The sequence below is a fragment of the Eschscholzia californica genome, unplaced genomic scaffold (assembly GCF_041429995.1).
Source record: "Eschscholzia californica isolate CP2 unplaced genomic scaffold, dmEscCali1.0.p SCAF_1, whole genome shotgun sequence".
NCBI classification, from domain to species: Eukaryota; Viridiplantae; Streptophyta; class Magnoliopsida; order Ranunculales; family Papaveraceae; genus Eschscholzia; species Eschscholzia californica.
Genome location: NW_028238198.1, coordinates 69,033,634 through 69,105,722, shown reverse-complemented (window position 1 = coordinate 69,105,722; position 72,089 = coordinate 69,033,634). Strand labels below are relative to the sequence as shown.

Sequence of the window (72,089 nt, the reverse complement as noted above, 5' to 3'; positions counted from 1 at the left end):
TCAGCTGGTGGTTCATGTTGAACTTCCATTCCTTGCTCAACATCATCACTCATAGGAATATCTTCATGAGCTTCATCTTCATGATTTTGTTCTTCACCTGCATTATCATGCATAACCTTAGAAGAGATATGTGGATCTAGATCAATGAGATCATTACTATGATTCTCATGCTTCTCAACTTTCCCGAAGTCCTCAATAGTTTGATTTTCAAGAAAGACCACATCTCTACTTCTAATAATCTTCTTATCGACTGGATCCCATAACCTGTATCCGAATTTCTCATCTGCATACCCTAAAAAGATGCATTGCTTGGCTTTATCATCAAGCTTTGCTCTTTGATCTTTAGGTATATGCACAAAAGCCCTGCAACCAAACACCCTAAAGTGTTCATAACTGACTTCTTTCCCAGCCCACACTCTCTCAGCTACATCTCCATCTAATGGTGCTGAAGGTGATAAATTAATCAGATAACATGCCGTACGCATTGCCTCACCCCAGAAGCTTTTAGGCAGCTTTGCTTCTGAGAGCATACATCTGATCCTCTCCACAATAGTGCGGTTCATGCGTTCTGCTACACCATTTTGTTGTGGAGTTTTGGGAACTGTCTGTTCATGTCGAATACCATGGGTTTTGCAATACTCTTCAAACGACCCGATGTATTCTCCTCCATTGTCAGTGCGAATGCACTTCAATGATTTTCCTGTCTCCCGTTCTACCATGTTGTGGAAATTCTTGAAAACTGCAAGTACCTGATCTTTGGTCTTTATGGCATATGCCCAAACTTTCCTGGAAGCATCATCTATAAAAGTAACGAAATACAAAGCACCACCAAGTGTTTTGACCTTTAAAGGTCCACAAACGTTAGAATAAACAAGCTCCAAAACACTGGATTTTCTTTCAGATGCATTCCTTTGAAAGGAAACTCTATGTTGCTTTCCTACTAAACAATGAGAACAAGTGTTTAAATTTATACCTTTTACGTTCGGTAAGTCTTGTCGTTTAGCAAGGATTTGAAGTCCTTTCTCGCTCATGTGCCCGAGTCTTCTATGCCAAAGATCAGTGGAAGAATCTTTTTCAACTGCATTCAATTCTCCTTTACACAGTTTTACTTGAGTCCTGTATAAAGTACAACACTTCTTCCCTCTTGCTATCACCATTGACCCTTTTGTGAGCTTCCACTTTCCATCACCAAAGTGACTGTGGTACCCTTCATCATCTAATACTCCGGTAGAGATTAGGTTATATCGAAGATCTGGTATATGCCTCACATTCTTAAGAATCAATGTACTCCCTGTGCCGTCTCAATTTTCACTTCTCCAATTCCTACGATTTTTGAGAAACCTAAGTTTCCCATCCTGACTTTGCCAAGGTCACCAGTTTTGTTAGAGTTAAAGAAATCCTTACATGGAATAGCATGATACGAAGCACCTGAGTCAACCAACCATGTTGTTTCTGGTTCTGACTCAGTCATACTTAAGCAAGTGTCTCCACAACCTGAGAGTAAGATAATGTCATCACCTGAGGCAACTGCCGCAACATTATCTTGTTTTTCATCATCCTTTTTATTTTCCTTCTTTGGTTTCCTGCAATCACTCTTGTAATGACCCATTTTTCCACAACCAAAACATCTAACTTCTTTCTTTGGTTTTGATCTCCCCCTTGACTTATCACGGTTATGAGGTTTTCTACTTTTACCTCTCCCCCGTCTTTCTGTAACAAGTGCCTCTGAATGAGACTCGTCTGACGATGATTTCCTTCTTGTTTCTTCATTCAACAAACTACCTGTTACGTGATTCATACGCATTATGCCATCAGGAACAGAATTGCTAAGAGACACCACCAATGTCTCCCAACTATCTGGTAAAGAATTTAGAAGAAGTAAGGCCTGCAACTCATCATCCAAAACTAACTTCATTGCAGAAAGCTGGTTTACTAGACTTTTCATCTCATTCAAGTGTTGAGCAATTGAGGTTCCTTCTTTATATTGTAATTTTCCTAGCTTTCTGAACAAGTAAGCCTTTTTGGCAGCTGTCTTCTGATCATACAATTCTTCTAATTTCCTCCATAGACTATAAGCGGAAGTCTCCGTCGATACATGATGAAAAACACTGGGTTCTACCCATTGTCGAATAAATCCAACAACCTTACGATCTAATACCTTCCAGTCTTCTTCATCTATCTTCATCGGTTTTGTACCGTGATTTTCAATGGGTGCAGCTAGGTCTTTGCAGTATAACAAATCTTCCATTTTTGCTTTCCACATCAAGTAGTTTTCTCCATCTAAACTAATCATGCGATTAGTATTCACTTCCATATTTCTGAACAATAAATTCAACCTTAGCTCTGATACCACTTGTTAGGAAAAATAACCTAATTAACTTGTTCAGGAATATGAAGATAAACGATGCGAAAGTAAAAGTAGAGACACCAAGATTATTTAACGTGGCAAAAAACCCCTCCAAACTAGAAGGTAAAAAAACCACGGGACCTAGTCCAGAAATCTTCCACTATAATTAAATAATGGTTTACACAACTCTTCACCAAACCTATGGTGGATAAACTGAACAAAGAAACAAAGAAATAAAATCTCTTACTCCTTAGGATTTGAACAAATCCTAGATTACTAAAGGTTGAAGAAGATAACCACAAACTAAATTGCTTCACAAGATTAATAATCTTCTTTTCTTCAAACCAATATTCTGCTCTTTCAATCTCTCTTGAAAGAACCACTTCAGAAATCTCTCTTTCTCTGGATTCTCTTTGTTCTGGAAGTTGTTGTGTATAATCTCTTCCCTTTCATTCCCTTTTATAATAATAAATAAGGAGGTTTACCAATAGAAATAGGAATTCCTTTTTAGGCTTGAAAAAATAGAAACTTCTATTTTTTCCCTAAACAAGGAATAAGGGAAATCCTATTCCAACTAGGAGTCCTTTAATTATAAGGAGGGACCCCAACAAGAACTAGCTGGAACCTGGAATATGGATATAAAAACCATTTTTGTCAAGCACTTACTCATTAATAATATAAGTACTTTAATAACATTATCTAATGACGAAGACCATCTACGAATGATTGATTTTCAAGGGCAAAATGAGTCCATAACCCAGTATAAGCCAATGAGTCCTACCGACAGGTAATTTTTTAAAATTTAGATGAAAAATCAAACCAAATTAATTATAATAATATTATCCGTGTCGGAGGCACGAGCTATATCCTAGTCTATATATAATAAAACATAAGGAAAAACGATAACTGGGACAAACATCCTTTTTTTAATAAAGGATATTATGTAGAAGTCCTTCTCAAAATTTAAAACATAGCCCTTCTTAGAAATAAAATAACTTATTAGAAGAAAAAAATAACTGTATTCTTAGAAAAAATAACTAATTTAAGGAAAAATGAAACAAAAGATATTTCAAAGGTTAAAAAAAATTAAAATCTCTCTCAATAAAATAAGGACCTAAAATAATAACTAATTTAAGAAACGGAAACGAAAGAAAATAATACCAAAAAATTAGAGTATCCAGAATATAACAATATTAAATATGAAAAGTCGGGTGACATGTTTGGAGAGAGCGCCTAAAAAAAATACTATGGAGCGACTCTAGAAGCACTGGGTTAGATTTTCGTCACTTTATGTTCGTGCCTTGGGGCACGGGATATACCGTAGTATTAATGTAAAAGAGTAACATTAAGATATAGTTGCATTAGAAAAGGAGGAATAACATTAGAAGTCCTATTAAGCTTGTGAGTTCAAGCCAATTTTGGCAATCTATCAGCTGGGACGTTGCACCTTCTTGGAATATATGTGAATTTGATGTTGTCAAAATTAGGTAGAAGCTTCCTGATGTTGGTGATGTGAGATTGGAATTGCCATTGAATAATTTTTCTTGCGACTTTGAGATGATTGATAATAGTTATATTGTCAGTTTGTCACTTTCCACATGGATGTATTTCTGATTGTTTTCTATTGCCCATTGAATACTAACCAGGATAGCTTTTGCTTCGCTTTTTTCAACATTTCTTGCTATGTTTGTATGAGTCTTGTTGTAACAAGTTTATTTATGTGATCGTAACACAACTCGTACCAATAATAAAACTAATGTTGAAATAAGCAACTGTATTTATCTTGATACAAGGAGACATGGGAGGTGACCAGTTATAGGATTTAGAATTTCACTTTGTTGTTGTGGTGTAACATATGATTGGGGAAAGCCAAAATTTGGTTGATAGCTTGTTTTTTTTTTTTTTTTGTTAAGGTGGTTGATAGCTTGTTTAGTAGACACTATTGTTTTCAACAAAATAAAAAAAAGTAGACACTATTGTTTGTTGAAAACAATTGGCACATATTAGTTTCCAAATGAACCAAAGAACAGTCGCATGAAAATTGATCTGAGCATTATTACCAGTATCGGTTCCCAAGAGGTGATCCGTTCAAGAATTGAAGTGATTTTCGTAGAAAAATATTAAAATAGAACCAAATATTATTTGCAAAGGAGCAGTGGAGTTAACCATGCTCTATCGATTCGTTGATCTGGCATCGAGAACAGTTAAGATTATTATTGATAAACTTACCAATACATCGCTTAACGAAAGGGTATTTGAACAACAATTCCAGAGAAAAAGATGAATCCCGTGATATTACGCGAAAATAAATGTGGTTATGTGGATAAATGATTTGTGATAAACATTCATTTTTATATCTTGTTGCATTATTTGATTTGGTTTGGTACACTATTAGTTTTGTCTATAGATTATTTTTTTTGTTGAAATGTCTATAGATTATTTGATCTACAATTCTATTCAGCTATTCTGAACGCCACGTAATTTTGACAAAAGTAACACACCAAAAGATGCAGGCTCAGTTACCCATTACCAAGGAGGTAAAAAAAAACCCTAAAAAGAACCTTAGTCACTAAAGTGCAAGATTACAATGAGTGCCTTTAAAACTTACAGCTAGGCCTTCTTCATTTGGATCCCTCTAAAATTTTGGGTTTGGAATAGACTTAAGACATAATTACTTTCCATACATGTACTAAACATATACTTCTCCCACACACTTGGATGAAAAGCATACAAATTACAGAGCTCTCAAACAACTTCTCAAGAAGAATCCAAGAACAACTTCTCTCAAAATCAATCCATTCCATCTCATCTAAGTTGTAGATACAAGTTACCTGTATATAATTTGAGATGCAAACTTTATTGCTCCATAATTATGTACTTCAATTTTTTAAGTAGTATAACTAATTTACTCGAATATCTTAGTCCAATGTCTGATTCGACCCGAGTAAGATTGATCAAGTCTTTGTTCTCCCTAGTTTCTAACTCGGTTGAAGGTAAAACAATAGTTTTCAGATATTTTCCTTCAACTTAGAAGATCAGACTTAAATTATACCAAAATAAACTAGGTCAAAATTAAATAGCTTTGAATAAGATATCTCGAAGACTTAATCTTCAAATAGAAAAAAATATTTGTAAAAATAGAAGAAGATAATTGAAAAGAACAATAATTTAAGTGAAAACATACCTCTATGATGCTTTGAGCCCACATTAATCTTCTAGTAAAAACTGGGGTGTTACTTGAGGCACCAAAAATGGTGGTAAAACTATGAAGAAGACAACCATTAATACTTTTGTTGTTATTTTTCCAGTAAAAATGATTAAGATACCATGCATAAACAGTGTATCCTATTGTTAGGGCAAAACTTAGTATTATATCAAAGTATGCTAACATAACCATTTCTATCTTGTTCTTTCGCTTTAGTGTTCTCCCGTTATACTAAAATTCATTACAAAAGGTTTATTTTTGCTGCAAATTCATATGAAAGAAATGGTATATAAATATGGGGTATTATGAGTTTCTTTCCAACTTGCTTTTCTCCCTTTAGTTATTTTCTATTGCTTCTATATTTCCTTGTCATGTCATTTCAATAATCTGTTAACAAATTATCCTTCGATTTCTTGGTGGTGACCAAACTAAAGTCATTTCATAAGTTAATGGTTTGAGGGTTTAATTAGAGTTCCACACTTAGAAAGCAAATAATTAGGTCAGAAGAAGTAACTTATATACGAAAACAAGAAGGTAATTAAACTAATAGTAATTAGGTTAGAAGGTGAGTGTCCACAATGAAAGACTAATGATAATGGTAAAGTTTAAACTTCCTCACATAAGTCCTATCTTTTATTTTAAGTGGTTCATCCACTAATTTTTACGCGTGACTCTTTACTTATAAGTAAGTTTTATCGTACAGTCAGTAATCAGTATTGCATTCTTAATGTATAATATCTTTCAAACACAAATTCAATATATAAAAACCTATTTATTTGAAAAAATTTATATCATAAATAATTTTGTATTGCCAAAGATGATAAGCAATAGGAGTAAATGTTTTAATCGATAAAGATATGCCTATCAAAATTCTCTCCAATATCTATTAAGTACTTTCTCTTGGGTAGAGATCCAAAATTAAAACAAAAAAGGTTGTAAATTTGAATACATTACATTATGTTAAACTAAATATTGTTGAAAATTAAGATTATATATATATATATATATATATATACACCAATTATTTTGTGAGAGTGTCTCAGAACTCCGTTGAAATGTAATGTACTTCTGAAAAATTCAACACAATATTCATCACCTTTACCTATAAGTAACCCATGATTTTTGTGAGAGTGTCCAGAGAATGCGCAACGCTGAAGAGTTTAAGAATACATTTGCTAATATTGAAAACTTACTTCTTCAGCAAGAGAGCCTTTGGAAGGAGAAATCAAGAGTCACTAATATCAACTTGGGGGACAGGAACACTCAATATTTCCATGCCAAAGCCACTACGAGATTTCTTGCCATCAAAAGGGTTGATAACACTTGGACGAATGATGAAGTGGAGATTGCGTCGATTTTTTCCAATCATATTCAGCAAATCTCCACCACAGCGGGATCGGCGATCTCCTCTAACATTAGAGATTGTTTCTATCCTCAAATCTCTGATGTTCAGAATGAGTCTCTTACTGCGATTCCGCAGTACGAGGAATTTCGGAGGGCCACCTTTTCTCTCAAGCCTGGAGCGGCCCCGGGTCCTGATGGTTTTCCTCCGCACTTTTACCAGTCTAACTGGGACACTGTCAAGGAAGACATACAACTTATGATCAATACTTTCTTTCAAAATCATTCTCTCCCTGATAACTCTAACCATACTCATATCTGCCTCCTCCCCAAAACTAAGACTCCGCAATCTCCGGCCGACTACCGTCCTATTAGCCTGCTGAACACCACATATAAAATCATCACCAAAATTCTGGCTAATAGACTTAAACCTATCCTGGTAGATATTATCTCTCCGTTCCAAGGAGCTTTCGTTCCGGGCAGACAAATCACTGATAACATTATTATCAGTCAAGAGATCATCCACTCCTTCAAGAAAGTCAAGGGAGCCAAAAGCTACTTCGGTTTAAAATTAGACATGTCTAAAGCCTTTGACAGAATTGAATGGAGCTATCTGGAAAACGTGATGAAATGGATGGGGTTTTCTAGCACCTGGATTAATCTCATCAGTGTCTGCCTCTCTACTAGCTCCATGGCGATTCTTATTAATGGGAGACCGGGTAGTACTTTTAATGTCAGCAGGGGTATTAGACAGGGAGACCCGCTCTCTCCCTTCCTTTTCGCCATAGCCATGGAAGGTCTTAGTCGGCTTCTCGAGAACAATCATAGTGCCACCTCCTTCATTGGCTTCCCTATCCCGAACGCCAACTTCTCGATTAAACATCTTTTCGCGGATGATTGCATCATTTTCGGGCAGAACTCTCTTGATAACATCTACAATCTGAAACAAATTCTTAAGGAGTTCAGTGAAGCCTCTGGTCAGATGATCAACTATGCGAAGTCAAACATTTTCTTTTCTAAAAATTCGCACCCCAAGTTCAAAAGGATAATCATCAGAGAACTTAAAGTCCATATTTCTTCTTCTGGTGACAAATACCTCGGTACCAAACTCTTTATCGATCGTAGCAAGAAACAAGCTTTCAATTCTATTGTCACTCAAATAAAGAATAAGCTCGCCAAATGGCAAACTCATCTTCTTTCGCAAGCTGGCCGCTCGATAGTTATCTCAACTATCGCAGCGGCTGTTCCCCGATACCAGATGCAGTGCTTTGCCCTTCCTAAAGGCATTAGTAACAGCATTGAGTCCATTCAAAGGACTTTTTGGTGGGGAAAATCCAAAACTTTTCATACTATCAATTGGAATTCTATTTGCAAACCCCGCAAATTTGGAGGTCTTGGGCTCCGTCTGCCTCATCTGGATAATCAAGCATTCTTACACAAGCTGAACTGGCGTATTATCAGCAATCCGAAGGCGATTTGGGTGCAAGTGCTTAAAGGGAAGTATTTCCATAACTCTACTAAACCTAAACCGCCGAAGAATCACCATTCTTGGCCGTGGAAAACTATATCTAAACTCTATCCTCTTAGTGAGAGTTTGATCTTTTGGAATATTAACAGAGGAGATTATATCAATATCTGGACGGACTACTGGATACCTAATCATCCACCTCCGATTACGAACGATAAAGGATGCACTTTAAATAGGGTTTCCCAACTCATAATGAACGGAAATTGGAATCTTAATGTTATTAATATGTATTTCAATAATGATATTTGCAGGGCGATTCTCAACATCAATCTAATTCCGCAGGAAGAAGATAAACCCATTTGGACACTGACTAAATCAGGTAACTTCTCCCTTAAATCCATGTACAATTATTTACGTAATAATACTATGTTTAACACTAATGACCAGATGGAATGGTTCTTCATATGGAACATGAACACCATCCCTAAAATCAAACTATTTCTGTGGAAATGCTGCACGAACAGCCTACCAGTCAAGGCTAAAATTGGCAAGTTCATTGGTAATAATTACTCTTGTTATAACTGTAACGAAGACGAAACTATCGACCATGTTATGCTTTACTGTCCCTTCGCGAAGGCAATCTGGTTTCACTTTAATGTCAAAACGGACTATATTGCTACTATCACTCTATGGATTCAACAATGGAAGTCACTGGAGGAAGAAACTATTAATCTTTATGCTAAGATTATGTGGTTACTTTGGAAAACCAGATGTGATAACTGCTTTACGACGAATAAACTAAACCCAATCCAAACGATTGAAAGGATAAATAGCACTATTACAACCCCGCTCAAAACAGGTATATGCAACAACCCTAAGAGTAAGGAAACTACAGTTAGACAAGAATGGAAACCTCCCTCGGCACCCTTTATCAAAATAAATGTAGATGCCTCATTTATTAATCTTACTGATACGGCAGGGATTGGTTACATTATGCGTGATGCCGATGCTAATCTGTTGAGAGCAGTAGCAGACTCAGTTCGAGGGCAGAACGTGGAAGAATGTGAAAGCTTAGCAATATTAAATGGGCTATTAGAAGCGATGCAGCTACAAATACCTTTCGTGCATCTAGAAAGTGATAACAAGTCCATTATTCAAGCTATCAACGGTGAGGAAGGATGTATTCAATGGCAATCCCAAAGTATCATCCATCAAATCAAGACCATCAAAGATAAATTTTCAGAAATTATGTTTTCTCATGTGTCTAGAAATGCTAATGGTTATGCGGATGCATTAGCAAAATGGGGGAGATCTCATGGGTGTAGGAAAACATGGACGGATGTTGCTTCTTTCTTTTCTGATTTCTAGTTTGGCTTGTAATAGACGCTTTTATTAATGTTATGTCTGTTCATCGAAAAAAAAAGTAACCCATAATTTGTTATGTCATATTACGGAAACTCGGGAGAGAGTTAAAGAATAAAAAATTGGTGAATCATCATTATTTACTAAAGAAAATTTGATTGAGGAGGTTTATCAAAATCTTTCTTTTACAATAGAAGCCAGCATACTGAGAACTTTGTCTTTCAACAAAAAAAAAAGATAGAACTTTTTCACTTTGGGTTAGTTCCAGCTCTCAACTTTTCACCAGTATATAAGTTTAGCCCCATATTTGACTAAGTGGTAAGTTTGGTCCAAAAACCACTTCTTAAATTTACTAAGGTCAATATTCTTTCCAATTTTACCCTCTACTATCTCTAGTCTCTCCAATTTGTTGTTTTCTCTATTTTTTTCTCCCCTCTCTCTTTTTCTTTCCTTTTATCTTCAATTAATTAATCTCTAAGATGATTGCGACTAGTTATTATTTGTACTAGGTTTCCGCCGCGTCCTACAGTAGCGACAGACCCCTCTTGGCTTCGCCAGTAAATCCCATTTTATGTGAAGGAAGAACACATAAGAAAATCACTAACATGAGAGATTTGATAAAAAAATTGGGAGATCGAAGATTTCTTTTGTTGTTGTTTTTTTTAATAAAATTTCTTTGTTGTTGAGACAGCATGGTGTAGAGAAAGAACCTGGAGATGAAATGAGAGAATTTCAATTTTAAGTCAAATAGTTAGGCAGTTGAGAGAGAAATTAGGAAGATACAGGAGAGTGGGTTAGTTATTTCCATCTCTCCCGCGATTTTCTATTGTGTTTTTTATGGGCTTACAAAACTTGCCCACTAATAGTAGGCAAGAAATATGTCCGTACAAATAACTCTAATCTTGTATTTCTCATTAATAGTAGTGTCTTTTATGGGCTTACAAAACTTGCCACTAAAAGCATCCCCAATTGTTAGCACAAAAAAAAAGAACACCAAAAACGAATCTTGCACCAAATTTTTTGGCGTTTTCAAATTTTTGAACTTAAAGACAAAACTCTAAAACTCCCACCAAAACAACTATTCATCGCACCAAATTTCATTTTTATCATTTTCAACACTCATTTATTAAATAAAATAAAGTCAACACTTGCTTGCCCAAGTGGTTGAAAGTATTGACATAAACTCCAAAACTCTGAAGGTCCCAGATTCGATTCCCAACGGAGGCGGATTCCATGGTTTATTGAAGTTGGGTTATTAAAGGTACAAATAACGTAATAAATTTGTCGGGTTTAGGTGGTTATCGTGCTTATCACATATTCATGATGTATCAATGCCTTGTAATGACTAACGCAGATCGTAGTCAATTTCTCAAATTAAATAAAATAAGATAATAATCAATTTATTAACAACTAATTGAAATTACAAGACTTAACTACAAATTAAACTGATACGAAATTTTACTAAAACTACGACATTTTACCAAAACTACAAATTGAAGCTAATATAACATTTTACTAAAACTACAAATTTTACGAAAACTACAAACTGAAACTACTTCGTTAATACACAAGTAAATCGCCAGCTCCATAGTCACCTCCGCACCCACCGATGTAGCCACCTCCATCTCCACGTCCATTCGCACCTCCCAACGAGCTACCACTTACTACACTATTTCATTTTTCAAGTAATATTTTTTGTTGTTTTCTACAAAAGTATTCTTGTCGTACCGGGTCTGCAATAGAATTGACGTTCATATTCATTACGTTATACTCCACCTCTTTGCGATCTTTTTCGATTATTTTCATTCATTCATAACTTTTGCCATCTCAATTTCTTGGTCATTTTCAGTGTATTTATCTTTCTGAACATTCCTTTCAAGTCATGTTATTTCGGTCCTTATCATAATATCAAGGGCTTCATAGCCTCGATTGTGGAATCGAGCAATGTCTCTAGTTTGGTCCCCGTCTACCCTCTTCCTTGTTTTCTCTTTCTTTCTTCCAGTTGACTGACTAGAGGAATCTGGTGTAGTTTGATTATCTTTTGCATCAAGATTAACCGAGAATGCTGACCCAAGAGAATCAGATGAAAGGATCCCTGATTGTGTCTCATTTAACGATTCCATAAAATTTATTCTTTTTGGATCAGGCGTGGCAAAATTTTCACAATCTTTTAGTATAGGCCATACATTATCAAACAATAAACCTTTTCTCCCGTCTATTTCTTGTGTGTACAAAGTTCTCACACTTGCTAGCTACAAGGTTGAAAATAAGTCAAATTAAATGTATTAAGTATATTTTTGAGTTTTTTGTATAAATATGTGCTTACAGTGTCTAACTCATTGGTGTCACTCGGATTTCGATTCTCAATTTGCCGGACACATCCTCGAAATTTTGAAATAGCAGTAGCGTTTAGACACTAACGACTCTTTAAAGACCTATCTCTTCTACATAACTCACAATATCTTTGCATCTCTTCATTATATTTTGTAGCACTACGAGACCATAATTGATCTTTGGTTTGGTTGGTACCATATATTGGACATTGAGATGACCCAATAAACGTTGTACATAAGACTATATTATCACTAGTTAAGAAAGCTTGGTTGCGAGATACGTTGTTATTTTCTGCAATATCTTTTGAGTATGAGATGCAAAAATAGAAGTATTGAAGATTATGAAGTTAAATGTTTTGTAATACTTCATAAAGAGTTGTGAAGGCATGTATTTATAAACTACGGAAAATTGTAATTTTATGTGTTGGATTGAGATAAAGTGTTTTAAGTGGGTAAGGAATCTTTCAGATTGTAAGACATCAGAGGACATTTTTCTTGAAGGCTGTAAATTTATGTGTTGAATTGATATAAAGTGTGTGAGTGGGTAAGGAATCTGTCAGACTGTAAGACATCGGGGGACGTTTTTCTTGAAGACTGTAATTTTATGTGTTGAATTGAGATAAAGTGTGTAAGTAGGTAAGGAATCTGTCAGACTGTAAGTCATCGAAGGACGTTTTTCTTGAAGATTATAATTTTTGTGTTGAATTGAGATAAAGTGTGTAAGTGGGTAAGGAATTTTTCAAACTGTAAGACACCGGGGAACGTTTTTCTTGAAGACTGTAATTTTATGTCTTTAAAATTCATTACAACTTGTAGAGCAAATCACATACTTCTGCAACGCCTTATCTGGAGTAAAATAATGTATTCTTACCCAGGCTCATCAAGTTACCCTAGCTCAGATTCTGAACTTGAAGAATTGAAAACCAACAAAAATATGGCCGCATTTATACTCATCAATGACAACGGGATAATACATCATTTATTAGATAAATATATATGATGAACCACATTATAAGGGTTCAGTTCCTAGACGTATAACGATTAATCGTGAAAGGGAAAAAGGGCACAAGCAAATCTGGAATGACTATTTCTCAGAAACTCCATCATTCAATGATTTTCACTTCCGTCGACGTTTTACAATGGAGAAGAATCCCTTCCTATGGATTTCCAGTGCAGTCGGAGCTCATGACAAGGAATTTGTTCAATCCAGAGATGCAACGAAAAACTTGAATTATCTCCTTTGCAAAAAAAATGCCAGCTGCTATGCAGTTATTAGCATATGAAATAGCAGCAGATGCAACAGATGATTATGTAAGAATTGGTGAATCAACAACGACAAACTATTTAAAAAGATTTTATCGTGCAATAATCGAAATCTTTGATACTGAATACTTGGGAACTCCTAATGCTAATGATATTGCAAGACTCTTGCAAAAAGGAGAAGAAATAGGTTTTCCTGACATGTTGGAGAGTCTTCATTGCATGCACTGAGTTTAGATAAATTGTCTTGCGGCTTGGGCATGACAATACACTAGACGTAGTGGCCATCCAACTATAACTTTAGAGGCAGTTGCCTCTTACAACCTCTGGATATGGCATGCATACTTTGGACTATCGGGTTCCGACAATGACATTAATGTGCTACAGTCTTCTAATTTATTTGCAGATTTAGCAGAAGGTAAAACACCCCAGTGAAATATAATATCATGGAAAACGAATATGATACAGGATATTATGGTATATATCTGAAATGGTCGACTCTTGTTTAAACTATTTCCCAGCCTCAAGGTTTGAAGTAACAACATTTTGCAATTATGCAAGAATGTCGCAAAGATGTTGAACATGCATTTGGAGTTCTTCAAGCTCGATTTGGCATTATTAAGGATCCAACGCTTTTGGGATAAAAATGTTCTCCGTGATATAATGTTTGCTTGCATCATAATACATAACATGATTGTAGAGTATGAATATGACGATCGTACAATACCCAACATTTTCTCTGAGATTCCAACGGTAGAAATTGTTGAAAATGAAGCAGAACGTTTCAAACGATTCTTGTCTAGACACGGGAAAATTAAAGATAAACAAGCTCATTTTGCACTAAGATCATATATGGAAAAAAAGGCAATTATGTACATTATTGATTCTTCAATAAGTTATTCACTTGGGACTAACAATACTGTAATTTCTCCGGAAACCCAGAGTACACAAAATCGATACTCGGTGGAGATGATAATCATCATACATCGATTTTTTTCGAATATTTTAATCAAATGTTTAATTTACAGTTTTATTATAATGTAATTAAGTAACTAAAATTTTTATGGGACCAACCAAACAAAAAATAAACACTAAAAGAAAGAAAAGTAAACATAAAAAAAAGACTTCAATGAAAAAACAAGAAAGCACCTAAAGAAAAAAACACTGCCCACCATCCCACCATGTTCGCGACACTGGAAATCTTCGGTGATTCTCAGTGCAGTCGGGTAGAGCTTTCCCTCCATAACGCCAAATATATACGTTATGGATGACCATTGGGAATACTCTACAAAGGGTAAAAGTTGAAAAGTAATTGCAAAGGATGACTTATCGAGGAACACCTGGCTTACACTCTTTTGACTACAAACAATAAACACAAAGTGACACTTTGTGTACATCAGCTGGTCAGGGGCACTCCACGTGAAGTGTTAACAACACTTTATCTTCTTATGTGTGCTCCCATTCTTTATCTTGTCTTCTTCTTCCTTTTGTTTTGTTTTCTTTGAGTTTCTTCTTCATTACATCTTGTTCTCTAACAGTTAGAGAAATCAAACACCTTCATAGAGACCATCTACCACCTCTACAAGAACACTCTCCAATCCTCCAAAGACCTCCATATCTCTATCTAAAACATTTTTTCTCTCTAAAAAGCTTTGCAACTCTTTGTCTCTTTCTTTTAGGATTAGGTTTTAAAACATACCAAATTAAGAAAATAACAAAAAGTACGGAATACAATGGAGATTACAATGTAACCAAGTTTATTATGAATTTCGATATATTAGTGGATGAACAAAGAAAATAAATTGAGATAAATTATGATTAATTGAAATTTAGAAAGTGGATGACATATTGGAGAGATTTAGGCTACTGATGTTGAAGTTGAACTCAAGTTTTAGATAATAATGATCTGAAAGCCCCCCTTCTGACTCAGTTCTCAAAGCTAGGCAACCAAAAGATGTTTACATAATAGTCTAGCATAGTTTTCTCCAATATCTCATCATTATCTCTTGGGTAGTATTTATAAAACTACCTAAAGAAAAACTAAAGAATCCTAAGTAAAAGACAGCTAACTAATGGGAATTAATTAAAATTAAACTCTATTCATAGTAGAGAACGTTAACTTGTCCAACCCCGATGTTAATATCTTGAAGGTGAAACTTGTTAAATAACATCCCTTTGTTGTGAAGTACCAGGAGAAATTTTCTTTTTTTGGTTGAGAGAAAGTACTAGGAGAATTGATAAGGTTTATACACTATATATAATGCATCAATTAACTTTGGAGATTGTTGTAGATTTGTGTCAATATATCTTTTTGTTTCGACGGCCTTCTAAAAAATTCAACAAAATTTCCATGGCCAATAACTAATCTGAAACAAGTTTTAAATTGTCTAGTTAGCACGAAACTAATTTTTCAAATAAAAACGTAAATTATATTACCATAACTTTTTACAACTCTCACACTTTTTGTCTTGTATCACATATGTATTTTTCAGTTTTATTTTCAAGTTGTTACACTTCATTTGCATTCCGCACTAACAAGAATTAATGATATACTCCATTGTTGAGTCTCACTAACAAAGAAACTTTTATTTGCTTCCACACTCACAGGTATAGACTCTATGGAAGATGATTCCTTGCAACAACAAAAAAATATAGAGGATGACTGATAAAATCTTAGTAAGTTGGGTTAATTCCAGATATTAACAACTTAATATTATTTAAATTAGGGCTGTCGAATAAAAAAGACAACGAGTTTTCTAGTCCCAGTCCAATGCAGTATTTCAATTTGGGGCGTTTTGATTAACGAATTTTTGTTAGATTTTATGTTCATCCTTTTTATTGTATTTGTTTTTCGCATGCATATAAACTTATAAGCGCGCAAAAGTGTTTACGCACTTGTACCTTATCATTCGAGAGGGAACATAATCTTCTAGGAGCATCCATGTGACCACACGGCATTTTATCTTGCGCTCGCTAGTCGCCATATTTGTCCATCCAAAAACACAAAATCTTCGTCATATCAAAAGTTAATTCTATTTTAACTCCATATATATCTAGCATTCCAAGATGACCCTCAAAACCATACTTTCGTTATTCAATTTTAAGTTGATGAGTTTTTCTTTTCGTTACTGTTCATTTTAAAAATATTTCTTCCCTATCCTTTCTCTCGTTTTTCGTCTGAATGAAGATCATGCGAAAACAACCTGCCAACCATACACCATCCTTCTTCAATAAAAGATAAAATAATAAAATAAGTCTGATTTCTCTCTTCTTTTCTTCACTCCTTCCATCACCATCTCCTTTATAAAGGTGACCAATACGTGGACAACCAATTCTTTTAATATGGACAACTATTTTCGGGCCCGCTGCAAGTCAAATGTGTTTGATTTAGTTGACTTTAATTTAATAAGGGAACAACTCTACAAGGACTTAATATTAACACTAATTAATCCTACCTACTGAAACCTAAAGAGATGAATATGACAAGTTCATTAGAGCTTCGATAACAAAATTTATTCAACATTTTATGATAATAAAGGACAAATAAGATAAGAGAGAGAGAGGTTGTTATAATACTGACCTAGGAGGAAAGTATAATGAAGAAGACGATGATCGATGGTGGTATTTCCATCTGAAAAAAAGAAGAAACCGATCCACCAATTAGGGAAGACGATGCAACAACAGAGATGAAGCTTGATCTTACCAAATCCAACTGAATAATTTCCTATCAGATGAAATCTCTGAACAATTTTACGATTAATAGTACATTCTCTCATTCCTACAACTAATTTACAAGATCAAACACCATTAAAGCTTTCATTCAGCTTTTATCAGTTACAAATCAACTCTCATTCCTACAACTAATTTACAAGCTTGATCATCAAACCTTTTAATCCGGAGAATCCGTTGCTGCCTTGATCATGGGATGAGTAAATTTTGCTGGTATAGAAGAAATTTGGTGAACAATTAGGTCTCCAAAAACATATCCACCCAAAAAAGACTGGAAATGCAACTAGAACGGTAAAATGAAGAAACTTTATGAATTGAACGGTTGTATACCTAATGTTTCAATTTGATAAATGATTATAAGAGATTAAGATTAGTAAGACTTTTTAGGGTTGAAAGACTTTGAACAGTAAAAACTCTGGTTAGTTTGTTATGGTCAAGATCAAGTTGTTGAATTTGAGAAGGTTGTAGAATTTGAAGGAAAGTTTCCTGTCATTGAATTATTAGGTAGATTAAAGGATTGTTAATGGACAATATTTCCTTAAGAAATTGAAGGTTAAGTAAAACGGAATCATTTTGAGTCGATTTGAAGGTCAACTTTCAAAGAAACCCTCATTGTAGTTAGGTTTTCTTTTAGTCATGGCACAGATATGAAGCAACAATGGTAGATTTGACTAGACTAAATTAGGTTTTATGTATAGAACTCATGCCCATTGTTCATCAATCTCTCCCACCATTTCTCTCTCTAAAATTTAAGTAGTTGGTGACGAAGAAGAAGAATGAGTATGTGGTGCCTAGGGTTTGTGGGAGAAGAAAAGGGGGAATACTTAAATTTCTGATTTTTAAATGACATGAGTGAAATATATTAGAGTAATGTCCCCTATAAAATTGTTGTCCATATATTCTAATTTTATCATTTGTCCTTATAAAATTATTGTCCATATAATATATTTGATTGTCCATATATTGGCCACCTTTATAAATCAATATTTGTATTTTGCAGGCATGTAATCTAGGGACTAAATAGACTCCAAGACTAGAATCAGGGTCGTGCCGGAGAATTTAGGAGCCCAGTGCCAAATTTCAAACAGGACCTTTTGTAGGCAAAACGCGAAAGTTTAAAGAATCTTTTGCGTAAGTTTTCATTTTGTAACGACCTAATTATAAAGGAAAGATTATAACATTGATAAATATAAACACAAAGTATGAACACAATATATGATTGATTTAACATTTTTCATGTAATGGTGGCATTGATTTTTTGGGCGATCGTCGGATTCTAGTGGTGGCGCCGGTGGTGCTCTTGGTGAAAGTTTTTTCTTAATTACAGGATAATAACTGGTTCATTCATATGGTAGTATTATGGAATCAAAGACCGATTCAGTGAGTGATGCGGAGAAAGGGAGAAAAAAGAGTTCGTAGTTTTCTATTTACTTAGTACAATAAATGTTATGTTTCTTTGCTGGTCTTTAGGACCTTTTGTTATTTTCGTTTTATTCAGGGTCGAGTGTTTTGATCATAGACCACTATTGGAAGTTTCTTCATCAACTTACAACTTTCTCTACCGATGTACCGGAATCAGAGGCGCTAACCAAAGATCTGCACGCCACGGTTGACAGCGAGAAAAGAAGAAGGTGAAAGAAGCATCGGTTATAAAACTACCCTTAGATGTTTAGTGGTGGTTGTACCAGAAGAAGCCCACCAGCTAGATCAGGCAACTCTAGAGGCACCCGAAGTGGGCATAACTTGTCTTGTTTGTCCGGTTTTGGTTGTGTCTTTGTTATTTTAAACTTCATGATGTAATTCTCATTAGCCTTTTGGCCTTTAAATGAAGTTTGATTTAAAAAAAAAATCATTTTTCATGTAAAACATTTCTCGTTTGACGAGTATTTTATTTGCATAAAGCTAATCTTGGAATTTAAGAGATGAAAGTTTTTTTTTTTGGAAAAAGACTTCATTAATAATCAACAATAAAAGGTTACATAATGAAGTAAAGGAAGCAAATGACCAACCAATCAGACCAACTAAAGTAAAGGACTGAACAGTGATTGACCAACAAATTAGTGGGCTAAGGCTGAGGCCGTGGCGTCATGAGCGCACGTCTTCTCCACACGCGGGATTGCCACAAAGTTGATCCAAGTGAGGTCCGCCACCTGTTCGCAAATCTGAAGGATCAACGTAGATATCCTCCACGGGACCCATTCTCCACCGTTGGATATGGCTTGAATTACCGTCTTGGAATCCCCTATAAATAGGGCTTTAAGAAACCCTAGTTCCCTTACCAGAGTCGCCGCCTCCAAAAGTGTCTTGCCTTCACTCTCCACAATCGAGTTAGAAGAGATTCGTTTTCCTGTTTGTACCAAAACTTCTCCATTACCATTTCTAATCACCACTCCTCTTGGAGCACCATTGTTACCAAACGAACCATCAAAGAAAACCATAACAGCATCCATCGCCCGTTGCATGAGTACGTCCTGAATCAAGTCGTCCGATGATACAGTAAGGTCATTATTGCTTGCTTTAAATGCTTGGAGATGGATGGAAGGTAAACGAAATTGTTTGTTTTTAAAAATCAGATCATTTCTTGCCTTCCAAAATAGCGAGATGAGGTAAAAGTAGTACTTAGTTTTCTTTGGATTGCTTTTATTTCTCAATATAAGATTCCTGATTAGTTCTTCTGGACTTTCTTCCCATGTACCTAGATGATGATGTTGAGCGAGATTCCAAAGTTCTACAAATTTTGTGCATCCATGAAATAAGTGGTTGGTGGTCTCTCTTTCTTGATTACACAATCTACAGGTGGTGGAGATTTGCATATTTCCTTTTTCAATGCTGGTTAAAAGAGATAGACCCTTGTTCACCAATTTCTAAATGAAATGTATTACCTTTGGTTCCACAGAAGTAATCTTCCAAAGTTTGGACCACGGGAAGTCTGCCTTTGCTCGAGCATTCGGAAGGTGAGACGAGATTTCCTTGAAAAACGATTTTGTTGTAAATTGACCATTTTCTGTGGGGCCCCATATGAGTCTGTCAACCACCATTAATCTAGAAAGGTTAATCTCAGAAATAGCTTTAGCCGACTCTTCAGTACAGTATCTTTGTATAATATCCATTTTCCAACTATTGGACGAGTGGTCTATAAAGCCTGAAACCCAATATATATTTTCAGGTAATTGCTCAAGGAATAGTGGTTTAAAACTTGGTGCATTCGGAATCCATGGGTCCTGCGATATTTTCAAGGTTGATCCGTCCCCCATTTGCCAGCAACATCTACCTCTAAGGGTATCTTTCACTTGTATAAGGGCCTTCCACAGAGGAGTCACATTTGATTTATTTTGTGCATCCCAAAATGTATCTGATCTGTAATACTTAGCACTAATGATTTTAGCCTAGGTAGCATTAGGTTGGATCAACAGTCTCCATGTAATTTTTGCCACGAGAGATTGATTGACTTTAGATAATTGTCTTACACATAGACCACCCAATTCCTTTGGTTTTTGGAGAATTTCCCATAGGAGGAAGTGCATTTTGCGCTCATTGTCGTTGTGGTGCCACCAAAAGTTCCTCTCTAACTTCTCCAAATGATTTAATGTGCCTTGAGGTAGAAGTGCGAGGCCCATAGAGTGGGTGCAAATTGGGCCGAGGGCCCCCTTGATAAGTGTTGTACGACCTGCCTGGGAGATAAACTTTCTCTTCTTACCCGCCAATCTTTTACTGAATTTTTGAGTTAAGAAAGAATGCGATTGGATCCGATAGTTTGGCTTTAGAATGAGGGTCCCCAAGTATTTCTCAGACTGTTCCATAATCGGTGCCTGCAATTGACTAGTAAATAAATCCCAAATTGCTGGAGGCACCCCCCGTACTAAAGTAGAGCGATGATTTTGCGAAGTTGACCAACTAACCTGAATAGCCTGTATAACAATCCACCATCTCTTGAATGACCAGCAAGTTTTGTAAGGAGACCTCCCCCATAATGATCAAATCATCGACAAAGAGTAAGTGAGAGACTCTCAGCGCGTGTCGATTAACTCTGTACCCATTGAATAAGGAATCTCTTTCGTATTTTTTGATGAGCAACGAAAGAGATTGTGAAAACAAAATAAATAGATACGGAGATAATGGACACCCCTGTCTAAGTCCTCTCGTGGAAGAGAACCTTCCATATATTTTCCCACTACCCAAAACACTAAAGGTCGGAGTTGAGACACAACTGATAATTAGGTTCAAAAGGTTACCTCGAATGTCAATCTGCCAGAGGACCTGTTCAAGAAATCCCCAGTCCACACGATCATAAGCTTTTGCCATGTCTAGCTTAAGCATAAACGCTCCCAATTTTGAGTTAGAAAGCTTCATTGAGTGCATCGATTCCTAGACAATAACGATATTGTCCACAATCTGTTTGTTGAGGACGAGCGCATTCTGTTGCCAATTAATGCACGAATCCAGCAGTGGTCGTAATGCTATGATCTTGGTGATGAACTTGTAGAGTGTATTGCACAGTGCTATTGACCTATAGTCAGCTGCCTTCGATGGGTTTTCAGATTTTGGGATGAGAACTAAATTTGTTTCATTGTACTCCGCCGGAAGTTGGCCTCGCCTGAAACAGTCCTGAATAAAGTTGATGATGTCTGGGCCTATGATATTCCATCCACTTTGGTAAAATAGACAAGGGAGCCCGTCCAGTCCTGGACTTTTCAGAGACCCCATTTTGGCGATAACATTACCGATCTCTTCATCTGTGGGAACCCCTGAAATGGAAAGTAGACTTTCTTGTGGCAAAGTTTGGTACTGTGCTTATACCTCAGTTGGGATGGGGGATACCTGTTCAGCTGTTAGTAAGTTCTGAAAGTGAGCAACAAGGCAATCTGCAATAGCTGTTTCCGAAGTCACGATTTCTCCTTCTTGGGTTACTAGTCTTGTGATTCGGTTTTTCCTCCTTCGTATCGACATCGCAATATGAAAAGCCCTTGTATTTCTGTCCTCGTTTGAAGCCCAATACTGTCTTTTTCTTTGTTCTGACTTGGTTCTTTGAATTTCTTTTAATTTGTTGAGGTCCTCTTGAATTATCGACTCTTCTTGGATAGACCTATCTGAGATATGTGAAGATTGGATTTTAACCAATCGGGCTCTCAGGATAGACAGTCATCTGTCCAGATTACCGAAGCTGCTTTTGCCCCATATATGTAACTTTTCTTTGACACCTTGTAACCTTTGGAGTAAGACCGAGTCAGCTTGATGCCAATGATAGCCGAGCTGAGCTTTGTACCCGTCATTTTTGAGCCAGAAGGATTCAAACTTTACCTGAGACGGAACCACTGATCCCCTTACGTTTTTAAGAGCATTGGGCAGTGATAGCTATGGTACCGAGGGAGATGGAAAACCCCCGCGTTAGGGAACATTTCAAGCCAGCTAGTGGATGCCAAGACACGATCAAGTCGTTCTCTAGTTAGAGCCCCGTGAGCTCGATTGTTAGTCCAGGTGTATGCCGGCCCGTTGAACCTTAAATCTATCAACCCAGTGTTGCAAATGAACGCCTTAAATTCTGCCATGAATGGGACTGAATTGGTACCCCCAAATTTTTCTGATAACGATGTGATCAGATTTAGGTCCCCTATACAACAATGGGGAATAATAAGGGCATTGATAGTATGTTGAATTCCCTCCCAGAAATGATGTTTATCTACTAGTCTTGGCGGCCCATAGATACAAAATAATTCCCACGGTTGGTCTCCATTTGTAGCCGTAATACGACCGTGGATCAGGTTTGGACTGTGAGAAATAATCATAATTGGAACATCATTGCGCCAGTACAAGGCCAGGCCACCACTTCGACCATCGGTCGGAACCGTAACTCCATTGTGAAGTTGATGTCGGTCAAGGATGAGATTATTACTAGTATCTTGAAGTTTAGTTTCAGTCAGGAATAGAATATGTGGTTTGACTGACTGGAGGAACTGCGATGATGTATGGCTTGTGGAGCAGTCGTCACGACCCTTTCAGTACCCTTGCCCACTGCATTATCACTCTTGGAGGACTTGTTGATTTGCATATCCTCACTGATCACCCCCCTCGCTAGTCTTTTCAACTTGTTGCGGCCAGAGTCAACCATAGTTTCTGCTACAAAACTCACTTGTTCCTGGGCCTCTTGTTGTTGGATGCCCAGGTTGTTGTACGACCCGTCCAACTGGATGAAGGGAGCCTCCTCAGTTGAAACGACAGTCTTAAATTTCCTCACTCGCATTTGTTTACCGGCTAAGTTTAAGGGTCGCACACTAATCACCCTGTTATGGGCGGAACGTAAGTGGCTTGATCATTGCAATTAAGAGATGAAAGATAAATTATGAGAATAAGGAATCCACATTCGGGGTTGTTTCATTTTTTCACAATGACAAATTTTTATTTTTTTAGATAACCCAATGTTAGTGTCTTGTAAGATTGTTGAGAGATTGAACTATCCTATTCTCATGTATTTTAACTGTCTAAAATTTGGATATATAAAGGACAAGATAAACAAATGTCCCCTAGAATTTTCAATACCCCCGCAAATAACGGTAACACATAATAATTATAATAATGTATGCAAATAAAATAGTTAAAAGATTTTTAGATTTATCATGTGCTTTTTGACATCCTAAACGATTATTTATACATATATATATGTATGTGAGCATGCACACGTTATATGTATGTACATGCATATAACTTTAATTTGTTTTTATATAGTTGTTTTTTTTTTGGAAGTCGACTACGATATACGTATGTCGTTACATTTGGCATTGATACATCAAAGATGTGATACGCTCAATAACTGTCCACTCAAACTGAAACAAGACCGGACCTATAGCCCAACAAGACAATGGCCTAAAGTCCAACTACATTATTTACACCCTAATAATCCCAAATCAAATAACCAAAGATTCCACCTTCTCTGGGATTTGAACCTGAGACCTCCAGAGATTTCTGGAGTTTATGTCAACACCTTGGAACCACTTGGGCTACCAACTGTTGACTTCTTATATAGTTGTTGACACTTTACAATTTATTACATTCAATATGATACGAATATATCGTGTATAAATGAGTATGAAATTTAATCGTGATCAGTCATATAATTTCTATCATCAGAGATATCTTTAGACCCTAAAAACCATTTAGAGAACATCAAAGGAATTTTACGTGGCTAATATCGATAAATGATACATACTTTCACTATATATATGTCTTCTAATACAAGTCAATAACACTCCCACCCTGAAACATAAATATGACCCGAGGGGTTTTCTTGAAGATAAGATTTTTATTGTATATAATTAATTATATACATATGAATATTATGTAGGGAGATGACAGAATAATAGTTCAACAATTTTAATCAATAGAAAGTGCCGCACATGAATGGTTGGGATTGAAGAGGAGAGATAGAAAGAATAGAACGGATGGACGAGGTAGTTACCGTTGCGGGGCCCACTGTTAGGTTATTTCATCAGTGGTTGCTTTTATTACTTTTCCTTTGTTACTCAATTAACGGGCCTCTGAATTAGATTAAAACTCCAGTAAGACAACAAAACTTTTAGGGTCGTCTTCCCGAAATTGTGGCCCGTAGATTTGGTGGCCCAAAGCGAGGCTTGTTCGCTTTGGGCCAGGGTCGGCTCTGTGCAAGACTCATGAACAATTCTAAAGTTCTTATGTGTCAAGTGTGAAAAATGAATTTCTAGATGGTCTCTTTCCTATTTTGCCATTTAGAGACACTCTATCAGAAAACCTTCTCCAATGCAACACTTAAGAGAAACTCTAAAAACTAATATTTTGGTATAAAATTAATTGATTTGTTTATGTTCTAAACTCTAAAAAAATCCTATGTGGCACTCTAAGCATCTCCAATGCAATACTCAAACTCTAAATCTTAGAGTGTCACATAAGATTTTTTAGAGTTTTTCTTTAAAATCCATCTCCAATGCAAAACTCAACATAAATCTCAAGTGATGTGTCAAGATTTATTTTAGAGTGTCCCCTTGAAGATATCTAAGTGTCACATAAGCAAATCCATTAGTTTTTAAAATATAAGTTTCTAGAAATTCTATTCAGTGTTGCATTGGAGAAGGTTTTCTAATAAAGTGTCTCTGAATGGACAAATACGAATGAGACCATTTAGAGATCCACTTTCACACATGACACAAGATTTTTAGAGTTTTTCTTGAGTCTTGCATTGGAGATGCTCTTAGGCTCATTGAGAAGCTTGTTTTGGGAAAGAATCGGTCAGAATACTTGTTATTTGGTTTTGGTACACAATCACTTCATTCGTTATAGAGAACCAGTTCCAATATTTTTAACAAAAGCGAAACTAAAGAATAGATATACTAACCCAGTATTAGGTAACCTAATTCATCTCTCCACGTTCAAAATTTGGGCCCTTGTTGGGATTGCCATCTACCATGATTCTACAGAGATAGAAACCTACAATTGAACCACTGCAAAACAAAGTTGTAATGTGTGTCAGAGAACTTAAAAGAGTGATACAAGAAGCATCATTTCTATTATCGTATACACACCCGACCACTCGGGTGTGTCAATGACCCAACATATGAACCCGTATACCAAGTCAAACTAACCATTTAGATTGTTAAGATTTACTTAGATTGTATCCTCATTGTATCTTATCCTAACCCAACCTATATATACATGTAAACCAACATCATTTATGAATAACAAGAGAAATATATTTGAAATACATCTCTATCTCTAGCTATAGTTTTCTCTCTGACTTTCTCGGTTTCTCTTTATCTCTCACCGACTCATTTGAGTCTTCATCTCTATCAATTGTTTTCTATTTCATATGGTAATAGAGCACTAATTTTTTTTATCATCAATGACTACTTCAATGGACACTTCGGCTGCCACTATCACTCAATCATCTCCTTTGTTCGATGTTCACCATTCGGACTCACCCACGACCATCTTGATCACACCCCTTCTCTCGGGTGACAATTATCCTTCATGGTCTCGTGCCATGAAGATGGCTTACGTGCCAAAGATAAGTTCGCCTTTGTCGATGGCACTCTTCCTCGTCCAACTTCTCCAACCGATCTCCATTCATGGAATCGTTGTAATGATTTGGTAACAAGTTGGCTTTTAAATTCAGTGGATCCCGACATTCGTCAGTCGATTCCCTACGATGACAATGCCGCGGAAATATGGAGAAATTTACATGAGCGTTTCTACCAAACTAACGCTCTCAAAATTTTTCAACTCAAACGTGTTATTTCATGTTTGAGACAAGATGGATCCAACGTTTCCGCATATTTCACACGTCTAAAGTCACTCCAATACGAACTCCAATCGCTTATCTCTTTTGAACCATGTATTTGTGGTCATGGTAAGACCATGATGGATCGTTTAAACCAAGATCGTGCCATGGAATTTCTCCAAGGCTTACACGATCGGTTTTCATCCATTAGAAGTCAGATTTTGCTCATGGATCCCTTCCTGTCAATACTTCGTATTCATAGCTTATGCAAGCAAGAAGAGGTCCAACAAAATCTAATGAATGAGACCACCATCAATCCAAAAGGTGCTGCCCTTGCGGTTCATCACTCGAATCATGGACAGTTCAATCGCTCGGAAAAGGTGGACCATATGGACAAACCACGATCCAAGCGTCCGCGTCCATTCTGTGATAATTGCCGTATGCATGGCCATTTGATCACTACATGTTACAAAATACATGGTTATCCACCACGTCCTCGCCAAAATGTCACTGCTGCCAATGTTCATTCGGTTCCTAACAACAACGAGGTGCCTCTAGCCACCTCCATGTCTCAAGAACAATATGTGAACTTGTGCAACATTCTGACCCATCAGCGAGCATCTACAGGCACCCCCTCTGTCCAGACTAGAACAAACCTACCTGGGCCCTCCTCTTCTGACCCACACGTGAACCTAACAGGTAAAATCTCTAACGACACCCCCTGGGTTATAGACTCAGGTGCTTCACGACATATTTGTTCGGATTTATCTTTATTTACTATTTATTATCTCGCCCCTCCTAATTTTTATGTTCGTTTACCTGATGATAGTCGGGTTCATGTCTCTCATATTGATTCTGTTTCTTTTTCAAACTCTCTTTCTTTACAACATGTTCTACATATTCCATGTTTTAAGTTCAATTTAATCTCCGTCTCTCAAATTTCTAACTCACTTGATTGTGAAGTAACATTCAACTCCTTTTCTTGTGTCTTTCAGGACCTAGCAACGGGAAAGAGGATTGGACATAGAGATCCAAGAGATGGGTTATATTTTCTTCGCACGGAACCTAGAATTTTCTTTTCTGCAAATTTTCATTGTAATAATGTTTCGGACTTATGGCACTGTTGTTTGGGACATCCTAGTCCATCTCGTTTTAAGTTCTTAGTGAATAAATTCCCGTGTATTCCTTCTAGTTCAATTAATAAAGATTCTTGTAACGTTTGTCCGTTATCAAAGCAAACATTTACCATTTCCTATTAGCATGTCTACTTCTTCCAAGCCTTTCGAACTTATTCATGTGGACCTATGGGGTCTGTTTTCAATCTCTTCTCTTTCCGGAAGTCGTTTTTTTCTCACCATTGTCGATGATTTTACTCGATGTACATGGGTATTCTTTCTTCCTTCTAAATCGGATACTAAAACTTATCTTAAAAACTTTTTAACTTATATTAAAACCCAATTTGGTTCCTTAGTTACAACTCTCCATTCCGGTCAAGGAGGAATTCCTTTCCCATAAATCCAAACTATCCGTTCCGATAACGGAGCAGAAATTTTAAATCGTGATATTCAATCTTGGCTTCAAGAAAATGGGATCAATCACCAACGCTCTTGCCCTTACACCCCCCAACAAAATGGGATTGTCGAAAGGAAACATCGGCATATTTTGGAAGTTGCTCATTCACTTCGTTTACAAGCAAATCTTCCACTCGAATTTTGGGCCGAATGTATTTTAACGACCGTATACTCCTCTACTTAACGGATTATCTCCTCATGAGAAACTTCTTCAATCTCCTCCGACCATTACTCATCTTCGAGTATTTGGTTGTTTATGTTTCGCTCGTCATCCATCACCTAAAACTAAGCTTGACCCACGTTCCATTCCGGACATTTTCTTAGGATATCCTCATGGTAAAAAAGGATACAAAATCTTTTGTCTCTCCTCACGAAAAATATTTATTTCTCGTGATGTTATTTTTTATGAACACCGTTTTCCAATGTCTAAATTCGGTTCTTCTTCTCCCGACATGACTCAACGTCGACCTTTCATTAACATTTCGGATAATAATTCTTTCGATTATTCTCCATTCTCTAAGCAGTCCCCTAATCGTCAAGCTGCTACTATGGACGAGCTCACTATGTTGCCTCTGTCTTCAACCTCCGTCCCTGATTCTGCAGGCACCTCTAGAGCCGATTCTCCTTTACTCACTTCAGATTCTGCAAGCACCCCTATCATGGACTCAACAGTTCCTCCATCTTCCCCTCTTGATTCTATACACACCTCTACACAGGAATCTAATAATCCTACCGATTCCCTGGAATTGGTAGACATTCCCCATCATGTGGTCAGCGAAGAACACCCGACCACTCCGGTTCGGCCACATCGATCCCGCCGACCTCCTCCACATCTCAAAGATTACGTATGCACCGCCATCACATCTCCCAATCCGAAAGTTGATCATCCACTTACCAAATTTATAAATTTTAATTCATTATCAACACAACATAGAATTTTTCTCACTTCGGTAATTTCAAACACCGAACCTCGGTCTTATTCTCAAGCCATGCAATCCCCACATTGGCGTGAAGCTATGGCAAAAGAAATTTCCGCGTTGGAATCTAATAATACATGGTCTTTGGTTCCCCTTCCTCATGGTAAAAGACCCATTGGTTGCAAATGGGTCTACAAAATCAAACATCGATCTGATGGATCGATTGAACGATACAAGGCTCGATTAGTCGCTAAAGGTTACACACAAATCGAGGGTCTTGACTATAACGACACCTTTGCCCCGGTTGCAAAGCTAGTTTCAGGTGGAGCCCTCTTATCAATTGCAGCAATTCGAGGATGGTCACTACACCAACTCGACGTCAATAATGCTTTTCTTCAAGGTGATCTTGAAGAAGAGGTCTTCATGAAACTCCCACCTGGATTTTCGACTCAGGGGGAGACCCGTGTCTGCAAATTGAATAAATCTCTTTACGGCTTGAAACAAGCCTCTCGTCAATGGTTCGCCAAATTTTCCTCTGTCCTAGTGCAGAAAGGATTTATTTAATCTCTAGCTGATTACTCTCTTTTTACCTTTACCAAGGGATCTGTCTCTCTCTATGTACTAGTATATGTTGATGACATCGTCATAACTGGTACAGATGATGTTGCGATTTTCACTCTTAAATCATTCCTTGATCGCACCTTCTCCCTTAAGGACCTAGGTAATCTACAATATTTCTTAGGCATAGAAGTTTCTAGATCTTCTAAAGGAATCTTTCTCTGTCAACGTCGTTACACTTTGGACATACTAGAAGATTCCGGTCTTACAACATCCCGTCCTTCACCTTTTCCAATGGACCAAAAATTACGACTCGGTCCAACTGATGGTTCACCACTTCCTGATCCATCTATCTATCGACGTCTCATTGGTCGACTTATATATCTTACAGTCACTCGACCGGATATCACATATGCAGTGAATAATTTGAGTCAATTTATGCAAAATCCTCACACCTCCCATCTTGATGCTGCTCATAGGGTCTTAAATATCTTAAAGGTTCTTTTGGACATGGCATATTTCTTTCTTCCTCCAGTACTCTTCAGGTTTCTGGTTACTGCGACTCTGACTGGGATGGCTGTCCATCCACTAGAAAATCAACAACAGGATACTTAACAATGCTCGGTTCAAGTCCGCTATCCTGGAAATCTAAAAAGCAGTCCACAATCGCTAGATCATCTGCTGAAGCCGAATACAGGGCAATGGCCTCTCTTTCCTGCAAACTTTAATGGTTAAAATTCTTACTTCAAGACCTTGGCATTGATCATTCTGATCTAATGTCTATATACTGTGACAATCAAGCTACTCTCCACATTGCTGACAATCCAGTTTTTCATGAAAGGACAAAACACATAGAAATTGACTGTCACCTTGTTCGTGAGAAGATCAAGAAGAACTTAATTGCACCACATTACTCCGACAACTGAGCAACTCGCCGACATATTTACCAAGCCTCTGGGTGCAGATCAATTTCAGAAGATTGTTTGCAAGTTGGGCATCACTTCCATTTCTGCTCCAACTTGAGGGGGAGTATTATCGTATACACACCCGACCGCTCGGGTGTGTCAATGACCCAACATATGAACCCGTATACCAAGTCAAACTAACCATTTAGATTGTTAAGATTTACTTAGATTGTATCCTCATTGTATCTTATCCTAACCCAACCTATATATACATGTAAACCAACATCATTTATGAATAACAAGAGAAATCTATTTGAAGTACATCTCTATCTCTAGCTATAGTTTTCTCTCTGACTTTCTTGGTTTCTCTTTATCTCTCACCGACTCATTTGAGTCTTCATCTCTATCAATTGTTTTCTATTTCATAATTTCACCCACTCAGAAAAATTAAAGAGTACCTTATGCTAAAGCTTCTCGAATTGAGGAAGCTGGCCGTATTTATGATGAAATGCTCGAGAGAAATGTGATATCTTGGACAAGTTTGATGTCTGGGTATTTGAGAATTGGACAAATCGATGAAGCTCGTAAGCTTTTGGACCGAATGCCCGAGAGAAATAATGTTTCTTGGACAACAATGGTGCTAGAAATGGGTTGATTTCAGAATTGAGGGAACTTTTGGATCAAATGCCATTTAAAATTATTGTTGCTTGGAATTCTATGATAAAATCCTATGTTGAATACAATCAAATTGAAGAAGCTCGAAAACTATTCAATAAGATGCCATTTAGGAACTTGTCAAGAGAGTCAATGAAGCTATTGAACTTTTTGGATTAATGTCTCAGAAAAATGAAGTTACCTAAGCATACACGCAAATACTTGCAAGGCTTTTTCCAATATCTCCATCATCTCCATCCATGGCTTACCACCTAGAACCCAAACTCAGAAGCATTATACTTGCAACGCTTTTTCCAATAACTTTTTGGATTAATGTCTCAATCCATGGCTTACGACCTAGAACCCAAACCCGAAGCATTATTCTTTTGTAGTTTTCTCCAATATCTCCATCATCTCTTGGGTAGTATTTCTAAATTTATCATTTTAATATCTTGAAGGTGAAACTAGTCAACTAACATCCATTTTTTTGTACAGTACTAGGAAAATTGATAGGGGTTTCTTCACTATATATAAATTGTCCCCGACTTTGTCAAAATCTCTTGATTCTACATCCTTCTAAACTTTCAACAAAAATTCTATGACCGGTAACTAATTTGAAACGACATTTAAATTGTCTAGCTAGCAGAAACTAATTTTTCAACTGAAAGCCTACATTACATTATATTACCATAAACTTTTTGTTGGAAGGTCCACTCCACTCGGCCAAACCGAGTGGACTTGGTCCAAATAGGAATCCTACTACAACTAGGATTCCTTAGTTATTAGGATTGTAATTTAGATTAGTTTAGGATTAGTTTAGATAAGTTTTGATTACTTTAAACTCTTCATCATGTAAACCTATATAAAGAGGTTCATTCATATTGTAATATAGAAGTTGTAAGTGAATAATATAACCAAGGTATTTACCTAAACTATTGTCTCTCTTCACCATCAACTATTATCCTTCTCGGCTCTCACCCGAAGCTCATCATCATCTCGATTGTTTACTCAAGATCATCATCTTCCTCTCTCGGCTATCACAACCGAGATAGAGTCTCCTTCACACTCGGTTATACCCGAGCATCATCACTCTCGGTCTTCACCAAGAGTTGTTATATAGCTCTCGGCTATAACCGAGACACTCTCCCTCTCGGTCATCAACCGAGAACATCACCTCCTTCATCTCCACTCGTTACACTCGAGTGTTTTATCATTCAAAGGTTTAACCTTTTCACATGGTATAAGAGCCTTCAAATTTTTTTTTTTCTCTTGAATCATGACTACTCCCGAAGCTTCTGAAACTTCTCAAGTTCATGCTACCATTAATAGTGGACCGTTTGAGGTTCACCACTCGGATTCTCCCACCACGATGCCTTCAGCAACTACTCTCACACCGGAGCAATACCAATCTATAATTGCCTTATTGGAACAAAACAAACAGCCCACATCTTCTCATGGTACCACTAAAGACCCTCACGTCAATCTTACAGGTAAGTATTATTCTTCTTTTCATCCTCCTTGGGTTATTGATTCCGGTGCCGCTAAACACATATGTTCGGTTTTATCACGTTTTTCTTCATATTCTCTTGCTCCTCCGGATTTATTTGTTAGACTACCCGATGGATCAAGAGTTAAGGTTCACCATATTGGTTCGGTCTATTTTTCCAATAGATTTTATTTACAAGATGTGCTTCATATTCCATCTTTTCAATTTAATCTCATATCTATATCTCAAATTTCTAAATCTCTTCGTTGTACCGTCTTATTTGACGATGACTTATGTCTTTTTCAAGACCGAACAACGAAGATGGAGATTGGGCATGGTAGTCTCCATGATGATCTTTACTTCCTCCGCACGGAGCGTCAAATTTTTTCCGTTACAAATTTATTTCAAGATAAACCTAGTCATGAGTCTTTTTCTTTATGGCATTGCCGTTTAGGCCATCCATCTTTCTCTCGTTTTCAATTTTTTAATTCTAGACTTCCATGTATGAATTTTAAATCCTTATCAAATAAAGTGCCGTGCGATATATGTCCGCTTTCTAAGCAATGTCGATTGCCTTTTCCTTCTAGCACTACTTCTTCCACTCATATATTTGAGTTAGTTCATGCCGATATATGGGGTCCCTTTCCGGTTCCCTCCACCTCCGGGTGTCGTTATTTTTTGACCCTTGTTGACAATTTTTCTCGTTGTACTTGGATATTCCTTCTAAGTTCTAAATCGGACTCCACCATGAAAATTAGGAATTTTTCTAATTATGTTCATACACAATTTAACTGTGTGATAAAAACAATTAGATCAGACAATGGTTCTGAGTTCATGAATCATTCCCTCCAAAGTTGGTTTCTTGAAAAAGGAATCACCCATCAACGTAGTTGCACTTATACACCTCAACAAAACGGTGTTGTTGAGCGAAAACATCGCCATATTCTTGAAGTCGCTAGATCTTTACGACTTCAAGCTCACCTCCCTCTTTCGTTTTGGGGAGAATGCGTTCTAACCGCCGTCTATCTCATTAATAAATTACCCACACCAATCCTTGATGGGAAATCCCCTCATGAAATCCTCATGGGTGCTCCTCCGAATCTTTCACACTTACGTGTATTCGGATGCCTTTGCTATGCCCGTATCCCTTTGGTCAAAACCAAGATGGACGCCCGGTCCTCCGCCGGCATTTTTCTTGGCTACCCAAGTGGACAAAAGGGTTACCGTATCTACGACATCTCTACTCAACGTATTTTCATCTCACGAGACGTTACATTCTTCGAGAGCCGCTTTCCTATGGCTTCTCCACCTCCGGCACAAGCTCCTCTCGCCGACCCGTCTCCATCCCTCTCTATTGATGATGACGGAACCTTTGATTTTCCGGTGAATACCGAGCCTCCTCCCGATTCACCGTCCGACAGCAGCAGGTTCACCGAAGAACCCACTGACCCTGTCGTCCCGGTTTTGGATACTGTTTCAGGGGTGCCTCCAGACACCCCTGGTAACACACCTTCGGGGGTGCCGACAGAAAACCATTCTTTCCCTTCGGGGGTGCCTACAGATATCTCTACCGAGCTCCCTGATTCAGGGGTGCCGACAGATTATTCTAACACACACCCCGCTTCAGGGGTGCCGACAGAACCCCCTGTCACCACTCCCGGTTCGGGCTCTTCTCTTCCACCGCCCGCGACCGGTGTTCCCACTTCCGGCGCTCCCGACGTTGACTCCGGCAGACCGGTTCGGTCTCGTCAACCACCTAGTCATCTCAAAGACTATGTTTGCTCCAACACCACTACCGTCAAGTATCCACTTGAAAACTATTTTTCTATAAATTCCTTTTCAACTTCTCATCAACAATTTCTTTCCTCGGTCTTGTCCTCGACCGAACCCACTTCCTTCACCCAAGCAATGAAATCTTCTCATTGGAAGGAGGCCATGGCTAAGGAAATTTCGGCCTTGGAAGATAACAAAACTTGGACTCTCACTAGCTTACCACCCGGCAAGAAGCCTATTGGTTGTAAGTGGGTGTATAAAGTTAAATTCAAATCCGATGGTTCTATAGAACGATATAAAGCCCGCCTAGTAGCCAAAGGCTACACCCAAATCGAGGGGTTGGATTATAATGACACCTTCGCTCCAGTTGCCAAATTAGTAACTGTTCGTGTCCTTCTTTCAATTGCCGCCATTAAAGGTTGGAATCTCCATCAATTGGATGTCAATAACGCCTTTCTTCAAGGCGACCTTGATGAAGAAGTATACATGAAATTACCCCCCGGTTTTTCATCTCAGGGGGAGTCTAAAGTATGTCGTCTCCATAAATCACTTTATGGTCTCAAGCAAGCCTCCCGACAATGGTTTTCAAAATTTTCCTCCGTTCTCATCGAACGTGGCTTTTCTCAGTCTAAAAGTGACTATTCTCTTTTCACCTTTAGATCTCACTCCACTCAAATCTATGTCCTCGTCTACGTAGACGACATAATCATCACGGGAAATAATGATCATGCTATTTCCCAATTAAAAATATTTCTAAATAAAGCCTTTTCACTAAAGGATCTGGGCCGCCTACAATACTTCCTTGGTATCGAAGTATCTCGCTCATCACAAGGCATATTTCTATGTCAAAGGAAATATGCTCTTGATATTTTAAAAGATTCTGGACTCACCGCTGCACGTCCTTCTGAGTTTCCCATGGAACAAAAATTACGTCTCAGTCCCACTGACGGTACACCTTTACCAGATCCGTCAGTTTACCGCCGTCTCATAGGCAGGTTACTTTACTTAACGGTTACACGACCGGATATCACTTTTGCCGTAAACAACCTCAGTCAGTTCATGCAAACACCTAGCCAAGTACACTTAGACGCAGCTCATCGCGTTCTACGATACTTGAAGGGTACTCTTGATAAAGGAGTCTTCTTACCCGCAGACAGCTCTCTCCATATTACAGGATACTGTGATTCGGATTGGGCAGGCTGTCCTTCAACCCGTAGATCTACTACTGGGTATTTCACAATGTTGGGATCCAGCCCTCTCTCCTGGAAATCAAAGAAGCAACCCACAGTTGCAAAATCTTCGGCAGAAGCAGAATATCGAGCTTTAGCCATCCTCACATGCGAATTACAATGGCTCAAGTATTTACTACTTGATTTTGGAATCAATCACTCTGACCCGATGACAGTTTACTGTGACAATCGGGCCGCTCTCCACATTGCTGATAATCCCGTCTTCCACGAACGTACAAAACACATTGAGATAGATTGTCACATCGTTCGTGAAAAGATTAAAGACAACGTCATTGCCACACGCTTCACCAGTACAGAAAATCAGTTAGCGGATATCTTCACAAAGCCACTTGGGGCAGAACCGTTCAAGAACATTATTGGCAAGTTAGGCGTTACTTCCATTCCCGCTCTAACTTGAGGGGGAGTGTTGGAAGGTCCACTCCACTCGGCCAAACCGAGTGGACTTGGTCCAAATAGGAATCCTACTACAACTAGGATTCCTTAGTTATTAGGATTGTAATTTAGATTAGTTTAGGATTAGTTTAGATAAGTTTTGATTACTTTAAACTCTTCATCATGTAAACCTATATAAAGAGGTTCATTCATATTGTAATATAGAAGTTGTAAGTGAATAATATAACCAAGGTATTTACCTAAACTATTGTCTCTCTTCACCATCAACTATTATCCTTCTCGGCTCTCACCCGAAGCTCATCATCATCTCGATTGTTTACTCAAGATCATCATCTTCCTCTCTCGGCTATCACAACCGAGATAGAGTCTCCTTCACACTCGGTTATACCCGAGCATCATCACTCTCGGTCTTCACCAAGAGTTGTTATATAGCTCTCGGCTATAACCGAGACACTCTCCCTCTCGGTCATCAACCGAGAACATCACCTCCTTCATCTCCACTCGTTACACTCGAGTGTTTTATCATTCAAAGGTTTAACCTTTTCACACTTTTTGCTGACTCCCACACTTATTTGTCTTGCATCATATATGTATTTTTTAGTTTTATTTTGGTTGTCGCTTTGGAGAAATAATAGTATTTTTCGGAGTGGAAAATTCTAGTGGAAATATGTGAGATTTAGAAGACTTTCCGGAAAAACAAATTTTAAGGGAAAACAACATCTTTCTTCTTCTCCTCCTCCTTCTCCTTCCCCTTCCCGTTTTCCTTCTCCTTCTCCTTCTCCTTCCTCTGTTAAAAAAATAGTATTCAGAAACACAAATAAGAGGATGGAGATTAGAGGCTTGAAACGTGTACTAAGTACACTTTCCTTAAAGCATTATTTGCCCCCTCTCACTCGAGATTACTTGAAGGTTACTAGGTAAATTGCTTCCCAAGATACGACAAGCCTTTGTGAAATTACACCGAGTATCTGTGGAGATTTCACTTAAGGAGCATTAGAACACATTGAAGATGGCAAAGGAGATTGCAACACAATTTGTACATTGTTTTTACAACCTTAAAATCTGTTTAGAGAAAACCTTATTTATATAGAAAACAAAAAGACACATTTATCAAGTAGAAAAACTTTTCACAAATAGATATATCTCTCTAAATAATTTATCAAAAGATATAACTATTAGACATAAAATTCAACTTCAAATATTATAAAACTAATTTCTAATTTGTAAAATAGTTAATTAATAAATTGTCCAAAAGGTCCAAAACTAGGTGGTAATTAGTCATATATCCACTCCTAAATTAATAAATAATATAAAACCAAAATAAACAGAAATGGAAAATAAGTCTAAAAATTTACTATTTAGTAGCCCCATGCATCAAACCATTTATTTCCTCCCATTCTTACCCTTTCATAAATATATATTTAACCATTGGTAAACCAAAGGTTTCTAACGGTTGAGTTAATATATTTACTCTTTCCATAAATTTTAAGAAAAATATTTGTGGTAAATATTTATTGTCAATATTTATTTCCAAAACTTATATTTGTCTAAAGTAACCTACCAAAACAATAGTGATTTACCTAAAACGAGTCCTCTCTCTCTAACTTTCTGTTCTTCGAACTTGACGAAATTGTGAATTTGTGATTGGTTTTTTATCTCTACCTCGATATTTCCATCTCTAAGACATATTTTTTCTTGGAAATCATTAAGAAACTTGTATAAATGTACATTAAACTTAGAATATTGTTAAAAAATTATTTTATTATAACAACAAACTTAAAATGTTACACTTTTTCGTACACAGTAATTTTGAGATCTCTATCACTATAATCTTGTTCTCATAAAAAAATATAAACTGAATTTGTTTTTGCTACATTTTCAGTATTTTACTAGCATCTTCTTGATTCTATTAGCATCTGTTATGAATATGTTAGAAGTAGGTTAATAATCATTTCATTATTTCGCTAGCATCTTATTAATTTTAAAAACATTCTTATATATAACAGAATTCTCAAATTTTATTCTGGTATTTTATTTATTTTTTAAAATTCAATAATATACTTACAAAAATAAATTATTCTGAAATTAGGATTGCATTTCTCTAGCATCTTATTGATTCTAACAACATTCTAAAAAATTTATTTAAGAAGAAGGACCATTTTTTTCTCTAGAATTTCTTTGATTCTCCTGCAATAATTATATTTCTCTAGCATCTTATATTTCTCTAGCATCTTATTGATTCTAACAAAATTTGTCTAGAATTATATTATGTTAACCAAATTTTTAATATTTCTCTAGCATTTCACTGATTCTCCTGCACATGTCTTAAATTATGTTTCTCTAACATTTCATTGATTCTCCTGCAATACTTATATTTTTCTAGCATCTTATTTATTCTGACACAATTCTCCTGAAATTTTATTATGTTAACCAAATCGGTATAAAAAATGTATGACTAAAAGCTTAGTCATTACGATAAACGGAAAAGGAAACTTTTGTTGTGGAAGGAAATTTCGTTTTTGAGGAAATAATTTAGCAAAACTTTAATTTGGGTATTTTTTTAACTTAGGATAGATTAGATAGTAATAGAAAAAAATCAAAGATTAGACATGTAATTTACTCTAAGTGGATTTATTTTCTATTACAGATTATCTTTGGGCTCTAGACCCATTGATCATTCGATTTTGGACTTAAAACCTATCCTCCCTGATTCCAATAGTAAGTAATGGGTGTAAATTTATTGTTATAAAAGAGATAATTCATATAGTAAGTAATGGGTGTAAATTCATCTCTCATCTTGAATTCTTTTTAGACTTTTTAAATTATTCTTATTTGATTTTTCCTCTTCTTCTTCATCTCCAAAGAAACCCTAAAACTACATCCAAACATTTGGAATTTGCATACCGAGTTTGCAAAGTTTGCAAACCGAGTTTGCATGATCTCCAATCTGAAATTATATTCTGCAAAGTTTGCAAATCAAGATTGCAATTTACATTTTGCAAATCTAGTTTGTATTTTATATTTTGCAAATCTAGTTTGCATTTTATAATTTGCAAACGTAGTTTGCAATTTATATTTGCAAATCCAGTTTGCAAAAAATCGATTTCTAACTTATTTTTTGAAAAAAAATATCGAATGTTGATCTTGTTAGAAAGCTAATGAAAAAATCCTCTCTAAATATATAAGTTTCATGGAAACCAGACATTTCAAGAAAAGGTTACATTGATTTAAAGTTTAAATAAAGGAAAAAATAAAAATTTAGTTACACAAAATGACAAAAGGGTATTTTTAGACTTTGTATATTTTTTTACATGAATAATAATTATCAAATGTTTTGTGTTTTTTCTACTCATTTTCAAAGTTATTTTGACCTATTTAGTTAGGTCGGTATTTTAGGAAAACAAAGAAAATTCTGGAGAAAAGGTGGAAAACTAAAAAACAAGTCGCCGAACGCACCTTTATCTCTCTTCATTCTTCTACGACAAACTTTCTCTCTTTGGCCGGCTCTCTCTCTTCGGCCATCTTCGACTGTCTCTCTCGCTCCTCTGTCTCCTCACTGTCTTTCTCTCTTATTTTTTTTCTCTCTCTCTCTTCTCACTTTCTCTCCTCTCACTCTCTCTCTCTCGCTCTCTCTCTCTCTCTTCTCTCTTTAAATTCGGGCGAAGGGAATGGTCCCTTCGCCGGAACCCTTCGTCTAGAAAACCAAACGAAGGAAGGATTCCTTTGTCTAGTTTTGCAGATGAAGGTCGTATTGATCTGGACTTTAGATCCAGGCGAAGCGTCTGGTTTTCCAGACGAGGGTTCCGGCGAAGGGGCCTCCCCTTCACCGATAACATGAAAAAAAAACCTTCGCCGGAAACATGAAAAAAAAGAGAGGGAAGAGAAAAGAGAGTGATGAAGAGAGAGGGATGAAGAGAAAGATAGAAAGAAAGGGAAATAGATGACCGGAGTTGTTGTCGCCGGAATTAATAGCCGCCAGAGTTAATGGTGGTGAGAAGGAAGACGGAGGAAGAACAAAATAAAAACATAAGAAGATTTTCCCGAAACATCGACCATTTAGTTATTGTCCCTTTTATTTTCATCCTTCTTTTATTGTATTCCTTTTTGGCTTACATATAAACTTTTTTTTGTTGAAAGATACATTACATTAAATTAACAAGAGTACCACTACAATACATATTAGACAGAAAATGAGGTACATATTTCCATAGTTTGGAGATGTTTTTTCTCCTTGTTTGTTTCGTCAACTTGTCTGCTTGAGTGTTTTGATTGCGATTTATGTAGTTGAACTTGATACTGTTAAGTTTGTTATTGATTTCCTTTATTTTTTGTGTGGACCATCGACTGCCATTGGATTTTGTGTCTTAGGTTTTTCAGATGTTGTATCAGATTGATATTGTCACTTCCGATGATAATTTCTTTATAATTATGTTCCTCTGCCCACTTGATGCCATGTAGAATCGCTATAGCCTCACTTTCTTCGCTATTTCTTGCCCGAGTCGTTTGTACTTTCGCTTCCACGAATTTAGATTGACTGTTATGAATAATCATACTGATTCCAATATTGGTATTAATATCTATAAAAGGCGCGTCCACATTTATTTTTATAATAGGTAGATTAGAGGGTCGCCATTTTCCAACTGTGTTCATCAAAGGTTTCTTCCGTACATTATTCATTCTTGGGAACGCCATAATTCTTTTAATAACTGTGCTAGTAGTATGTATCGTGTGTTGGAAACAGTGATCACATCTTGCCTTCCGTATATGCCACATGATATTAACAAAGTGAATGTCATTGGAGGGGCAACTGGTTTGAGATGGATCCTACCAAGACAAAATCCACTCGGATATGGATTGAATATTGGTGGATAAAATATTAAAGTGGAACCACACGTTTTTAGCAAAGGGACAATGAAGTGATGCATGTTCAATAGACTCGATATCAGTACAATTTGGACAAGTATATAAATTCCCTATGAATTTACCAATACGCTTACATAGGAGGGCTCCCGAGCAACATTTCCAAAGAAAGAGATGAATACGGGGGATAGTTGGGATAGACCATATGAAGTTCTAGTTGATAGATGGAAGAAGGTGTGGATTAAGGATAAGGCTAAGATGTTGATACATAGATTTAACCGAAAAATTTCCAGATTGAGTGAGAGTCCATTTCATCTTATCAGAGCCCTCATTCTGAAGGGGAATGACCTTAATCAAATTGCAGGTATTATTATCAAAGTTCTCGCTCAGGGTCTCTTCACACCGCTGGTTATTATTAATAAGTTGAGAAACAGTAACGAGATTCTAATTAGTACTATTATTAAGAGGGTAACGAGTACCTGGGATCCAATTATCCTTCTAGATATTGATTTTCTCCACCGTGTGAATCTCCCAAGTAATCAGATTCTCAATTAGCCCATAGTGTTTTCTTATAGTTTTCCAGTTCCACGAATGATGCGTTTTAGCAGGACCAGGAGAATGAGATTGATGGAAATAGTTGGCTTTGAGAAATTTAACCCAGATAGCCTTTGGTTCCGTCTAGAGCCTCCAGGCCAATTTACTGAGAAGGGTTGTGTTGTCTAGATGAGGATGATGTATACCTAGCCCTCCTGCCTTTTTAGGAAGACAGATATCAGACCAGGCTTTGGTACATATACCTTTAGACTTTCTCCACCAGAAGGACTTTTGTAAAGTCGCTATGAGTTTGCTCATGCCTTTGGGAATGGCGAAGAATTGCATCTAGTGTCAGGGAACGGTCGGGGCTACAGCAGAGATAACTACTATTCAGCCAGCTTGGGATAAAAATGAATGGTTCCATTTAGACAGTTTGGACTTTATCTGGTCCAGGAGGTTATTGAAAACCTTTGTTTTCTGCACCCCTATAAAGAGTTGAGCTCCTAGGTCTTTCTCGGAAGTGGACGCATATTTAACTTTAAGAGTTTTCATAATAATCTGCTTAAATTTCGGGTGGGAGTTTTTGGAGAAGAAGATGCTTGATTTAGCGTAATTGATCATTTGACCCTAAGCAGAGCAGAATAGATTGAGGATTTGTTTGAGATTATGAATATTATCAAAAGAGTTTTTACCAAAGATAATACAGTTGTCTGCAAACAACAAATGCGGGATGGTAAGGTCTGGATAGTTGGTAGGGAAACCTAGAAACTTGTTGTTTTTTGGGTCCGTAATGAGTCTGCTAAGCCCTTCCATAGCCAGGGTGAATAAAAAAGGAGAGAGGGGGTCTCCATGACGAATGCCCCTGGTTGGGTAGAAGGTCGGGCCGGGACAACCATAATGGGAACTTCCATGGAGGAAGTAGAGATGAACGTGGAGATCGTATTTATCCAGTGCTCAGAGAATCCTAGTTTATCATAATGTCAATAAGGAAAGACCACTTTATCCTATCATAAGCTTTAGACATGTCAAGTTTCAAGCCAAAATATCTTGTTCCTCCTTTCATCTTTCTGAACGAGTGGATGATTTCCTGTCCTATAATAATATTATCAGATATTTGCCGACCTGGGATGTAGGCCGCTTGAATGGGGGAGATGATGGATCCAAGAATGGTTTTCAGTCTCTCTGCAAGAATATTTGTGATGATTTTATAAGTAGTATTCAGAAGATTGATAGGTTGATAGTTTAAGGGGTAGCAGTTTTTGGAATAAGGCATATGTGAGTATGGTTTGTAGTTACGTTGGAGGGAGGATAGCCGTTTCAAAGAAAGTTTGAAGTAAGTTGTAAATATCGTGATTCACAATATCCCAGTCAGACTGGAAGAAGAAGGAAGGGTAGCCGTCTGGCTCCAGAGCCGCATCTTTTTTAAGCCACTGAATCGCCTGATCAATTTCCGTTTTGTCAGGTATGGCAGACATTTCTCCATTCTGCAACGGAGTGATCATGGGGCTAAAGAGGTTAGAAATAGTGGTGGATATGTCACTATTAGAAGTGGTGTTAATATTGTGGAGGTGGTTGGTGAAGATTCGATGAATCTCTGCTTTATCCTCTTGCCATTCTCCATTATAGTTCTTAATGGCTAGGATGCGGTTGTTCCGGTTACGCTGAACTGCTTGAGAGTGAAAGTACTTGGTATTTTTGTCTCCCAAGGAAATGAAGTTGTTTCGCGATTTTTCTTTCCAGAGGGTTTCCTGCTGCAGGTATAGTTCTTCTAGTCGCGCCTTAAGAGTGATAATGTCCTTAGTGTTGTGAGTATGTTGGAGGGAGGAGGTGATGGATTTAATTTGTTGTTCAATGTTTCCAAACACCTCCCAATTCCATTTAGTAAGGTGTTTACCAAGATTGGAAAGATGATTTTGAATGTTATGGGTCGATCTGCTACTAGGATATTGAGCTCATTTGTTGGCTATGAAATCATGGCAGTCTGGGTGAGACATCCATGTACGGATGAACTTGAAAGGTTTAGGGAAAGAGTGATTATTGTCCACAGCGTTGAAGAATATAGGATTATGGTCAGGACCTATTGTGTCAAGGTGGGTAATGCAGGAGTTAGGAAAATACTGAAGCCAAACCACATTTGCCAGAGCTCTGTCCAATCTCTCGTGGACAAGATTACCAGTAACCAAGCGGTTACATGTGAAGGGATTACCCTGAAAACCTAGGTCCATCAGTCCTAGATGCTGAATGATGTCAAGAATTTTGGGGAGGTTGGAGTCTCAGGTTTCCTTGCCTCCACATTTCTCCTGAGGGTCTAGGATGTTGTTGAGGTCCCCAATGACAATCCAAGGGTGATTTTGATCTGGGGCAAGGTTACTAAGCATTTTCCAGGGTGAAATTTTATTCTTTTGATAGGGGCAACCATAAAAACCGGATATGACCGTTTTGGTGTTAGTGTTAGGAATAAGGAGTTCGGCATGTATAATGTTAGCATTAGAAGTGATAATGGAGAGATTGAGATTGTAGAGATTGTGTTTCTAGTAGAGGACTAGACCTCCAGCTTTGTTGTTAGGCTCTAAAAGATGACTAGCATAATACTTTGCTATTAGTATATGTTTGATGACGTTAAACGATTTATTCTTGGTCTCGGATAGGAATATAATGTCTGGTTATTTATAATTAATTAGGTGAAGCATACGTTTTCTAATTATGAAAGAGGACGTGCCCCTGACGTTCCAACTCAGTATCGAAAGGTTACCAAAACAGGTGTCCTTAGTTGCCATTACAGGCCCACTGGCTGAGTAATAGTCCCGATCCAGGCCAAATGGCACTACTATGTCTAAAGGCGCTTTCCGGAGTTTAAGTTACCAGATTAAGGTTAATCGGATACTGGCTATGCGAAATGCCGGATACAGACAATAGAAAGGAAGTAGTCTGTCTAAAGGCGCTAACCAGGGTTAATAGCTTAGTTATTCAAGATTACTAAGTCTGGTAGAAGAGCCTCTAAAAACAGATAAAGGAAGATGTCGCAAGATAGAGTTGAAGCAAGAAGAAAAAGAAAAGTAAAACACACTAATTAATAGACTATGAGACAAGAGGCAATGGAGACGAAACAAAAGTTGAAGTGATACACCCCGAGGCTCCAATGTCTCAATGGGGGGAGCACTTCAAATCCAGCCAACCACTAACTCTGATATTCAGAGACACAAGAGACAACCTAGCAAGACTCTGGAGGCACAAAAAACCACAACACTCTAGAACGAATAAGTGAAAACAGTGAAGGGGAAAGAGACAAGATAAATAGATTATGTTATGAAACTACAACAGTGGTGGACTAAGAACATTAATTAATTAGAGAGATTAAATACAAAAGAAGAAGCAAAACACAGATGTGGTAGTCTACTGGGTGTGGTAGTGAAGGAAGTAGACTCCATTAAAACTTAATATTCTACCATGCAAAACAGATTTGAAGTCAAAGCTATCAACTATTAATAAATAAGAACATGAACCAAGTGAAATTAACAGTAGATAGGTTATATCCAAAAGCCCTAGAAAGCTACAAAATAATTCGAGAGGACTTCCCTGATTTTAGTTGATGCTTGTCTTTGGTGTGATTGAGCGTCACTTCTCAGATCCGAGAGTTATAGGCCAGAAATCGATGATCAGGTCAATCTCCATGTTGTTCATGTTGTGATGTACCTCCAATCGTTGTTCTTCTCGATTCGATTTCCAAGATGAGAGTAGCTCTGAGTTATTTTCTAGATTTGGTTATGGTTAATGATTATTATAGGATTTAGGTGGAAATTAAAGTCTCTGCATCTACAAATAGAGAGGGATTGGAGTCGAAATTAGTGTGGAAAGTGTTGACAAAGGTGAAAAATGGGTTAGGATTGCTTGTAAAATCGCCTTGATGATGTCAGCATAGAGCTTCTCTCTCCTAAACGCATAAGTAATCGCATCGAGACCTTACAATGGTCTTTTCTGGTGGGGAAAAATCAAATCCATCCATTCCATAAACTGGTCTAAAATTTGCCGCCCCCAAAAACTAGGTGGTCTAGGTTTCAGACTCCCAACCATTGATAACCAAGCTTTCCTCGGCAAACTAGTGTGGAGAACTCTGAAGAACCCAGACACTCCGTGGGCTCGGATCCTCAAAGCTAAATACTTCCCCAAAGAACCCCAAACCCAGTTCAGCCAAACAGAATCACTCGTGGTTGTGGAAATCCCTTTTTAAACACTATGAACAGGTATCAAAGTTAATCTTCTAAGAGGTTAACAAAGGTACTAAGGTTAATATCTGGCACGATTTCTGGATCCCAGACCACCCTTCGCCAATTAACAATGATAGTAACTGCGACCTCAAGATGGTTTCCCAACTAATTGAAAATAATACGTGGAACAAAAATGTTATAACTCAGATTTTTAACCCTGATATATGTAGTGTTATTCTCAGTATAAATTTGCAGGAATCCCAAAAAGACAATATGAGATGGACACTGACCAAATCAGGTAACTTCACGATACGATCTATATATAATTTTTTAGGGACAATCAACCAGGATTATGAATCCATTGAATGGAATATTAACACCACTCCAAGAACCAAACTATTTCTATGGAAATGCTGCACCAATAGTCTACCTGTCAGAGATAGAATTGGGAAATACATCGGCAACATTCTCACTTGTACTTATTGTGATAGTATTGAAACGATCTCTCATGTTTTACTACACTGTTCATACGCTCGACAAATATTCAATGATCTTCTGGGAGCATCCACATTTGTCCATCCAAAACTACAAAATCTTCATCAACTTCTTCAATGGTCTTCATTTTAATACACGTCCATTCAAACATATTGAGTTTAGCGTTAAATATCAAGGGGTAATTTCTAAAAAGGTCAAAATAATATTGAAAATGAGTAGAAAAGCACAAAACATTTGAAAATTATTATTCAGGTCAAAAAGTGTGCAAATACTAAAATACCCCTTTTTGTCATTTTGTGTAACTAAATTTTTTTATTTTTCTTTAAATTTTAAATCGATATAACTTTTGTTTGAGATGTCGGATTTCTATAAAAATTATATATTTAAAAATGATTTTTCATTAGCTTTCTAACAAGATCCACTTTCAATACTTTTTTTTCAAAAAAAAACACCCAGAAAAAAACGGCGTTTTTTTCCTTTACGCTTTTCTGCAAACGTGTTTGCAACAATCTGATATGCAAACGTGTTTGCAACAATCTGATATGCAAACGTGTTTGCAACAATCTGATATGCAAACGTGTTTGCAACAATCTGTTCTGCAAACGTGTTTGCAACAATCTAATCTGCAAACACGTGTTTGCATAATGTAAACTGCAAACTGTGTTTGCAAAATGTAAACTGCAAACTGTGTTTGCAAAATGTAAACTGCAAACTGTGTTTGCAAAATGTAGAGTAAGTACACTTTTTTGACAGACTAAACGTTTTCTCATTATAATTCAATACTAACTATCCTTTAATAAAATCAAGTTCCAATTTCATTATTAAATGCATGAACACTCTTCTTCCATCTCCAACTTCCCCAACCCACTATAAATATCAGCTGATTATACCCACCATTGCTACCAAATTACCCATCCAACTTCTCCTAGCTCCATCTCTAGCTCTCTAGCTCTGTTTCTCTCTTTTAGACTCTCAATGGCTTCCCTTCAAGATAGAACTTCCAAGTTCAAAATAAGTAGCCCAGAAAGCACCCTGAATAGCAAAAAAGTAACTCTTTCTCGTCCACTTCATGATGCTTCTCAAAGAGGTGACAAAACTCAGCATATTATAACTCCTCACAACAATGACATTGACAACGACTACAAGTTTACGAGCACAAATGTTGTAGCAAAAGAAACTCGACAAAATTCTATTCCACCTCTTATATCTAACTACAACGATCGTGTTCGTCCTCTTCTTGACGCTGTTGATAAGCTTCGTCACCTACAAGTTATGAGTGGAGGAATTCAACTACCTACCATTCTTGTAGTTGGCGATCAATCCTCGGGGAACTCGAGTGTTCTCGAGTCATTAGCTGGCATTAGTCTCCCTCGTGGTCAAGGAATATGTACTCGTGTACCGCTCATTATGCGCCTACAAAATCTCTCATTTCCTGAACCAAAAAATCAGTTGGAGTATCATGGAAAGGTTGCGCCTACTGATGAAGCTAATATTTCTGAAGCTATTTGTTCTGCAACCGAAGAGATTACGGGAAATGGTAAGTGTATATTGGACACTCCTCTTACACTTGTTAACAAAAATGGTGTTCCCGATTTAACCATGGTTGATTTGCCTGGTATTACTCGAACTCCTGTTTATGGTCAGCCAGAAGACATATATGAACAAGTTAGTAACTCATGAAGTATATTAGCCCAAAAGAAAGCATAATTCTCAATGTGTTAATTGCTACTGTTTCTCTACCTGTGAGTCAATTAGGATGTCTCGGAAAGTTTATAAAACTGGTGAGAGAACTTTGACTGTGGTTACTAAAGTCGATAAATCACCTGAAGGGTTACTTGAAAAAGTGACAGCTGATGAATGTGTAGCACTACAAGAAATATGAAACATGCATAATTAACATCCCTTTGTTTTGTCAAAAAGATTAAACGAGCAGAATTAACATCCCCTTGCTTTGAATAACAAGAAATCACAATAGTCCATGAAACTTTAGTTGTAAGAGGCATTTCATCAAACACATAACTTGCATTTAACATACTACAACAAGAACTACACATTAAAATGAATGTGTTCCCTACATTAACATCGCAAAGAAAACCTAATTTGACTACTACTGAGTACATCATCTAAATCTAACATACTACTATTGAAAATCAAATCAAAGCAAGAGTCGTTGTTCGCAAAGATGGTGATGGTTGTCCCTGTGTATTCAACATTCCAAACCATTGACTTAGTTAGAGAGCTCCATATAGAAATAAACCAAAATTTAGTTCCTAGATGGTTAGGGCTAGTTTCCATCACCGATCACTTTCCACACTAGTAGTTTCTCAAAAGCCACCACCACAATCAAGTTTTTTAGAGATCTGGGAGACGCACATGGATGCCTACTTGATGTAACTTTCCAAACCCCTACCACCATAACCAGCCACAATCACTAGACTTTCCCACTAATTTCAAATAAACCCTAATTCTCTGTATAAAACGAAACGAAAAGAAGAAGAAATCCTAGAACATTACCTCAGAAGCACGAACTACGGCGGAATTAGCTTCTTTTCAGCTCCAAATCGTCTGCCATGGAGGGAACTTAGGGTTCGTACTTCGTCCACTGCTATAGTTGTAGAGAGAGAGTATAAAACCATACAAGGGTAATATTGGTATATATTTAAAATATGTTTTAATTTTTGACCTGATTAATAATATTCTATATTATTTTAAACCTAATCAGTTATTAGCCTTAATGTTATGATAACTAATACATAATATTAAAAGGTGGGGGTTTTTATAGTTAATTTCAAAAGTTTTTGTACCCAAACAATCATTTTCCCAAATATCAAAGGTTAATTCTAATTTAGCCCTATATTTATCTGGCGTTCCAAGATGACCATCAAAACCATACTTTTGTTAGTCAATTTTAAAGTTGAAATTTTCTCTTCATTACTCTTCATTTTATAAATATTTCTTCATCATCTCCTTCATAATTCAATATCTGTATTTTGCAGGTCAATAATCTAGGGACTAAATGGACTTTAAGACCTATATATAAAGGACAAGATAAACAAATGCTCCTTTAGAATTTCCAATACCCCTAATATTTTTGTTCTCAGATATCTCAGTGACTTATTTTCTACTTACTTCCTCAAACCTTCATGAGCACACAATACAAGTAATGAAATTAACAAAAGAAAAAGCAGGGGTGTGCCCAATTCTCCCGGTTTCTTGATGGCCTTCAAGTTTCCTTCAATTTTCTTCTTAGCTAAAGCAAGGTTACCTAAATTCTCTCCAATGGATCTTGCACCCACCTGGTTTAGAAAAAAAAAAACAGAAACAAATCAGCATCACCTGAAACAAAAGAAAGGACTCTTTACGGGTCTGGCCCATGCCCGCAGCTTCTGGCCAGGAGAAATACTCGGCTGGACGTAGTGGTCACGGGCCCAACATGACGGCGAATTAGCATAAAGTAATAATCAAGAAGTTATGCCGTCTAGGTTTAGTAATGAGATCTTAGGCTCATTGAGAAGCTTGTTTTGGGAAAGAATGGGTCAGAATACTTGTTATTTGGTTTTGGTACTATCATTTCATTCACTATAGAGGAACCAGTTACAATATTTTTAACAAAAGCGAAACTAAGAATAGATATACTAACCCAGTATTAGGTAACCTAATTCGTCTCTCCACGCTCAAAGTTTGTGCTCTTGTTCTGATTGCCATCTACCATGATTCTATAGAGATAGAAAACAACAATTGAACCACTGCAAAACAAAGTTGTAATGTGTGTCAGAGAACTTGAAAGAGTGATACAAGAAGCATCATTTCACCCACTCACAAAAATTAAACAAATATCAGGAGCTACGCTTTCAAAAGAATAGAGTAAATTGGTCCATGGACAACGGTAAAACGGTTTTCAGAACGGTCTTGCTTTTCTTGATATCAAAATAACAGTTGGAACGGTTATAATGAATGTGGCAAAACAACGTTATCCGAGAACTTGAAGAACAGGTAACAGTCTCCCAACGGTACTGACAAAACAGTAATTATTTTGATTATAGTGAGTGCTTTAAAAACCAATTAGGAGATCTGTGTTAAGAATCGTATTTGATGAACAACACAAGAGAAGTTTATTTGGTGCTTTCAGCAGATATCTTCACTTTGAAGGAACAAACAGAGAAAACCTTAGAAAGTGAAGATCCGGGAAACGGGGTTAAAGATATATACGTATGAGAAATATAGGTTATATTGGATTAGGGTGTCTTTTGCATTCATAAGTGTGAAATGACCTTCACTTCGAGAGGAAATAACCCTAAGGAATTATGATTGCCAAAGACGATGAACAAAGAACTGAAATAGGAGAACAGGAAAATAAGCAGTAAACCTTGCATTCAAAAGCCTACCATTCATAGCCATGCTTTCTCAAGGCCTACATATTAAACCTAAAAGAAAATTTATATAAAAGAAAAAGGAAGGGGATGGGGGGGGAGGGTAAGAGGTGGGGCATATACTAAAAAATACACCACTTTCAAGTGAGCCAATACACCTCTAAACCTAAGAAGTTGAAACACAATTTTCTACACATCACAGATATATATATATATATATATATATATATATATATATATATATCTGTATAATAAATTAAAATAGACAAATAATAACAGCAATTCTTTAGAAGGACAGGTCATAAAAACCTGATGAAGGTCCTCAGAAAAGATGGAAGTGATGGCCTCTACAAGAACATGAAACAACTCTATCAGAATCCGGCAAAAAATGTAAAGATAAACTATAGCACTCGACTAACATCAGACATTCAACTACGTAGAGTTCTTACTTGAGAAAGTAATAGCATATCCCTTAGAAAGAGTATACCCGTAATAGCTGCCAATTGAAAGAAGAAATATTAGGACAGGATTTTGAGAGTTGAAATGAAGAAATAATAGAAAGATCTAAAAATCCATCCCTTATTAGAATATCAGAACTCACTACTGTAAAACAATGACAAGGAAATCAAATACAACAGCTTTTTGTTTTAAAAAACGAAGACAAAACATCATACAATATTCAACGACTTGTCTAGACCCTAGAACCACCAAGAAATTACCTGTGGAATCTAGTTTAGTTATTTATACCTAATTCGGACTTCCATCTTCCTATTGTCAGGATGCAGATAATTTCAATGGTAGATGGAGACAGACAACAAATGCTCAATCTATAAAACAGCCTCAGACAGTAAAACATCTCACTGATACCTACTGCAAAAGCTATACTAACTAGTAAGAACTATGTTCTGGCCCTTCTGGGGCCATGGCTGTAATGATTTATTCCAAATATGCTCAAGGTATGCTTCTTTTGCTCAATTAACACATTGTCATATGCTGCAAAAATGGAACAACTACCTCATACGAATTATTTATGCTGCAGTGACAGATCTATATTCTACAGTAGCATTGAGGTTTTCACATTAACTGGTAAAGATAAGGAAAAGCGACTAGAGATAGTGTGATTCGTGAAATTTTGTATTTACTATTTAGCATAACATGTTATTCCACGGATCCATGGTGAGTTTAACTGTAAAAATACAATAAAACTTCAAATTAAGAAGAACTATCCATTAAATATTTCCCTGAAGCAGAACATGCGATTAAATTTCTACATATGATTATATAAGCCATATACGAACTTTTATCATAAATCTACATCAGAGGTTATCATAAGTTATAATTTTACTAATTGGAACAAATTGAAATTTCTAGGCTGCACACACCTGCTTGGCCTTTCAGAGCCATATCAGAAGACTCCCCTCTTTTCCAGGATCTAAGACTTGATATACTTAAAGCCAGAAGGGCACCACCTAGGATAACACCAAACCTAATGCCGGAAAGACTACCAGTAAACATGAATGAGAGGAAACCCAAAGCAGTGAGGAGTGTACCTACACGGAGTACAAAATTCATAACATAGGTTAAAACACAAAAACTACTGGGCACCCAGCGCCCACGAAGTGTTTATGTTTTGCAAGATTTAAATACTTGATACATACCATATGGAATCCCAAGGTAAAAGTCTTGAACTTTTGAGGGTTCTTTGAGGTCAACTGACGATGAAGCAAAAGTTTCTACGATATCCTTCACCTCCTCAGGAGAATTTTCTGCTGCTGTCAGAAGATATTCTTTACCTTCTTCACTGAATTCCTTTGCTATTACACTCAATTCTTGACTTGCTTTCTCTGCTTGAATTTTCAACTGCTCTGAAGTCTCTTTCAGGATCACCTTTGCTTTCTTAGAATACAACTCATATGCCTCTTGGGAAATGCCCTGCATCTTTATTGTCTGTTCTTTGAGAGATTCCAGCATCTTTTTCCATGCTTCTTGTGATTCCTCAGCTTCTGCTTCAAGCTCACTTTTCGATTTTTCTACTTCTATCTCTGAATGGTTCTAAAAGCAGGATGAAAACCAAGAGCATTGTAATAGAAGGAAAGCAAGAAAGCCAAACTGCCAATTGTACTACTCAAAATACTTAAATAATCAAATGAGTTAAATCAAACAGTCACCCGCATAAATGATCCATTTTCATCCCGTGTGGCAACATTGGCACGTAAATAAGGAACTAGACAAATGGGGTTCTTTTCGCTTTTGACATGCACGGCCTCAAGCCGGAAGCACACAAAACAGACTACTGATTTAAGTGATAGAATGTCCATCTGAGATTTATGACATTGTTACTTGATTATGAAGGATATAAACCCTAAAAATACCACTGAATCACCGTAACTTTAGAAACAGAAAATTCCTTCATATGCTTAGGCTGAATCCCTGGTCCTACCCAAGCCATATACTAATCAACATAACAAATTTTCAAGGGTTTCCATGTCAATACATTCGTAAAAAAAAAAGAAAGTTTAAATTCGGGTCTTTATAGGTCATTGCATTTCAAGGACTCTCTTCCTATACCAATTAACCTGCTAACTAACTCCCAATTATGTAGCTGAACAAAAGAGAAACCTCTTTTCCCCCTAATCTTCAAAGACAACAATATGAAGAAATTCCCAAAAACTGTTCACAGTTAAATTCAATCAGAAAAAGAGTATAAATACTTTCTATCCAAATGAACTTCACAAAATTAACAAATAGGAAAAACTCTAGAGTGATTCTACATGAAAATTACCTATGAAAATGAACAAAATAAAAGATCGAGCATAGAAATGAAGGTTGATAACAGTGAAAATGAATTACCGAATCCTCATGCGAAGCGGAGAAGGATGAGATAAATTGATCTTTAGTCTTTCTCCGTTGATCTAGTGAGAGAAAATGAGATGTAAACCCTCTTGTGAAGCTGCAACGAGGAGTAATGGTTGTGGAGAATCTGTGAACATGAGGACGAAGATGAGTTTTGGATCGAATGGAATATAAAGAAGGAGAATGAGCTAAAGCCATGGAGAATGAATGAATTTTTCTTCAGAGGAAGAAATTAGGGTTTAGGGATTTAAAAGTGTTGGATGAGAAGTAGGTTTTATGTGTGTTGGAGAAGTACTCAGCAAAAGAAATGGAGTAGGAACAGAGAGAGAGAGAGAGAGAATCCCCCTGTGTCGCACGAAAAAGGAGAATACTTGTAGGTAGGTCAAAGTATCCTTTTTGGAGTGTTTTGGACTCCAACAATTATGTTAAGACCTAATAAAATTTGCTAAAACAAACTTCGTAGGTCAAAGTATCTGGCCTACCTGGCCAGATTTTTGCCTGATATACGTCGAGTTGTAACGTGGAAGGCTTATTTTCTACTTCAGAGTTGCCACATCATCACTCGAGTCGTGTAACTGAGGTGGTAATTACGTATTCAAATTACCGAGATTCGTACGAAAATATAAATATCATACGAGTGAGTTGGAAGGATATCATATCTTTAAATAATTAACAATTAAGACAAATTAAAAGTACAGACGATGTGCATGGAAGAGACCTAGCCCCATAGAGGCCTTTTTTATAGATGAAATGTAGAAATAGAATTTGCTTTCGCCCTCTATTTGTGGAAGATAAAATTTCTCACTTCACAAGTAAAGCTTTCTTTTGTCTTCTCCTTCATCGCCACTTCGCGAACAACCACCACTTTCATCAAACATCGACCATTACCACCTTCATATTCTCTACAATCTTCTTTACCAACATATCACTACCAAGCCTCGACAAGGTTTAGCCAAACAAGAGAAAGAAAGACATTGAGGATGTGTTGGTGGAGGCGTGTTTGTGACGATAAAGATGGAGAGGATTGATAGAGAAGATGAAGTAAATGGTGGTGATCTAGTAAAATGGTGATAAAAGAAAAAAAAAACCTTTAGTTTTAGATCTTTTAATTTCATCCAAACTAAAATAGTGGAAGAATAAGGACTTCAGCCAATTAAGCTTTTACTACCCATGTAGAACCTATCAAACCTATCAATTCCTTTCAAAAAAAAAAAAAAAAAAACCTATCAATTCAATTAGGATTCTTTTCAAATCTATATAATAAAACAGAAGGGAAATCGATGACGGGGACAAACATCTTTTTTTAATAAAGAATATTGTCTAGAAGCCCTTCTCAAAATTTAAAATATAGTCCTTCGTAAAAATAAAGTTACCTATTTAAAAAACAATAATCCTTTCCTTCTTAGAAATAAAAATTCTAATTTAAGAAAAAAAAAAGAAACAAAATAAATTTCAAGGGTTTAAAGAAGAAAAGAAATTAAAATCTCTCTCTCTCAATAAAATAATAACTAATTTAAGAGAAAATAAAAAAAAATAATAACTAATAAAAATCTCCCTCTCTCAATAAAATATAACAATAAATTTCGTAACATTTGATTGATATAAGTGTCCGTGCCCTAGGGCACGAGATATACCCTAGTTTAAGAAAAAACTGGAACCAATGCTCACCTCTTCAGTTTTTCAAATAACATCTCTTTTTTACTTTCAACTTCTTTTATCTTGTTCTCTTTTTTTTTGAAACGGTACATATAGTATTAAGAAATTAAAGCATTCTTACAATAAAAATTAACAAGAAAACAGGGAACATTATGCCAAGTCTTCGTTCTATTCTTTATCCTAGCCCATTTCGATAGCTTGTCTGCAGGAGTGTTGAATTTCCTAATCGTGTGTTTGAATTGCACCTTTTGTAGCCTCTTTTTGACTTCGTGAATTTTTTGAATGTGCATTTTGCATTGCCATTGTATTCCTTGATTGCCGTTCTTTATGTTATTGATGATGTTGATATTGTCACTTTCGATGATGATGTCGTTATAGTTTTTAGCTTTTGTCCAAGGATAGCTATGGCTTCACTTTCCTCACTGGTTCGACACCTAATTGTGGTGGCGTGCGCTTCTATGAAATTCGAATTCGAATCATGTATTATTAAGCTGGTACCTGTTATAGATTCAACATTTATAAAGGAAGCATCTACATTTATTTTCAAGCAGGACTGTTCTGGGGGTTGCCATTTATGTTGATTGATTATATTTTTGTTCCTCAGATGAGATATTGTTTTCGGGTAGTTTTGAATCATATTTATTATCGTATTGATAGAATTGATTTCTGGAAGCAGTGATCACATCTGGTTTTCCATATTATCCATAAGATGGTTGCATAGTGAATGTTATTTGTCGTTTTACCTTTATTCGATGCATTCTCCCAAGAGAAGATCCAATCCGTCACTGAGGGAATATTGGTGGAGATGATGTTAAAGTAAAACCACACATTTCTCGCTAGAGGGCAGTGCAGCAAAGCGTGTTCTATTGATTCAATTTCATTGCAATTGGGACAGTTCAGATTATTGTCAATATATTGACTAATTCTCGCTTTCACCGGAAGAGCTTTGGAGCAAATTTTCCAAATGAAAATTTGGATTCTATGCACCGTAGGGATAGACCAAATAAAATTCCAGTTGGGGGACTGGGGCATAGGGGAGTTCATGCTATTGCAAAGGTGTTGATACATAGATTTAACCGTGAACTTACCTGATTCGGTGAGGATCCATTTCTTCTGGTCTTCACCATCTTCGTAAATGGGGATAGCTTTGATTAGGTTCTTAGTAGCATCATCAAAGTTGTTGGTTAGAGTATCCTCATTCCAGTTATTATTCGAGATAAGTTGAGAGACCGTGGTAAGATTAGAATTTTGGTTATTGCAAGGAGGGTTACTGAGAGAGGGGATCCACTTATCTTCCCAAATATTAATCTTTTCTCCATTGTGAACTTCCCACGTAGTAAAATCTTCGATATTATTGAGGTGTTTTCTGATTGTTTTCCATTGCCAAGAGTGATGAGACTTAGCTGGACCTGGGTTTTCCGTGTGCGGGAAATACTTAGCTTTTAAGAACTGGACCCAAATGGCCTGAGGTTCAGCTTTGATTCTCCAGGCTAACTTGCTTAACATAGCTATGTTATCAAGTTCGGGGCGATGAATACCAAGACCACCCATGTGTTTAGGGAGGCAAATTGCAGACCAAGATTTGGTGCATATGCCTCTGGACCTACCACACCAGAACGACTTTTGGACAGTCGAAATGCTTTTGCTAATGTCTTTGGGAATGGCAAAGCATTGCATTTGGTATCGGGGTACAGCCGCAGCTATTGTCGATATGACAACAGTGCGCCCAGCTTGGGAAAGGAACGAGCGGTTCCATTTCTCGAGTTTGTTTTTAATCTGATGGATGATGTCATTAAAAACCTTCACTGTTATACAAGAGACGGAACTATAGCTCAGTGGTTGGGACCTTGCCTTGCGCTCTAGAGGCGTGACGGTCGGTTCTCCTCACCCATACTTCCATCCTCATTTTTGATCTTTTTATCTTCTTTTCGAAGTGTTAAAAACATCTCGTGCATATACGAAAGGCGCCTCCACAAGGGAAAGTTTTGTGAGGGAAATAGGTGCCTTATAAATTTTTAGGGGGTGTCTTTAAACCCACCCTTCTTAACTAGAGAACTAACTTTTCTCTCTATTCTACCCTTATAATATGGTCAACTCACAAAAATAACCCCCAAATTTTAACCAGCTTCTAAAATAGCTCCTTAAGCATTTTTTTTTTTTTGTCTTTTTTCTTTGATACGTCTTATGTAAGTCTGCTCCGGCTATCTAAAATTTATGGTTCCAACCCTGGTCGAGATCTTGAGTTTAGAGCCAAAAATCACTTAAAATCGATTTCGGATGAATGATATATTCACGTTTAAAGTTTGGACGAGATTTGGTTATTTTAGGGACTAAAACGACAAAGAGGAATAGTTGGTTTGGGGGGGCTAGATAATGAAGCGCAGAATGTGGCTAACAGACAGAGTGTTGAGTGTCTGCATCCAATGCATGCGATCCAACGGATGACATTCTCTTTCGGGCGTACTTAGGTCACCTTCTAAAAGGGCTCGATCGCGCCCAATCAGACGACCCAAGATCATTCTGCTTCGTGCAGGAGGTCAGATATCTCAATTCTCTCAATGTAACGGTCAATTGTTTCATTTTGTTGGGAGGATTTCAGTATTAATAAAGGGATCATATTCTCTCCACGGTTTTAAGCAAGATCCAGCGCTCTAGAGATGTGTCACTAAAAATCAAGAGATGTGTCCCAAATGAAGCTACCTATTAGATTCTTATAAATTGAACCCAAAATAACTCCAAATTTCATTCTGTTTTCTCTTGGGAATTCAACACTCAGAGCTCTATATTCTTGTGTGTCGAGAATATAGCTAAAAGGTACAAGTTAGGAGCATTCTGGTGTTCTAGAATAGCACTTCAGTGGAAATATCTGAAGGATTCCATTAAGTCCTTTCCTCTCTTCTGAGTAAATTAAGCTTTCCATGCATGTTTCGAATATAACCCTTAAATCAAAAGATGTAATCAAGAGCATGAGATCAAAGGCATTCTAGTATGTCTAGAATACGAAATCAAAAGCATTCCAATATATCTAAAATCAAGAATCAAGAGTTTTATAGTGTATCTTTAGACTCTTAAATCAAGAGCTTTCGATTGAGTCTGGAACTTGGAGTTAGGGGCATCTAATTATGTCTAGAAGACAAAACCAAAGTCATGAGTTATCTCGAAACCAAGCCACAAGTCATGATTATGAAGAAATCAAGTCAAGAGTTTAGAAGGACAAGTCAAGAAGTTCATATTGCTTATGGGTTCGCACACTTTCAGAATCATAAAGTATTGTCACAATCATGAAAGGAAGTCGTTGTATTCTGGGAGACATACACCCAACTATTAGTACTATTACAGGGATGTAAAATGTCTTAAGAAATGATGATATATTATCACCTCAACTTAACTTTATGTCTATCTCTGTTTTGTCTGAATGAACGTCTAATGTTAGGCATAAACGTTGTCGATCTCTCAAAAAATAATTAGGGAACGGGTTATTCTAGTATGAGTATAACCAGAACTTCTGTTTGACAAAACAGATAAAGTGACAACTCGAAAAACAGTCTTGCTATTCTGATTCAACTTAGAACAAAAATTCGGGTTTTTTAATGAGTAAACCAGAAAGAGTGAATACTCAGAATTGAACCAGGAAAACAACAATCAGCATAAACAAAAGTGTTTTGCATTAATCATGATCAACACTTAAATAAAACCCTAAAAGAGCTTTTGTGTTATAATTCTCTTAACATCCAAATGTTTAAATTAATCTCTACAATAATTGAATGGAAAATCAAGAAGTGTACAACAGAGGGGATTTGGGGGAATGAAGTTAAATAAGATGATTTTATTTTGTTTTTTTGAATCTTTTTTTGGTATTTAAAATTATAAGCACTTAAAATTTGGGGGAATGAAGTTTAAGCAAATAATAAGGTTAAAAAGGGTAGACATTTTTACTACCCATGATTAAGTCACTTGTGGAGTAGATTGAGGCTGCTGCTGCTTTAACAGATAGTTCTTTTGCTGGGTTCCCAACTTTTTTCAATCTGCAATTTAAGAGTAATTTCAATTTGAGCAAAAATCTTGGACTTAATATGAAAGATGAACTTCTCACATGACCGTGAATATGCATTTTAATCACAGATAGAATGTAACTCTTTTGTTGACAACAAATAGAATATAACTAGTTTTTCGTATAAGTAACCTTTATGTTGTCAAAGCCCGATACCACGGTTCTGTCATAATTCTATTTCATATTATGGGTACCTCGTCTCTCTGATTTGTCGCCTTTTGAGAAACTGCAATGAACTATACTATATCCTATGACATATTTATGTATAATATTTATAGTGCATAAAGAGCAAGTCTAGCTAGAACTTAACCACAATCTTCTAACCTAGACTAAGTAGAAGTTATATCGTTTGGTCACGATATGGTAGTAGCAACTTGAGAATTTGCTGCACTGTCGAAAGATTGAATAGGTGTACCTGGAGTCATGTTCTGGTCCGCCTAACTGAAAATCATGCCAGTTTACACATTGGAGACCCCATTCACAGTGCATTTGCATCTCTTTCACTTTATTCATCCAGCATTCCTGAATCAAAATTCAACAAAAGATCTTAAATTTGAGAAACAAAAAACAGAACTTTCTAAGATCAAAGAAAATGATTCCGGATTTTGTTAATTTATCATTTGAGTAGGCATAACTTAAAAGACATTCGAAATGGCTCAAGGACCTTGGAGTGAAATAAATCTAGTCTAATGGAAATTGGAAACAAAGAAAATAATGATCCAACTTTGTGAGACTATACTTACTAGCTGCTTTCCCTCTTCAGAGAGTGCTACTTCCATCTGACCAAAAAGAGCAGACCATCTTGCTCGGTGTACGTCTGAGTTTGAATTTCTGAGAACAGTAAGAGAATTGGTAGAGTAGGAAGCGTTCTCTTGTTCAGATGAGAACTCTCTTGCCATTAACAAAGGCAATTCAATCTGAATTACAGCTTGTAGTCTCTTCTTACTGCGTTCTAGCGCTGTATATTAAAAAAAAAATCAGAAAATCATCGATAGGAGAGTCTATTTTCATTCTCGTAATTTGTTTAAGAGACTTCAGAAAGCCGATTATTACCTGCCAGGCGCCCTCTTATATCTTGATAAACAACTTCCAACCATTGTGAAGCCACAGTTGCAGCTACAAAAAATGAAGGAAAAGCAGTTCTTTTCAATAATAGCGAAGTTGAAAGCGGATGAATTTGAAGAAAACATGGATAAAATTATACTGGTGTAACAATAAGATGAGAAGAGTGTGTTTTATAATGAAACTGACCTTTTACAGAAAGAGAAGTAATACTTGATTGATTTGTCGAGTCTTGGGAACTCATGGAACTTATGTTCTCTGATGGCATAGAGATGGAAGGATATAACTTAAGCCTTTTATATGTTCTATTCTCTGGGACTGAGACAAAACTTGAAGAACCAGAAGTATCATCACAAACCCTTTTATATGCTCGATAAATAGCATCATCTTTTCCTTTTGCAAATTCATTTTTACGAAAAATACTAAATCCGCGAGCTTCTGAAACAAGAATTCTTTTAGGATCAGTCTTTTGATCTTGTGTTTCCTTGGTTACTCTTATCAACTCGCTTCCTGTCAGCTTATCCGCTTTGCCGTTTTCATTTTTTTCTGACCTCACGAGAGCTTTGATTATGGAATGGACCTGCTTACTATTTCTAACATGGGTTATGATCCCAGGGTTCAATCCAGTCAGTAGTCCACTTGGAGCTGCTATTCTTGTGAACCTATTGATCTCTTCTTTCTTTGCAACATCCATTTTTTTCTTTAGTGTTTCACTTTTAGTTTTCCTTCCACGGCGTTTTGGTATTGGTATGCTCGCCTGTGAAATTGACAGGAACCCATTTTGTTTCATCTCTTTCCACTTTCTGAGTGAGTCGGTCTCCTCTATAGGACCAGTAGAGCTCCCACACTCAGAATCTTCTCTAGATTTCAGTTGATGATGAACTTTGTAAGCATAAAATGGATCTTTTTCTACTGAGTTAGAATTGTCATCTGCATTTAGATCAAATCTGAAACTTCTTGAGGTTTCACTTCCAAGTTGTCGATCTTTATCCTGCTTTGAAAGCACAGTGTTGTTGCAGTTTCCGGCAACGCTTGAAGCATAGACAACAGAGGATGGCTTTTCCGCTTGTGGCATTGTAAGTTGAAGATGTACAGGTTCTCGATGACAGTTTTCTGCAATATGAAGACTCTCTTTGTTTTGACCAAATTGAAGTCGATTCATGGTCTCTTTGCTTATTGAAGATTCTGAACCACGGGTTTCGCTTCCTAGTGGAAAAAAATTAAGAACTAGATATTAAGTAAAATCTTAATTTCCATATATACAAACAAATAAGACCGAAATAGAATATCACGAGTAAATTCATGTGTAACCGAGGAGATACGCAAAGAAGAGACAACCCCACTTACAAGAACCAAATTCCCTTATGTTTAATTCTAGAAATAAAAATCTTACATCCACGAAGTAGTCCAGAAAATATTATTTGCTCTTATAACCCATTTAAGCCTGAAGATTTGATACCTCAATATCCAACTCAATAACCATATGTATGGCTAATCCCCTAACTAAGGCCATTTCTTTCTTCTATGAATAGATATGGTTCATATGAATTGATGCATAAGGGAATTGTCATTGGGGGTAAGGATATCGATTTGTCGATTTTGAGAAAACACAATAAGTTTGATAAGAAAAGATCCTGATAAACTATATAATTCACATATTAAAGAACAACCCATGATCTAAAATCAGTATAATTGAAATTATAAATTACCTTCAGATCGTAAAACGGACTCAATGTCTCGCATTTTAACTCTCTTATGACAAATCTCAAAATCTTCTTCTGATTCATTGCTACTCAATTGTCTCCTCTTTTCTCCCATTACCTAGCAATCAAGATAATTAACAAAAAATCAAATCAAGAAATCAAAAAAAAAATTGGGGTAGAAAAAGAAACTAAGAGAGATACTAATTCAATAATCCATCCACCCATTAGAGAAATTCACAAACTTAATAAGACAAAGAATAAAAACCCAACCTTGGAGTCAGATCTGGTATTAGCAAAAGAAGGATCTGAGAGAGATACTGAGCTGCTAACACTGTTATTCAATCTGCTCATAATCATCAAAGTATTCACTAAAAATACAGATAAAGATTTCAGATGTTGAAAAGAAACAAAAAGATTCAACTCAAAATTCTTCTGGGTTTTTCTTATAATCTGCTAATAAGATAACCCAATCTTTCAATTTTGCATTTATGCTGTATAACTTATTGTGAGAAATTAGGGTTTTCTCATTTATTTGTTTCAATAGACATTAACCCGCCGGCTGCATTTAGAGTTTTCTGGTCTCTCTCTCTCTCTCTCTCTTAAAAAATGAAATCAGTCAGATCTCACACAACGATTGTGTTTTGAAATTTTTTTGTTTTGTTTTTTGAAATTCAAAATTTGGAGGGACGGCTGAGTTAGTGTGGTTTAAAAAGTAGAGAAAGTTGAATTTGAGCCAAAATAAGATTTTGTTGGCGCCTATTGGTTATCCCTAGTTTTCATTTTGTCACAGGACTTTGGATTCCGTTATTTTAGGTTGTACTATTCACCCCACTCATAATGTGAGTAACCACAACTCTCTTATTCATTCCTAATTAGTTTCTATTTCATGTGCCCTAAAGAGCATCTCCAATCCATAATTCAAAAAAAATTAAATTAAATTACACCATGTATCGAGTATCAATTGAGATTCTCTTTTCTAGATGACACAATTGAGATCTTTAATTCGAAAGATATCTTCAGTATAACATTTTAAAAACTTTAAAATTACTTAAGGGTATTTCCTAAATGGTTAATTTTGTATTTAATATTAATTGGACAATTGAGATTCTCAATAGAAATCTCAAATATTGAGTTTCTTCTTAAGACATCTTGTAATTAAAGATATTTAAACTTGCATTGGAGAGAGTTTTTTTTGTTAAAAAAAAAACAAAAAAAATCCTAGGTGGCACTTTCAGCTTTTCAAAGATATTTGCATTGGAAATGCTCTAAGAGCATCTCCGATGCAAAACTCAATCTTAAAATCTTAAGAAACACCTAGAACCTTAAAGTTTTTCTAAAAAAACATCTCGATGCAAAACTTAAATGAGATCTTAACATGATGTAAAAATATTTAATTTTATGATGTCTCAATTACAAATTTTATTTTTGAGTATCTTAAGTGTCATAGTCATCAAATTTTTAGACTAATAAAAAGACTTTATCTCTCACCTACTTTGTTCTATTAAATACAGAGTTGATACTATGCCCGACCAGTATCCCGGTTAGGGTACTTGGCCTGTCCAGATCTAGTAAGAAAAGTGATCATGCTCGTCCAAGTACCCCGGTCGGGATTCAACCGAGATACTAGTCGGACATAGTATCATTTTTGTATTAAGTATCTGTGTGACATTTGTGTCGATGTCAAAAAACGTCAGCCCCGATTATCAGTCAAGAAACAAAGATTTGATGTTGGATCACGTCTGAATGGTTGATATTTCGTCTGAAGAAATGATACCGCTCCTTTAACTCCCACTCTTGGAAACCTGGCGGAAAACCTGCAAAGAGTTCAGGAACCTCTTCGACGCTCAAGACAGTCAGATTGTCCTTTGAAGTTAAAGATTGAGTATTGATTGATCCTTTAGGAACGTACCTTGTTGAAGGTGATGTGATGCCCTTTTATAGGCTGTTTTGGATCGACTGTGATAAACAGTGAGATTGAGGCGGTTCAAATCTACTGTGTTGTATCGAAACTACTATTTCGTAGTTAGAGTCTCGTTTTGAGTTTATCTCGTATCTAGGATAATTAGAAGTTCCATTGTTTAGAGATCCTTCGTAGATATCCTGTTAAGATAATAGATCTTCTACGAGATATTTCCTCCTTTGAGACTTTTGAAACCCAAGTTAATCAAATAATTAAGATCGTAGGCTTGTAGCCGACTGAGATCTTGATAAAGATTCAAGATGAAGTCGGTAAGCCTGTGGAGCGCTTTTGCCTTCTCGTGTTTAAGGTGTAAGGCATCGACTTAGCTCACATGGACCCCTACACTTCTAGCGAATCCCAAGGCAGACCTGGTTGTGTTTGAGGGAGGCAAGGATGGAGCTCCTTAAATGATCTTGCTGACTTCACGATTCTGGGCTTAGGTGGCAGACATTTTCAGACTCAGTTGTCTTATTGTAATAAGACGGGTTGACCCATTGCGCTTTTGATCTTTTCTTGACTTCTTGACGCCAGTCAACGAGTGACCATTTTATGTATCATCAATTTGTAACTATTAGAGTTTTTTGAGTGTTGCATTGGAGAATGGCTCGAGTTAGAGACACTCAATTTAGCCATATAGGAAAGAGAATCTCAATTAAGACTTGACACCGAAGTCAATTAAAGTTTTTTTTTAGTTTCGCATTGGAGATACTCTAAGTTTAGGTTAGTTAGTTTCCCACGTTGCCCTTAATTTATACAAGATGTTCAGTTTTTTTTTTCGTTTTCGAGTATAGTTAGGTGAAGTCAAAATTAACTTTTTAAAAATCGTTTTGTTTTTCATTTTTCTTCTACGGTCATTATTTATCACACCTTCAACAGAGAGATGTCCACGTAGAGTGTAAAGCCAGCGAAGCATATAAGTATAAAAGTTAAAAATATTTACTGAACAAGAAACAGTCAGACTCTCTAGTGCGAAGGCAAGTTATCCGACAAGGAGATCTCACTTCCACTTTGAATCCCCTTTTTGACAATTGTAGTAGTTTTACCCGCTTAATTTTGTTTAATTCGTGATTGTCCTTACTTTCTTACTAGCTACCTCTGGACCCTATTTGTCCTTTTTTTTTTACCCTTCCTGTACATTAATATGTATCTTGTTTGGCCCCATAAATTTTTTATTCAAGTTTGACATTTTCTTCTTACGATTCCATCCAAACTTTAAGTTGTTTTCTTGTCTTAGTGCGGTTGCTTGGGCCCCAACGTGATGAAGGGCCTCATGTGTTTGAATTTTGTATGTCAATTTCAAAAATAAAAATTATATTCTTAACAAATATGTAACATGTTTTAAGTTGTAGCTTACTGGTAAAGTATTTAAATAGGTGCAATAAGTCAATGCTTCAAATCCTCCATTAAACATTATAAGGAATTTTATTTATTTTTTCCAACATGCATCATGTAGGGTCTCAACTTTTAACTCTGTTTGGGGTCCCTCAAATGTCTGGGTCAGCACCTGCCCTTATGTCTTATTTACGCTTCAGTTATGTCTATGTATATGAGCAATTGATATATTTCTTGAAATCACTATATTATCTTTGTCTCTCTCCGTTAACCCCCTTCCTTGACATAAAAATGTGAAGGTTCATTGTAATGATAGAAAGTCCCTCATTCTTTTTGATGAAAAGTATCTCCAAACTCATTATGTTTTTTCCAATGCATTCAACATCAAGAGTTTTATCTTCATTTGTGTCTAGGATATCAACTTTAAAAAGAAAGTCGGGAGCATTTTAGGTATCCAGGATATCACCGCTATGATAAACGTGAGAAAGATTCTAGTATGTCTAGAATCATAATCGGGAACATTTCCATATGTCTATAATCCAAAATCAGTAGTATTCTAGTATATCTTGAATATTGAGTCCAAATCACTATAGTGTAACTTGATTATATAATTAACCGCATTCTACTGAATCTAGAATATGATGTCCAGAGCATCCTATCGTGAGTGGAAAATTAAATTGAAGTAATGAGTTACCTAGAAATCAAGTCAGGAGTTATGTAGAAATTAAATTAGGAGTCAAAAAGTGCAAGTCATAAGAAGTCAAAGAGTTTATAGTGCTTGCGAAAGTTCCCCCGCTTTCAAAACTGTGAAGTACCATCATAACCCTAAAAGGGAGTCATTGGATCCTAAGAGGCATAGACTCAAACATTGGCATTGTTACATAGGTGTAAAATATCTTAAGAAAATATAGTTTATTACCGCCTTGACTTACTCGCATTACGTCTACCTAAGTTTTGTCCGAATGAACGTCTACTGTTAGGCACCAACGTTATCACTCTACCAATTTTAAAAAAGGGGTATTATGTTTGAGTATAACAAAAACTTTGTTTTCATTCGACGAAATAGATAGAGTGACAACTCAAAAATATAGTCAGACTATTTTGCTTTGAGTACGAACGCAAACTTAGTTTTAATGAGTAAACCAAATAGACTGAAAACTCAAATCGAATCATGAAAAACAACAATAGAAATAGAGAAACGAAAGCTATTCTTTGTTTAACGTTTAAAAATAGAGAGAAATGGATAACAAGAATATCAGAGGAAAGAGAGAATTAGATTGAAAATTCACATATAATTTGTTTGGTAAATTAACTTTTCTTCGAAGGTTATTAATGGGGATGATGAACAAAGCCTGAACAAGAAATTGGCTGAAGAATATACTGGAAATCAGAGTCAACTTGAGATTGCATCTTATTTCCGTACTAAGTGCGAACCTGGTTTCTTTCCAGGTTCTCTTGGGCTAGAAAACTATGCATAGTATTATAATATGATCGTAAAATTGGATTCATCTCACTTAGTATTAGTTAGAACATCGACAAAAAATGCTTCATGTTGTCAACGGATCACACAACTTTTTTTTATCTCTATTATGTATTATCCCTGGAATTCTAACTCATTATATATGAATTCTAACATTAATCAATATAATGTGAAAAAAGATGATTTACAAGTGTCAACTTGTCGATAATTATATTATCATGTTTATGATTGAGAATTCATTATATATGAATTCTAACATTAATCAATATGATTGAAAATATCTTGAGATCACCCTCGGTGGATTAGAGAAATTGATCATTCCTCTTATTATAGATCTCATTTTAGTGCAAATAGTAGGTTGTGTTTGAATGATGTAAAAACAGTTAGCCTAAGAAATAAAATAAAATAAAATATATAATTGGAAGGTCGAAATCTAACTTAATTAACTCATAAGTGTCTTAATAAATAGCATATGGAGGAGATACAAGAAGGCACTGCCTTTATTTTATTCAATTACCAACTATACAGGCAGCAGTTCCAAAAGTAATTCTTGATGTCAAAATTTGTCAATCCGATTATCAGTCAGAATTGTGAATCCCCAGTGTTGGATCCCGTCTGATGGATGAGACTGCTATGTTGAATCCCGCTACGATCAATCATGCTCCTACTCATACTTTTGGAAACCAGGGGAAAACACTGTAAGGAACTTGAAAACTTCTACCACGCTCAAAACAGTCAGATTGCCCTTGTAGCTAAAACATTAAGAATTGAATAAATCGTGTATTTTGTACCTTGTTCAAGGTGAGATCAAGTCTTTTTATAAGTTGTTTTGGCCGACTGTTGATAGACAGTGATGATGAAGCGGTTGAGATCCACCGTCTGGGATTGAGACTACTATTCCGTAATTAAGAGATTTAGGGTTTCTTTTTTAAGTTATTTCGTATCTTTGATATATATGAGTTACTTTGTTTTAGGATTCTTGATAGATATCTTTCCTAGTTGATAGATCTTATAGGAGATGTTTTCTCCTTCGAAGACTCTTGAAGCACAAGCTAGTTAAATACTTTCGATTTTCGCCGACTGAGATCTTTGATCAGATTCTAGTTAAGTCGGTAGGTGTGAGGCATGCTTCTACCTCCCATGTTTTGGGATTAAGGTATCGGTCCTGCTTACATAGACTTCCCAAACCTTCTCGTAAATTTCAGGACATACGTGGTTGTATTTGAATCAGGTCTTAATGCGTCTCGGATAATCATGTCGACCCCCAATTTTAGACTTAAGTAGCATACTCTTTTGGATTCAACCTCCTGTTGACTTGAGGCGGGTTTACTCGCTGAACTTTTTGTCTTCTATTGACTCATTCACCTCAGTCAACTGATGCCCATTTTTTGGATCATCGGTAACCACATTAGTCAACTGATGACCATATTTTGGATCATTAGTGACTACATTAGTTAAGCATAGGGGAATTTGATCAAACTCCCCAAAAAAAATTGGACTTTGGTTAAAAAGGATTTTATTAACTTTTTGCAGGCTTCAACTCCCTGTGGCATTTTTGTAAATTATCCAACAGAGAGAAAAGACGAATAGACCTTATTGGCCAAAACACAATAGTTTGCACTACTTTGCAATATGGGTTGCAGAGCTTTGCAACTCAATTACAAATATATTTTTTTGGAAAATAATCACAACATATTCACATGTTTCTTTAAATCTTTTTCAATGGATGTCGAAGATGAACGAAAGATTAAAATAAAAGGATATGCAACTTTGATGTTACTTCTGAAATGTTGATATTCCCGCTTAATCATCCAAAGTTAAAGAAGGATCAAACTGGTTATCATTGAATACGTAATACAAATAATTTGTAATTCATCAAATTTAACACATGTGGATTCTAAAAGTAATTTTATTTCCATCTAAGGTGCAAAGGATTCCAAAGCTTTTGATGACTTTGCAAAGAGTTTGCAGTGCTTTGCAAACTGGGTTGCAATGACTTTGTCGAGCTTTGCAATGACTTCCAAAGTATCTTCATTTTAATTTGAAAAAGATTTCCAAAACTTTGGAAGAACTTGCAACAAGTTTGCATTATTTTGCAATGAGTTTGCACTGTTTTGCAATGAGCTTGCACTGCTTTGCAATGAGTTTGAGTGTTTTGCCATGCTTGCAACAAGTTTGCAGTGCTTTACATTAACTATAGCCACCAACATTTTGTTCAGCTACCACAAAATAATTAGAAGCTCAAGTTACTTTTGTATGTATAGAACTGTTAAAACAATGAAAATAAGTAAATCTAAAAGTAAAATTATACCTTGAAATAATAGAAGATTTTGCTTCCGTTATTATTTATAAATAAAAATTAAAACTTTTTCTCTCTAGAATTTAAAAACTAGTTGAAACCATAGATATTATTATTATTATATTATATTATTACTATACATATTATTATAACATTATATTATATTAAAATAATAAATAACCACCAACTGTCCGACGTCCATATATATATATATGAAAGTAAAAAAATATATATGTTTGAAATATTAATGAAAATATGTTATTTCATATGGAAAAACAATAATAATATTAAAATAGTAAATACGCCGCCAAATGTTTATCAATGTCCACAGTTATCTACAGATGTCTACGAAAGTTGAAATATCTATTATAACAAAACAGAAGGGAAAAATGATTACTGGGGCAAACGTCATTTTTTAATAAAGGATGTTGTCTAGAAGTCCTTCCCAAAATTTAAAGTGTAGTCCTTCTTAGAAATAAATAACTTATTTAAAAAAAATAATTGTGCCCTTCTTAGAAATAAAATAACAAATTTAAGAAGAAAAAAAACAAAAGAAATTGTAAGGGTTAAAAAAAGAAAACTTTAATCTCTCTCAATAAAACAACTAATATAAGAAAAAATGAAATAAAAGAAAATAAAAACAAAAAAATTAGGATATCCAGAATATAGTAATAATAAATATGGAAAGTAGGGTGGCATGTTCGTGCCCTAAGACACGGGATATACCCTAGTATATATTTGAATTTGATATGAATAATATTAAAATAATAAATATACACCAAATGTCTATCGATGTCCACAGATATCCATAGATGTATAAGAAAGTCAAAATATATTTGAAACATTAGTAAGAATATATTATTTCATATAATCGGACGATAATGATAAAATTAAAATAATAAATATTCACTAATTGTCCATTAATGATGAGATAGTAATGACAGTAATAATAATAATATTAATCATAAAATAATAATAACAATAATTATAATAATAAATATCCACTACACATTTTGTCTAAGGACTCGATATCGTGAAATATCCATAAGATATTTTGTCAATGGACCCAATGTCTACAAGACATTTTGTCTACAAACTCCAAGTCTTGAAATGTCTATAAATTATTTTGTCTATGGGATAAATGTCTAGAAATGCCTTTAGAGACATTTTGCCTTGAATGTCCTTTTAAATCCTTATCCACTACAAACCCTTAGTGTCGAAACTCTAAAGGTCAACGATCATAAATCTAACGAGTTGGTTCTTGATTTGTGGGACCGACTACATCACGAGACATAAAAGATAGTTACGCCAATAGACACTAGGACGACGTCCAAAAAGATTTTTGACGATCTAATTAGTGGGCGAAAGTAGTGAATAAAACGGAAGAGGAAGAAACCAGGGTGAAAGATGTAACAATCGTAGAGAAATCAAAGTCTCGCATGACTCGTGGAGTGGTTGGAGTTTCGACTATGCAGTAGAATTTTTTACTGTAAGTTAATAAGAAGATAAAGACGAGTGAGCGCAAAACTTGGACTCCGTGGGTCTTTAGATGAATCTTGTGCTCTACAGGTTTGGGTGATTAGCCTGTGCTCTACTAGGATTGTCAAACCGCAAAAGAGATCAAGGTTGAACTCAACAACTCTTCAACAAGAGTTTTGTGTGCACCAGCTAGAGACTTCACCTTCTGTACTCGTCGACAAAAGTTTCACTTTCTGTAAGCATTGCACAGAGCTTCGCCTTCTGTAAGGTCAGCCAGAAGCTTACTTCTATAAGCATGAGTCAGAAACTAAGTCTAAAGTGAGGAAAGAAGTGTGAGGTAAGTGCGTTAATGAAGAGAACGCGAGAAAGAGAAAATAAGAGACAAAAGAGAGAACTTGCGAGTACTAGATTGGCCAAGTGTGGAATGAGATAGATTGTTCTGTAGAGCCTCCCCATGTATACAATTGTATAGAGGTTACTCGCTCTATATGACGAGCTCGTCGCTAAAACGCTACGGTATAATATCTGTACGGGAAGCACTGACAATATTTATTTATTTTTTGTATCAATATATTACGCCAATAAAATACGTTAAAACCAAATAAATAGAAGATTTTTATTTTGTCACATTAGAAGATACAATTAAAAGAACTTCCCTACCTGAAGAAATGCAGTCAACGGTCTTCTTAGATAAGTTTTGTGGGAATCTTGCAAAAGGATAAGAATGAAAATTTTGTGTAACGCTGGCTTAACAGGTTTTCCTTTTCTGTTGCTAAGTTTGTTTCTAGTATGATTCCTCTCTCAACGTGCCGCTCAAAAAGTTCTGAATTTTCAAATTTTAAAACTCAAAATTTAAATTTTGAATTTTGAACTAAAAGTTTCGGGTAAGAAATCTTTGAGGTCACGTTTGGCACGTAGAGATGAATGTAATTGCCAAGAATAACAATTTTGTTATGTCATCTTACTAATCGCGAAATCTTACTTTATTGTTTGGCTCAGAAAGAATAGAATCTGAAAAAATCGATTTTTATTTGTAGGATCATACGATTTATTATTCTTTAAGAAAAGATAATCCCAAACTCACCACCTCCTAGCTTTGAGATTTCCCTTCTTAGGAAGAACTCTACCTACACCTAGTGAAATGGGATTTTAATTCATACTTGTGCCCCAAACAGCCCCTGTAAAATACAATTTTCGTAATCACATTCTATTCCTGCATGACAAACATGACCTAACTGGTTATTAGAAGTAAGAGGATAATATAGTAAATTGGCTTTGAAGATTCCAAATGAAGCATGCGTTGAGGGCTAAAAAGCGCCTTGTGGCGCAGTTTACGGTCCCCCAATTTTAAAATATATAAGAATTTTTCTAGAGGGATATAATTAGTGGGGTTTAGAGAGAGAAAGAGAAGAGTGGGAGAGAGAAAAGAGAAGAGTGCTTGCTCGGTCGTGCATGCATATTCTCTGCGTCCGGCCTGCATGCACACGCTTCCCATTCACCTCCATCAAATCCCGATCAGCTTCAACTAATCCACCGGTCATCGGAATCTTACCCACTTCTTCAATCTTACTTTATTCCTATCTCAAAATCCGACTGAACTCCGATTAAACATAGACTCATAGCTTTATTGATTTGAAGAACTCTAATATGTAATCGGGAGAAAAGGGGATGGAGTTTTAGGTTTACATTTATAGGGTTTGAGGAGTAAGGAGAAACTAGTTAGGGTTTTGGATTTAGGATTATTAAGGTACGATCTTTATTTAGTTGTTTTTTTCTATATGTTTTCTTTTCACTTTCTCTCTCTCTCTCTCTATACTTTGGTTTTATCGGATTGACCTTAATCGGTTATTATTTGTTGTTTGGTTTGAGAAAAGGGGATTATGGAACTGATTTTTTTTTTCTCTGAGGGGTTTTTTCAGGTTCTTACATACTGATTGCGAAATATGGCGTCGAATAT

The 72,089-nt window shown here is 36.3% G+C and overlaps 4 protein-coding genes and 1 pseudogene across 5 annotated transcripts in view; 3 read left to right on the top strand and 2 right to left on the bottom strand.

Annotated features, from left to right (window-relative positions):
• Positions 1-26,036: 26,036 nt before the first annotated feature.
• Positions 26,037-27,313, top strand: LOC147568633 (uncharacterized). The gene is made up of 2 exons (XM_086660496.1): positions 26,037-26,985; positions 27,282-27,313. The coding sequence occupies exons 1-2, from the start codon at positions 26,037-26,039 to the stop codon at positions 27,311-27,313; spliced, it is 981 nt and encodes a 326-aa protein (XP_086516622.1).
• A 19,549-nt stretch (positions 27,314-46,862) lies between these two features.
• Positions 46,863-47,769, top strand: LOC147568632 (putative dynamin-related protein 4A pseudogene; annotated as a pseudogene).
• A 1,024-nt stretch (positions 47,770-48,793) lies between these two features.
• Positions 48,794-53,576, bottom strand: LOC147568631 (protein FATTY ACID EXPORT 3, chloroplastic-like). Its single transcript, XM_086655039.1, has 7 exons — positions 53,108-53,576; positions 51,916-52,309; positions 51,640-51,807; positions 50,707-50,753; positions 50,567-50,604; positions 49,528-49,633; positions 48,794-49,183 (listed from the first exon to the last, which is right to left on the bottom strand). Exons 1-6 carry the CDS (start codon positions 53,306-53,308, stop codon positions 49,543-49,545), a joined length of 939 nt encoding a protein of 312 aa, XP_086511165.1. The 5' UTR covers positions 53,309-53,576; the 3' UTR covers positions 48,794-49,183; positions 49,528-49,542.
• A 4,838-nt stretch (positions 53,577-58,414) lies between these two features.
• Positions 58,415-62,336, bottom strand: LOC147568630 (uncharacterized). Its single transcript, XM_086655038.1, has 7 exons — positions 61,853-62,336; positions 61,589-61,700; positions 60,069-61,085; positions 59,871-59,933; positions 59,561-59,775; positions 59,233-59,339; positions 58,415-58,791 (listed from the first exon to the last, which is right to left on the bottom strand). Exons 1-7 carry the CDS (start codon positions 61,937-61,939, stop codon positions 58,680-58,682), a joined length of 1,713 nt encoding a protein of 570 aa, XP_086511164.1. The 5' UTR covers positions 61,940-62,336; the 3' UTR covers positions 58,415-58,679.
• A 9,033-nt stretch (positions 62,337-71,369) lies between these two features.
• LOC147568629 (B3 domain-containing protein Os07g0679700-like) overlaps positions 71,370-72,089 on the top strand; it is an 8,336-nt gene continuing 7,616 nt past the window's right edge. The window contains exons 1-2 of one of the 2 annotated variants that reach the window (XM_086655037.1): positions 71,370-71,879; positions 72,052-72,089. The exon at positions 72,052-72,089 is cut by the window's right edge and continues 99 nt beyond it. In XM_086655037.1, the coding sequence (XP_086511163.1) occupies positions 72,076-72,089 (14 nt within the window). In that variant the 5' untranslated portion in view covers positions 71,370-71,879; positions 72,052-72,075. The remainder of the gene's footprint in view (positions 71,880-72,051) is intronic. The other variant, XM_086655036.1, reaches the window with a different exon arrangement.

Excerpts from the sequence above, each read along its gene's own strand:
- LOC147568633 (XM_086660496.1), top strand. The coding sequence starts at position 26,037 with ATGGTCTCGTGCCATGAAGATGGCTTACGTGCCAAAGATAAGTTCGCC. Across the intron at positions 26,986-27,281 it reads CCCACACGTGAACCTAACAG|GACCTAGCAACGGGAAAGAG; the intron begins GTAAAATCTCTA and ends TGTGTCTTTCAG.
- LOC147568631 (XM_086655039.1), bottom strand. The coding sequence starts at position 53,308 with ATGGCTTTAGCTCATTCTCCTTCTTTATATTCCATTCGATCCAAAACT. Across the intron at positions 51,808-51,915 it reads TTACCTTGGGATTCCATATG|GTACACTCCTCACTGCTTTG; the intron begins GTATGTATCAAG and ends TACTCCGTGTAG. Across the intron at positions 50,754-51,639 it reads GGCTCTGAAAGGCCAAGCAG|CTATTACGGGTATACTCTTT; the intron begins GTGTGTGCAGCC and ends TTCAATTGGCAG.
- LOC147568630 (XM_086655038.1), bottom strand. The coding sequence starts at position 61,939 with ATGATTATGAGCAGATTGAATAACAGTGTTAGCAGCTCAGTATCTCTC. Across the intron at positions 61,701-61,852 it reads ATACCAGATCTGACTCCAAG|GTAATGGGAGAAAAGAGGAG; the intron begins GTTGGGTTTTTA and ends CTTGATTGCTAG. Across the intron at positions 61,086-61,588 it reads GTCCGTTTTACGATCTGAAG|GAAGCGAAACCCGTGGTTCA; the intron begins GTAATTTATAAT and ends TTTTTCCACTAG.